Below are 61,733 nucleotides of genomic sequence, written 5' to 3' on the forward strand. Positions count from 1 at the left end.
TTCTTTCCCAAACCTCGGCGATCACATCCACGCTCAGGACCCGTACTCAGAGCTTTACGCTCCTAAAACGGATGCATTTTGATTTGCGGTGTTGGTCTGACAGGATAGACCCTGTGAGCGACCCCAAAGGGCTCCTTCCCCCTGCCCTCTCCACAGTTGCACGTTGAGGCTTTTTCACATTTCAGAGTTTTTATTTAGTTGAGTTTTTTTTTAAGGCAAAAGAGTTTTTCATTAAAACTCAATGGAAAAGTACTCGTTTATTAGTCAGTTTCCTTTAGAAATAAGGGATGTCGCATGCTTTCCAACTGTTTGGTAGTTTTGTTAGCGTGGTTAGAAGCAAATACCATTACGAACGTTTTCAACTTAATTCTTGACAACGAATTACATTGATTTCCTGACCTGAGGCTTTGTAGAAGGGGCAGGCAAGCAGGAAGTGAAGAACTTCAATAACAGTGTTTCTTATTTGCTTTAAGGACAGCTTTTGCTGAGCTGCTTCCCCAGAGTCACATTTTTACTGTTTCTTATTTGTTTGTAACGTCTGAAGACATTTCATTTCCTATAGAAAACTTTGTCAATTGACCAGCTGAGTTACTTTCCAGTCTCCTTTTGAACTCTAACAGACCTTTTAAAATCCCTGTGTGAAAGGCAGTTATGGTAGAATGCTGTCTTTTTTTAGGATGTTGCCAGTTTCTCAGTTCTTTGCCAGTTTCTCAGTTCTTCTCCATTTCTTTACTGTCAATAAATGCAGGAGTCTCTCTCTCAAGAAAATAACTTTGTGATTGTGGACTTAGGTGAATATTAATCAGCAGAAAGTGTCTCAGATGGGATTGTACTTACACTTTTGGTTTCAGTAAGATTTTCTGATTGCTATGATTGTTTCAGGATGTTTTCTTCCTGTTAGCCTATCTTTATGTTGCTATGATTTAATCCACGACTTATTTCTTAAGCCATTTGCCTATTACTTTGTTATATACTGGATTTTTCTGGTAACTCCCAGGTTAGGGAACTGGTCCCTCCTCCTACTGCAGTCTCTTCGTAATCACGAACTAGCACCCAGTCTTTTGAGAGTTTAGATAAATCGGGCTGTTCCATCCCCAGCCTGGAGGCTTTGGGAGTAGAAACCAGACTCATCTAAGTTTTGCCTTCTGGATGTCAAATCACTCAATTACAGCATAAAATTTTTGCCTCATTGATGTGTCATCTAGGATAACCATTTATACACAAATGAGGAGTTTTGTATATAAATCAGCCTAATTGCTGATTTCATAAGACTGGAGAAACTTTACAACTTTTGAGAACACTTTTGAACAGTTTATTTAACCCCATTGGCATTTATCTTATCCATCGTGACTGGGAGGTGAGATGTCACATAAAATTATTTTTTGATACCTGAATCTTATTTCAGTTCCTTGGGTTGTTTTTTTTTTTAAGAAATCATCTTCATTAACTTTTTAAGAGTGTACCCAAAGACTTTAGACTCTTTTTTTAGGATAAGAACATAAGTAGGGACTTCCCTGGTGGCACAGTGGTTAAGAATCTGCCTGCCAATGCACGGAACATGGGTTTGAGCCCTGGTCTGGGAAGATCCCACATGCCGCGGAGCAACTAAGCCCGTGTGCCACAACTACTGAGCCTGCGCTCTAGAGCCCACGAGCCACAACTACTGAGCCCATGTGCCACAACTGCTGAAGCCCACACGCCTAGAGCCTGTGCTCCGCAACAAGAGAAGCCACTGCAATGAGAAGCCCGCGCACTGCAATGAGAGTAGCCCCCACTCGCCGCAACTAGAGAAAGCCTGCGCAGCAACGAAGACCCAACGCAGCCAAAAATAAATAAAATTTAAAAAAAAAAAAAAAGGAACTTAAGTAATTTTTCTCTGTCATAGAACAGGGTTAACTTCAGCAACCAAGTCCTAAGGCTACTTATCTCTTGGCCAAGATTATCTATCGCAAATCTGGTATGCTCTTTGAGATTTTTATGCCTGATTTAACCTTTTTTTTTTTTTTTAGTCTCTTCCCCCCAATCAGAGGGCAGTTCTTGCTTGTATGCAGCTCTCCCTCCTATTTCTCATCTCTTTAAATATAGGAAGCAAAATAAGCCTACAAAATTTTGTCTTCACAAGATACAGATAACAGTAATCCAGGAAAGAAAAGTTACTTTTCACTTAACTTTTTTCTGGGTACCTGAGTTGCCTATTGAAATATATATGTATAAGTGAGCATAGGTGATCCTTTAAAATAAAAAGGTTTTATTCCGCTGGAATTCACACACAGTTGTCACAAAAAATGAACAAATAACTTCTGAATAAGTGCCTAAGTGTCTGCTTATAAAGAATGTTAGCTTTGGGCTTCCCTGGTGGCGCAGTGGTTGAGAGTCCGCCTGCCGATGCAGGGGACGCGGGTTCGTGCCCCGGTCTGGGAGGCTCACACATGCCGCGGAGCGGCTGGGCCCGTGAGCCATGGCCGCTGAGCTTGCACGTCCGGAGCCTGTGCTCCGCAACGGGAGAGGCCACAGCAGTGAGAGGCCCGCATACCGCAAAAAAAAAAAAAAAAAAGAATGTTAGCTTTAGTGTATGGGCTTTGTGGTATCTATGTTATGTCTCTGTTTCCTTTAGGAGTCTAAGGTCTATGCTGCATAAATGGCTTTTGAATAAATAAGGTGTTATTATAGTGATGAACTTAGCTGTTTGGCAGTTATATTTCACAAAGCAGAGATGGTGTTTTACTTCTTCAGCATGTCTTATAACAAGTATCTTTAGTGTTCAGAGAAGTATTTGCATTTTAGATCTAGTCCAACCCTTATTTTATAGAAGAAAGAACTGATATTTAGATGACTTAGTCAGCTAGTAAGTGGCTGGTAGGAGCTGGGACCCAGTGCCTCCTGACTCTCAGTTACGGCTGTTTCTGCTCTGCTGCATTGGGCTTTCTTCTCTTTTTTCATCTCCCTCTCTCCCCTTTGCTCCCTTTCGTTCATTCTACACATGTTTATTATTGAGTGTTAAGAGCTGAGGCCTGTGCATCAGCAACAGAAGAACTCTTTCCCTGCTCTTGTGGTGTGAACAGCTTACAAGGGAAGACAAATACAAATCAGTATAACATTGCAGCTGTGATAAATGAGCACAGGGGAGGCATCCAGAGCAAAGAGGACCTCTGCACGTGCACGTCCCTCAGCCTGGAATGTTCCCCCCAGATAGCCACGAGATTGATTCACTTCTTCATTTCATATAGATCTCTGCTTAGATGTCTCCTCATCAGAGACGCTTTCCCAGCTGATGCATCTAGAATAGCACTCCCACCCCCTTACTTGATTTTTTTTCCCATAGCATTTGACATTTATTTGCTTACTTTTTAAAAAAATTGCTTTATTCTCCCACAAGAATGTAAGCATGAAAGCAAGAGCTTCGATTTCTTTACATTGTGCTGTCTCCAGTGTCAAGGACAGTGTGTGACACACAGTAGGCCCTCAGTAGATATTTGTGGAATAAGTGAATAAATAAACATAATGGGAATCAGTCTAGTCAGGGGCTTTGCAAAAACTTCACTGAGGAAGAGATAACTGGGCTGTGACCTGAAGGAAAAGTAGGAGTTCGCTTGGCAGAAAGAGGCAAGGACTGGGACAAGAATTCAAGCTCCGTGAGTGACATGGCCTTGCCTGTTCATTAACATGTCCCCAGCACCTGTTAGGTATTTGGTTCTATGTAGACATTTCTTGAATGAAATAAGTGAATGAAAAAGTATCTGAGGTAGAAGGGATAGCATGTGCAAAGGCCCTGTGGGTGAGGGAGCCGGCTGATTTCCAGGAGAGGAAAGGGGGCTGGTACAGCTGCAGTGCCAAGACCAAGGGGTGCTAGCCTGGGGTGATGTGTGTCCGAGCAAGGAAATGGGGTCAGCTTATGAGGACCTGTCTTGAACTGAACAAAACAAACGGTGAACTTGGTATTTTCCTCACTGCTTACATGGCATTCCCTTATAAACGTGAAGTTCCTCTTTTGCTGCAGATTAAAGTGCAAATGTGTCTTTTTCTTTGTGCAACTGAAAATCTAATGGCATTAAGGACTAAGTAAATGTGTTCACGGTTGACATGACCTACATCACTCATCTGAATGAAAACTAAATCTGCCCGGCTCCCATGTCATTGGGTGTCCTTGATTATGACCATCTTAATTCAGAGAAGTATATCAGTAGTTCTTAGCAGCATTTAACCCCTTGTGTTAATTTTGGTTTGTATATGTTGGATTTTGTCTTGGTAATTTGTAGACCTTCGACAGCTCTTTTGAATTTTAATGTTTTTGTTAAGGTTAGTGGACTGCATCATTAAAAAAAAAAGTAAGTTATTCTCTTAGCCACTGTAGTTGCAGAAATATAGGTTGTATAGAATTCAAAATAAATTGATCATTTGTTTCTTTGCTTAATTCTAGGCCATTGGTTAACTATGTATATTCAAGGAAGTTGTTTCTACTCACTTATCTATGTGAAAACACTTTATAAAACATAATGCTTTGTATAAGTGTGTGTGTGTGACTTCAGAAACTATATTTCAGCTATAGAATGCATCTATTGCTTGTGATAATGTCTTAAAACAGTGATACCACCGAAGGATTGTACCTGTTATCCTGCAGATTTTCTAATGTGTAGGAACTTAGGGAAAGAAACCCAGCTATTGTTTTGCAAACGATTTAAATATCTGTAGCAGAATTAACTGACTGAGATTACTGACTACAGATATCCAGGGACACTTTTCACCTGTGCCTGTTGGGGGTGTGTGTGCAGGAAGTAGGAACTGCTCAGGAGAGGGTTTCCCATAGATGAGGCTTCTGAAGTCCAGTAAAGTTACTGTGGAGTTTCTCCACATACTACTTTTCAAAACGGTAATGATCTGAGGAGTGAGTATCATACTAATGCCTGGAGGAGCATTGATCTCGCAGACTGGGATGCTCATTTGACATGGAACCAGTAATTTGGGAATGTGGTGACGTGCTGGCGATAGGTCAGGGCTTTGAATATCAGTATCACTGTATTTTGCTTTGAAGATGCCACAAAAGACTTATTCTGAAACCAGGTAACTTCAGCTTTTGAAGATGATTCACTAATACATTTGCTTTTTTTGGTGTGTTTTGTTTGCTTTTTGCCTCTGGGATCACAGGTAATGTTCAGACTGCTAATAGTAATATTAATACAAATAGTGTTAATTTAATTTAATTACTATTTCTATTTTTTTTTAATTATTTACTTTGCAGCTTTGATTAGTTTGTCCTTTGGAGGAGCAATTGGGCTGATGTTTTTGATGCTTGGATGTGCCCTTCCAATATACAAGTATGTAAAATTTTTGTCTTTTTGAGTGTTTAAGTGTAAAATTTTTCTACTTTTAAAATTTAAAAAAATTTTTTTTACTACAATAGAAGTAATCCTGAGAAATGGTCGTTTACCAAGGACAAACTTTAAATCTTCACTTAAAAGGTGTTTGAAAAGATTTTAGGACAGCAGCGTGCAAAAAAGACTTTGGCTGTCCTTGACTACTGCTAAGTCTTTAATGGCAGGATAGCAACACAGTAGCCCAGCACTACTGCTTAATTTTGAGAACCAATTGATTAAATTAAATGCAAGAAAATGTAAAATGTCTTTTGAGCAAAAACAAACAAAAACCTGTAAGCAGAGTCAAGAGCAACTGACAAAAGAAGCCATGTAAATGACTTTTGACAATTACTTTCCTTAGGACAGAGAGAATTTTTTTTAATTAATAGGATAAATTAGTAAGAAAAATACAGGGCTTCCCTGGTGGTGCAGTGGTTAAGAATCCGCCTGCCAATGCCGGGGCCACAGATTCGAGCCCTGGTTCGGGAAGATCCCACATGCCGCGGGCAACTAAGCCCATGCACCACAACTACTGAGCCTGCGCTGTAGAGCCTGCAAGCCACAAATGCTGTACCTGCGTACCACAACTACTGAAGCCTGCACACCTAGAGCCCGTGCTCCGCAACAAGAGAAGGCACCGCAGTGAGAAGCCTGCGCACCTCAATGAAGAGTAGCCCCCGCTCACCATAACTACAGAAAGCCCGCACGCAGCAACGAAGACCCAACACAGCCAAAAATAAACAAACAAGGGCTTCCCTGGTGGCGCAGTAGTTGAGAGTCCGCCTGCCGATGCAGGGGACATGGGTTTGTGCCCCGGTCCGGGAAGATCCCACATGCCGCGGAGCGGCTGGGCCCATGAGCCATGGCCGCTGAGCCTGCGCGTCCGGAGCCTGTGCTCCACAACGGGAGAGGCCACAGCAGTGAGAGGCTCGTGTACCGCCAAAAAAAAAAAAGGGAAAAAAATAAATAAATAAACAAAATAAATAAAATTTTTTTAATCAAAAAAAATACAGACAATGCAATAGAAAAATGAACTACAAATATGAAAAAAGAACTGCAGATTGCTACTAAGAACATGAAAATATACTCAACCTCACTCAAAATTAAATGAAATCCATTGGCAAAGATAAAAGATATGGCAAACAAGCATTGTTATGTACTCTGGGTGGAAGTTTAAATAGGTGCAAGTCCTCTGGGAGGCCAGCTTGCCAGTAGCTCTCAAAATGTATATATTCTCTGAACTAGCCTTCCACTTCTTAGAATTACTCATAGAAATCCACTTACAGATGTTTGCAAAGATATGTGTAGTCGGGGGAGAGTATGGATGTTCATGGCAGACTTGTTTATAATAACAACAGCAACACAAAAAAAACTGGAAGCATCCTAAAGGTCTGTCAAAAGAAAAATGATAAATTATAGTACATCCATCAATGAAAATACTAGGCAGTCTTAAAAAGAATAAGAGCTGGATTGCTAATATGTAAAATAACATATATTGTTAAGGGCTTCCCTGGTGGCGCAGTGGTTGAGAGTCCGCCTGCCAATGCGGGGGACACGGGTTCGTGCCCCGGTCCGGGAGGATCCCACATGCCGCGGAGCAGCTGGGCCCATGAGCCATGGCCGCTGAGCCTGCGCGTCCGGAGCCTGTGCTCCGCAACGGGAGAGGCCACAGCAGTGAGAGGCCCATGTACCGCAAAAAAAAAAAAGCAAACAAACAAAAAAGATATATTGTTAAATTTAAAAGTGCAGTGATTCATTCATATCTTTAAAGTTTATCTATATGGGAATATGGAAGGACCCAGATCAGTAGGAGTGGGGAAGACACAGACAGCCTTGGTTTTTCACTTTTTGTGCTTTTATAATTTTTGCACGTTTTTTCCCTTAAACTTATGTCCATTTGTAATTTTTTTTTCTCAAAATATTTAGGAAAAGATCTTTTAGGAAAAACATATAGATAAATCTTTGCTTATCATGAGTGTCTAAGTACAAGCAAATCTCCATTATGATGTGTGTTTTATTTTATGGCAGTTTTAAAAGCCATCTATTTCTTTTTAACTTTTTATTTTGAAATGACGATGGGCTCTCAAGAAGTTGCAAAAGTAGTACAGAGAAGTCCCTTATACCCTTCACACATCTTCTCCCAGTGTTAATATCTTACACAACTGTTTTATATGATCACAAACAGGAAATGACATTGGCACAATACAATAGCTAGACTGTAGACTAAAAGCCATCTATTTTTATTGTGATAAAGTTCATATTCTGACTGAAAGTCTTCAATATTACTGTCAGTTCATTTTCTGTATTTTGATTTCAGTATTTTGGGAGTTCCTAGTGACCTGTGGAAAGTTTGGGAGTGTTCCAGCTTCATGCTAAGGCAGGATGTTAGAAGTCAAGGGCATGAATCTTGAATTTTTAAAATTACTGTTAATAATTCCATTTTTCAATAATCCCTTTTTATTTATAACCTAAAATGAAAAAATATGTATTTTTAATTTTGGGCTTTGATTCCAACTGTTAAAATTCATAAAGTGTTTTCTTTTAATTTGAGAAATATTTAATCATTGTATCATAACTTTAGGAATACTGAGATTCTAAATGTCCCTCTTTTCAGTGTTCAGGTTATAGCTTATTTTTAAACTGTGTCATATTTTGTACCTTCTAATATGCTTCGGTCCTTATTTTTAAAAAGAGTGGATCTTGTGTGAGGAAAATGACAAAAATAGCAAAAACTACATTAACTTATTTTTCTTTTTCTAGCCAATACTGGCCTCTCTTTGTTCTGTTTTTTTACATCCTTTCACCTATTCCATACTGCATAGCAAGAAGATTAGTGGATGATACGGATGCTATGAGTAACGCCTGTAAGGAACTGGCCATATTTCTTACAACAGGCATCGTGGTCTCAGCTTTTGGACTCCCTATTGTATTTGCCAGAGCACACCTGGTAAGTGAAAGCATTCTTCTACTAATGGTTTTACATTAGATTGTGTTCAGTTTTTCTCAGGAAAAAAGTTTTTGTTAAATGACATGAAAAAGAGATGAGAGACATAGGAGCCTAGAGGATAAGAGATAAAAATCTTACTTTTGTCGTTGTTAACTGGTGGAAATACTGGAGAGCATTGGCGGCGACAGTTGGCTTGCCAGTACTTCACTGTCAGAATTGGGCACATGGACTCGGCCAGTGCTGAACAACCACAGGCCTGCCCTGTATAGCTTAAACATGGAAGACCCGGGGAGATCCGTGTTCTCTGCAGGTGGGAAAGTACCAAAGAGTAGAAGAGGCTTCCCAGACTCACCAGTCAGATTCATTCCTGCATCTCTGGGCGGGTGGAGATGGCAGAGAAGACGGACTGGCCGCCCTTCCACATGGAGAGGGCGATGACTCCCCACCTCTTGAAAAGAATGTGCACGAGTGTGTTTGCATCTCTGATATTTTAAATTTAATCTGCTCTCTAGATAAAATTTTTGGGTTCACAAATGAAGAGTTGGAGCAAACTTCTTTGTAAACAGAAAATTGTAGAATTCTGTGCTGCCTCCTCATAGCCTGGAAGTTAGGCTTGCTTTTGAATAATTATCATCTTCCATGACTTTCTGTCTCTTTAAAGGAACCAGCGATACATAAGAACAGCATTACATGTTCAGCAGCGTCAAAGTTATTATTACAAGTTATATTTGTTTTGGATCGTGATTGGCTACAGCTAGAGCCTTGATTCACTTTTCGTTTCATTATTGTTTTTCATGTCTGTTAACTGAGCGTTTCTGTCTTCTTCTGTAGATCGAGTGGGGAGCTTGTGCACTTGTCCTCACCGGAAACACTGTCATCTTTGCAACTATCCTGGGCTTTTTCTTGGTCTTTGGCAGCAATGATGACTTCAGCTGGCAGCAGTGGTGAAAGGGATTACTGAACTCTTGTCAGATGGACTTCTTGTCATTTCTCAGCCGTCCGTGCACACAGGAGGTGGGGCAGTGATGCCGAGCAGTGGAGCGAGCCTCTTGGGGGTGTTCTAGGCGCTCCTTCTCTCTTGTATTGTAAGCGTACTATTTTCACAGAGACTTGCTGAAGGATTAAAAGGATTTTCTCCTTTGGAAAAGCTTGACTGATTTCACACTTATCTCTAGTATGCTTTTTGTGGTGTCCTGCTGAATTTAAATATTTATGTGTTTTCCCTGTTCAGTTTTTTTTTTTTTAACCAGTATGCAATGTTAAATATTTTTTAAATCTAATAACCATTTGCATTGGTTAGGAACTAGAGTTCTGCTGGCTATTACTGGGCTAAAGTACTTTTTTTTCCTTAAAATTATTTAACCTCCATTACTACACAAAGTTATAAAGATAAGTTTTTCAATCAGTCAGGATGACATCACTCCCAATTTTATGCAAACATGCAGACTATTAGCATACCTTATAGACGATATACTCAGTGCAAATATAGCTGCATTTATACCTCAGAGGGGCCAAGTATTAATGCCACGCCCTCCATAAGGATTGCTGGTTTTGCTGGAAAGCAGGTGTTTTGTGAACTGCAAATTATTTTATGGAATTGCTACAAAGGAGTGCTTTTATTCTCAATTGTTAGAAGAACTTATTGTTAAAGGTAAGAGTGTAAAAGCAGATTTTTGAGATATGGTTTTTATTTATGTTACAATTAGAGTGAGTTGCATTGTGGGAAGAAACGATATTGAAATTCCATTTTTTTGAATCCTGTTTCTATTTATAAGTGAAATTTTTAATCTTCTTTCAGACTTTCATGTTTTACATGGGTAAAGGGACACACACAGAACTACTACTGATACGGGAAAGTGTATGTTTGCATCCTACATACTAGAAAACCTTTTCCTGCCTCCTCCTTATAACTTATTTTATACATTGTATATATTAAGTAAAATCACTTTTCCAATATGGTTTAATAACACGTTAAACTAGAGGTTTTAACACACCTGGAGAGTGATTGCTCCACCATACATTCAGAGTGCCCCAGCCCCGCAAGGCCTTGACGTGATTAACAAGTGACTTGTTAGTTATGCTGGTAATTCATGTATTAACAACTCAAGATTTAGACCACGGTAATTGTAGTTCTTATCCCCTAAGGTTATATCATATGTAATTTTTAAATATTTAAGGCAAGTTTCCTGTATACCTCTCAACTGTTTTGATTTTTATTTCACCGTAATAGATTTGCTGTTACCTTTTAAAAATGGCCTTGATTGTGTGAATTAATGCGAAGTAGCCAAATCCAGCTGTATCGCAGCTTCAGACACAAAGCTGACCAAGACGTTCCCAGTAACCCGGCGTGATCAAACTGTAGTGGTCATTCCATCTCACGATTATCAGTACTTTTTTTCAGGAGCTAGTTTTGAAAATGTTCAAGTTGGTCTGACAGTATTTTGTTAAGGACATTTGTTTATATGTTTATTCACTATACTTACATAAAACCTGTTCTGCCTTCAGACAAAAATGGAGTAATCATGACAACTGTCTTGTTTTATAAAGTTGATTTCTCCAAAAAATGGGAACAAATTGTGGGTTTGTTCAGCTTTTTACTAAAGATGCCTCAAGGCCACGGGCTTTATCGCCCAACTCAAGTTGTTACTTTGAGCCGTGAGATGGGAAGCAGAATAAAAATGCGCGCGTGTGGCTGTCGCATTTACACACAGGCTGAAAGCAGCTTGCAGTGTTAGGATGTGGTAGGCGTAAAGACGGAGGAGGGGCAGCCACACGTGGATTAGGCAGCTGGTGATACAGTTGGGAACTCAGTGCCTGTGATCTACTCAATTTTTTTTCTTTTTCTTTTTTTTTTTTTTTGCCAAAAGTACATTCTCTGGTCTTCCCCCATCCATTTTCTGTTCTAGAATGTCAGTGCAGTGCACTGCTACTGTTTCATTTACTTGGCCATAGACTCTTTTTCTGAGAGCTGCGTATTTCTTCTGTATACTAATCGCACTGGCAGCATTGTGTCTTTGACCTTGCACACTAGCTTGACATAGTGCTGTCTCTGATTTCCAGGCTAGTTACTTGAGGTCTGAATTTTCCATAGAATGTGCACTGATCCTGCATTGCCATTCTTCTATGGAAAGAGAACTTTTGATGATGAAACAATAAAGATTTTAAATATCTATTTTAGTTTGTGGGTGTTTTTGAAATGAAAATATACAACACACTTCAGTTGCTGAAGTGCATTATCCATTTTAACGATGTGATATAAAGCAAGGATGACGTTAGTTATAAGGTTAGTCTTGCAGAAGTTTCACTTCCAAAATAAAAGTGAAAACATAGTAATAAATACTACACTGAAGCTGTATGATTTTGAGCTGTAGTAAAAGGATTGGTAATCTGGGGGAGCAGAATTTTTACTGACCTTTTAGAAAAATAGCCATAGAAGGTTTTGTTGACATAAAAAGACTACTGACTGTCAAAAGTCAAGGTTGTACTTGTTCTTAAATTTTCAGAACTTTTTTTTTATGACTGCACGTTTTATTATATATTTATTATTATTCATCATTAGAGCATTTTGCTTTTTGCAGACATTTCAAACAGTTAAAGGTAAAAAAAATTCATCTGGGGCTTCCCTGGTGGCGCAGTGGTTGAGAGTCCGCCTGCCGATGCAGGGGACACGGGTTCGTGCCCCGGTCCGGGAAGATCCCACATGCCGCAGAGCGGCTGGGCCCGTGAGCCATGGCCGCTGAGCCTGCGCGTCCGGAGCCTGTGCTCCGAAACAGGAGAGGCCACAACAGTGAGAGGCCCACGTACAGCAAAAAAAAAAATTCATCTGTGTGGTACAATGTGAACAGAGAAAAGTACTGTTCTCTTATCAAACATGAATCTTGTCCCAAGTTGTCCTAATTATAATCTCATTGTATACTTAAAAAAAAATTCAAATCATAGGTTCTTAGTGTCTGCTTTAATATGATTTTGGGGGCATTGTGAAAATAATCCAGACTTTTAAAAGTAAACTCTAGAATGTTTATGTTGAATGTGACTAGTTTTATAAGTGTCAGGTAACTTTAAATCACATCAAATTTAACAAGCAGCCATGCAACATTACTATTAAGTGGTATGTACATTTTAGATCTCAGGAGGCTTTTTGATGCATAAATTGGTGGGAATTTCAAATTCATATTTCTTCTGTATAAGCCTGTATTATCTTTTCTGTCAGAAAAGATTAGGGAGCTCTTGTTTTATTGCAGGACTCCTAATTTTCATGCAGTCCCAGGGAAGAGAACATATCCTGTAAAATAAATATTCCAGACAACTAAAGCTTAACTCAAAAAGAACTATGTTTGTTTTAACTATTTTGACCTAAGTATTAAATGGATCATATACTTTTATACTTTCTTAGGATATATTAAAACATTTTGATTTTTCCTTGGTAATTTAGAGTTATCATAAATTATTTTTCCCGTTTTTTATTTTTATAATTGTTTATTGATAGTTGATGTACAATATCATATAAGTTTCAGGCGTACAATATAGTGATTCACAATTTTTAAAGGTTATACATTTATAGTTATTATAAAATATCGGCTGTACTCCCTGTTTGTACAGTATATCCTTGTAGCTTTTTTTTTTTAACTTTTTATTTATTTTATTTTATTTATTTATTTATTTGTTTTGGCGGTATGTGGGCCTCTCACTGCTGTGGCCTGTCCCGTTGCGGAGCACAGGCTCCGGACGCACAGGCTCAGCGGCCATGGCTCACGGGTCCAGCTGCTCTGCGGCATGTGGGATCTTCCCGGACTGGGGCACGAACCCGTGTCCCCTGCATCGGCAGGCGGACTCTCAACCACTGTGCCACCAGGGAAGCCCTAAACTTTTTATTTTATATTGGATTATACTTGATTAACGATGTTGTGATAGTTTTAGGTGTACAGCAAAGTGATTTTAGTTATATGTATACATGTATCTATTCTTTTTCAAGTTCTTTTCCCATTTAGGTTGTTATATAATATTGAGCAGAATTCCCTGTGCTATTTCCCCCTATTTTAAATGGCCCCTGACCTGTATTTTTCTGGAATTGTGTCTTTGCCAGCTTTTCTTACAACTGAGTGTTCTAACACTCCTTAACTTCTTTTATTTCTAATTTTCTAGTCAGTAATATGTTAGTAAGAATGGAATGTGGTCGGGGGAAAAAATGAGGTAACCAAGCTTACTGAATCAAGTATATAACATTTCTGTACACAATACAGCATCACTGGAGTTAACTAGGGTGTCTCCCACCTCTTACACAAATGAAATGCTTTGTGATGGAAATGGCTCTTTAAAAAACTGTCACTGTTAACTGTATACAGATAAGGGGGGTGGGAGGAGCGCCAGATAGGGAGATGGCACAGTGCTGAGCAGAAGCGTTAGAGTTCAGTTTTCCACGCTTTCATGTAGGAGTTATTCCGAGCTTAAGTTCCTCACAGACCTTTGTCTGACTTCTGAGATCTTACATCTCTCTTCACCGTCTGTTTTCAGTTGCAGAAAGTCTAGATAGAGACAGTTTTGCTGTTTATTTTTATAGGAAACTTCGTACTGTATATTTTGCTTCCAGTCTCTTGAAGATAATTTGAATTCACCCCTGGGTTTAGGACTGTAGGACTATATGCTGTAGTCACAGCAATTCAGATATTAACTCTTAATCTTGTAAATTCCAGCTGGAAGGAATAAAACAGAGTCAAAAAGTGTTTCCACAGCTAAGAAATTAAGACCATAAAACATTCCTTTTTCAATTATAGTTGCTTTCTTTTGTGTATCTAGAGGCAGCACTAAAAGGGGGAGTCAGGAATCTTATTTCAGGAGCCAGTAGAACAGCTAATACTATGAAAGAGAAACTTTGTTGCAGTTTACAACCATAGGAGCCATCAAATAGAATAAAATACTATAGAACAAACATGAGTATTTCCATATGTGTTACAATAAGAGCATTAAGAGCATTACTACTTTATAATTTAGTTATCCTGATTTATAGTTTGGCGTTTCATATCAGAAGTGTCTTTTTCTCTTATCAGATCAGTTATTGTTTAATATTATGTAAATATAGTGTGAAATAAGTGTCAGTGAACTTGTGTAGATTTGTGAACCGCTCCAAAATAGGACAGATGTTTTCCTGAAAGCTAGGTATACTTAACATAGAACATTTGAAAATTGTTTCTAAAAGTGTTCACAATTGAACAATTTCTTAGGATAGGACTAAGATGGATGGATTTTTATTTATTTTCGTCATGCTTCAAAACATAGGTGAGAATCAGCTCTAAAACCTAGTTATGAGTATAGTAGTGAAGAAGAGGGTGTTAGTCTCCCAAGGATTAAGGAAAGCTGGGTTTGGGAATTCCCCGGCGGTCCAGTGGTTTCACTGCCGAGGGCCCAGGTTCAAGTTCAGTCCCTGGTCGGGGAGCTAAGACCCCACAGCCACATGGCACAGCCAAAAGAAAAGAAAAGAAAAGCTGGGTTTGAGCCATACTCCGTACCTAGAAAAGTTCTTTGTTCCCAGCGGCAGTTATACACTGCAGGACCGATTCTAGGTACTGTTGGGGAACAGAAAAAGATGGGGACATGTGGTCCCTCTCTGAGCTGTCAGTCTAGTGAGCTAAGACGAGACACAAGAACGGACCAAAGGAAGCTGATTACTATACATGCCAAAGGAGAAGTTTGTGGGTTCACAGGAGGAAACGATTTGGGAAGCAAAAGTGAGGTGGAGGGAGTTTCCCGTTCTGCTCTGGCCGGTCTTCTGCTGGCAGGCAGGGTCATGGACACGAGGGTGTGTCCAGAGCAACGTCCTGGTGGCGGTTCTTCAGCTCCCTGGGGCTCGGAGGTGGTGAGCGCACCAGCAGTGGTCGTGGGAGCTTCTTGATTCTGACACCCTCATCTCTGGGTCCCAGATACAATGGAGATGGGAGAGGTGGTGAGACTTAGGGTATATTTCAAAGGAACTGATCAGGGCTTCCCTGGTGGCGCAGTGGTTGGGAGTGCGCCTGCCAATGCAGGGGACATGGGTTCGACCCCTGGACCGGGAAGATCCCACATGCCGCGGAGCAATTAGGCCCATGCGCCACAACTACTGAGCCTGCACTCTAGAACCCACGAGCCACAACTGCTGAAGCCCGCATGCCTGGAGCCCGTGCTCCACAACAGGAGAAGCCACTGCGCTGGGAGGCCCACGCACTGCAGCAAAGAGTAGCCCCCGCTGCAACTGGAGAAAGCCCGCGTGCAGCAACGAAGACCCAACTCAGCCAACAAATTAATTAATTAAAAATTTTTAAAAAGGAACTGATTAAGCAGATTCGCTGATGAATTGTGTGGGAGAAAGGGAGAAGTCAAGCGTGACAAGCAAGTTTTCAGTTGTCCCTGTCAGGGCCGTGGGGAGAAGATGTAATGAGGGAGAGTTGGAAAAAGACAACTGAGGTGGACACCACTTCCAAACTACTGGTTTGTCATATGTATTTGTTACCTAGAAATATCATTCGCCATGTTTAAAATCTTTACCAGACAAGAGAATACTGCTGACCTGTTGCCCTGTATCTGCTTTATAAACTGCTGGAGGGGCAACGTGGTAGCGCACCATCTCGTCCTCGCAGTTACACCGTGGGCTCTGGGGTCACACTGCCTGGTCTCCAGGCTCTTCCTTACACTAGATGTGGCACCTCAAGCGGGTCCTTTCTCCTTCTGGGTCCCATTTCCACACCTGCAAAATGAGGATGATAGTAGGACCTACCTCAGGGTGGTGGTGGGGTTCAAGTGTGACGTAGAGAGAGCTCACAGTGATGGTCTTGTTCAGTGTTAGCCATTATTACTGTTTCTCTTGCCAGTTCTCTGTACTGCTAAGCAGTTCCCTCTTCTCACACAAGTAGACAAACTCTTTTTTTTTTTTTTTTTTTTTTTTGCGGTACGCGGGCCTCTCACTGTTGTGGCCTCTCCCGTTGCGGAGCACAGGCTCCAGATGCGCAGGCTCAGCGGCCATGGCTCACGGGCCCAGCCGCTGCGCGGCATGTGGGATCCTCCTGGACCGGGGCACGAACCCGTGTCCCCTGCATTGGCAGGCAGACTCTCAACCACTGCACCACCAGGGAAGCCCGACAAACTGTTTTTAAAAATACATTTTAACAATCCGGTCTCTCTAGAGAATATATTACAGACACGAGTCACTGTCAGCCTCATAGTATCTCTTGGAAATGCTGTAACCACCTTGTTCCCCGTCTGTTGAGTACTTCAGGGTAATCAAGAGGGTCTGTTGACTATCCAACAGACACTGCCTGGTGCTGTGACACGTGCTTCCAGTGCACTAAGGACACATGATCCTCCCACCCCCTACTTCTGCCTCAGAACTGAGATGTACACATTTTTTTCTAGAACAGAGAAATATCAATATATTGCCAGACTTAAAACAAGAAGGGGAAGTCACGGTGAATCTGAAACTAAGAAATCCTTGAGAAAATGAAAACATCAGGGTTCAAATTGAAGAGAGAAGCTGCAGCCTGAAACACCGGTGGCAGGTGCGTGAGCGAACACTACCCTAAAAGGTGGGAGCCGTGCCGGGGAGGCACCGTGCCGGGGAGGCACCGTGCCGGGGAGGCACCGTGCCGGGGAGGCCCCGTACCACTGCAAGTGGTGGAACCTGGGGCCAGGACGGGCTTGGGCAACTCACAGGGGGATTACATGGGGCGCTGTAGTGGGAACAGCCAAGCCAGCAGGTCCACCTGGATCACATACACACACATCCCCGTCTCACGCCCTCTAGGGTGGGGAAAACCCGTATCCTCCAGTAGCAAGAATGAGAATACCCAGTCCAGAAGACCAGCCATCAAGGTACCCTGCTTAGTGGCACATCTTTTTTGCCAGTGAAAGCACTGCCTCTCCCTTTAGGCGGGCTGCACAGGCAGGGGCAGCAGGTGGTCTACCCAGGGGATCTCAGCAAAGGGGAGGAGCTCCCAGGCAGGAATAACCGAACAGTTCAGGAGAGCCCAATGGAAGAAAACAAGTTCACAGAATTTACCACCAAGGAAACAGTTGACAGAAAAAAAGATGCTCCACGCTTACAGTTTTGAGTACTGGAGCTATCCACTGGCCCAGAAGGTCACACCGAGTGCTGTACACAACCTGGCTGATGGAGTCAAGTCACAGAACATTTTACTTTTTTTGCACCCAAACCCAATTACGATTCCCCAGGACCGAACCTTGGAGAAAACACTACTTTATTTTTCCTCAAGGCTCTTCTTCCTATAACAATAGATTTGATTCAAAGACACGTAGAATAATCTTATTACTGATAAACCTTTCTCCACAATGTGTTCTCTCCCTGTGGCATACTGTCCTGAGACAGTGAACCTAGAACCTGCTATCTGCGTGGATGGGAAGAAAGGGAAAAGTATACCGAATACTCTACATCTCATATGATGTTTTGCATTCCCACCTGAAACGTTACATGGCCCACCATCAGCATTTATTCATTCCACAGACTTTTGGAACCAGACACCAAGACTACAAAGTAATTGAAAAGGAAGGTGAATAGGAATTTGGGAGTAATATATACACACTATTACATGTAAAATAAACAACAAGGACCTACTGCCTAGCATTGGGAAGTCTACTCAATATTTTGTAATAACCTATATGGGAAAAGAATCTGAAAAAGAATATATATATGTATAACTGAATCACTTTGCTGTATACCTGAAACTAATACAACATTGTAAGTCAACACTACTCCAGGTATATACATCCAATACTTAAAAAAAAAAAAATAACTTTTATCACGGAAAAGTGCAAACACCTGCATCTTCAAGGCGCCATCTGGTACTTTCTAAAGTCTGTTTCACGGGTGTATAAGATGAAAGTTGGGGAAAGATGTCAGTTAAATTTATGCTTTCTCTTCGCTAAAACAAAAAGCAAAATACAATACACCGTGGGAAAGACGCTGTTGTAAGAATTCCACAGCAGCCAGAGAGAGGAGAGGCTCCGGACCTCCACGGCCAGCATTATGTAGGCAAGGATGAGCTGGGTGTGGGCCCAGGTGAGAGTTCTGTAGAGCACCCGCATCGGCCCGGATCTGATGAACACATTGGCAAAGGTGTGAATCAGGTAGTCGGCTTCCACCATCACAGCCCAGCAGAGGAAACCAAACACCTGTCCCGGGTGGAGTCCGTGCCACCAAGCCGAGAAGACGAACGTCTGCAACAAGGGCCAGGTCCTGCCCTGCTGGAAAACGAGGCGTCGGAGCCACCGAGCTGTGCTCTGGTTCCACTTTCTGGTGAACAGAGCTATCCTGTGGGTTGTTTCCAGCGTCCAAATGTCCGCATCAGGGATGTATCCCTCCTCACCGGGGCTCTGACCAAACTCAGATCCAAAGCCCGCTGCGTAGAGGAGGGAGTCATCCAGGAGCCAGTGGGAGTAGTAGGTGAGTTTGAGGAGCCCGGCAGTGGACCACGTGACATAGACGCACTGCAGTTGCCGGCAGTCTGTCAGTCCTGCCCCTGTGCTCACCGCCCGCCTCACCACGACCTTCAGACACTCTAGTCCCAGAATCTGCAGACCCCTCCGGGTCAGAGCCCAGAAAGAGTGCCTGGGATACAAACTGCTGGGCCCTTGAACACGAGCCTGAAATCTCTGGAAGGAACACAGGGGGCCTCCTAGGAGAGCAGGGAAAAAGAGCAAGTAGCTGAAATAGGGCAGAGCTCCCCACAGACGCTCAGACAAAGAGCTCCTGTTCCTGATGCCTCCTCCTGCTGCTGCTGCTGCCACTTTCCCCTCACGAATGTCCAGAGACAGGGATGTGACCCTCTGGGTCAAGAGCATGAGGGAAGAAAGAGTGACGCAGAACCTGAAAGAGATTTTTTTTTAATGTAAAAACACTCCACGTTTACTTTATCCCCTTGCAGTGCCTCACCCAAGACCCAATGGCAGGGACTTCCCTAGCGGTCCAGTGGCTAAGACTCCATGCTCCCAATGCAGGGGGCCCGGGTTTGATCCCTAGTCAGGAAACTAGATCCTGCATGCATGCTGCCACTAAGAGTCTGCATGCCGCAACTAAAGATCCCACGTTCCACAACTAAGACCTAGCCCAGCCAAATTAAAAAAAAAAAAAAAAAGACCCAGTGGCAAATGGGTGGCTCTGAACAATTAAGACCAATCTCATGGCCTGCAGTTCCCCCACAAAGACTCTTGGATTAATCCAGAACCACAGGCTCCTCTGAGCAGGATGGAAAGGTAAATGGAGAAATGAATCATTAGAGAGGCAAATAAATGAATGATGAGGAATATTATGGTGAAACGTTGCTTATCGTATTTCTAAGAATACCTTATAAAGATTAGGATCGAGAATCAGGGAGAAATTTGTCACAGAAGAAACAAGACCTTAGTTCTGTTTAGTCTTAGTTCTTCCTATAGACACTATAGGAAGTTGGAGATTTGAACTGTGAACCAGTCCCTGACTGCAAGATTCTGAAGGCTTTGGGATTTGGGCTGAGGAAGGGTGAGTCAAGCTAGAGGTTCAGGGTGTGTCCTGAGTCAGTAGCAACTTGAGCTGTGTTCTTAACCAATCACCTGACCTGTTCCTGCATCACCATCACACAGTAGAGAAGATCCTGCTGACCATGGAGAAAATCAATGAAAATTACAGTGACACACTCTACAATCAGGAACACTGTCCTGTGGGGAGAAAATGGCTCTGTTTCCCAAGCGTTGCTGCTTCTGTGTCTGAGAACTTAAGGACAACTGACCTCCTTACTTGACCTATCAAACAGTAAGCGAAGTAGCCACCAAATGCCACTAACCCCTGTTCAGTCAGTCCTCTTCTGTTAAGGGCTGAATGTGTCCTCCCCCACCCCAAATTCATATGTCGGGGTCCTAACCTCCAGCACCTCAGAATATGTATATTTGGGGATGGGTCTTTAAGAGGTAATTAAGGTAAAATGAGGTCATGAGGGTGGGCCCTAACCCAAGATGACTGGTTTCCATATAAGAAGAGAGAAGGACACAGACACACATAGAGGGAAGACCATGTGAAAGCAGAGGGAGAAGACGGTATCTACAAGCCAAGGAGAGAGGCCTCAGGAGAAGCTGAACCTGCCAACACTTTGACCTTGGACTTCCAGCCTCCAGAGGAAGTAAATGTTTGCTGTTGAAGCCACCCTGTCCGCAGTACTTTGTATGAGAGCCAAAGCAAACTAACACATCTTCCCGCTTCAGCTCAGGTTCAGCCTCCCTCCTGTGCAGCCAGATTCTTCAACTTGCTCCTCCAGCCCCTATCAGGTCCGGGCTTCTTCCTGAAATCCTAAGTCACCACTTCGCGGTCAGTACTCCCCACTCCCTATCCACCCACCATCTTGCCTCTTCTTCAGAGAAGCAGGCCCTGGAGCCTTTGGTGAAAACAGTCAGAATAAAGAATAGGATTCTGGGTGTGGGAGGGATGGCAGAGTAAGGCAACCCATGGCAGCTAGAATCAGAGAGGTGACCCCCTCGACAGGTCACCGCTCCAGTTCACCGTGCGACCATGAAGCCAGTCCAATGGTGATCACGGCGAGAGCCAGGAACAGCAGGCTTCAGGATGGCAGAGACGCCTGTTTCCCTCTAATCCTGGTGATCTCACTGGCTCAGGAAAACAACGTCCCTAGACTGTAATTAGCGCCCTATTTTTTTTCTTCCTGGATTGAGTGACTTCCCGTTTTCTGGGGGATGGAAGAGCTGAGTGTCAGTGAAAGTAAAACTCTTGCAGAGCAGGTGTGTGGGAAGGCAGCAAAGGTTTATGGTAGATTTATACCTTTCCTGTCCTACTGAAACAGCGGGGAAGCTGCCGGCTATGTGTCTAAACTACCTACACTGAGGTGTGTGTACTCTGCTTAGTCACCTGCAGGCCGGCCTCATCTGTGGGCCCTGGGACTCCTGGTTCACCCCCTTTCTCGGGCACAATGTGAATTACAGCTAGTGTCAGGCACTGTGCCATGCAGGCAGCACATGGTAGTTACTAGGAGATTAGTCATACAATGACGCTTACATTCATTCATTAACTCTAACCTAAGAGGCTTGCAAGATAGGTATTGCTATCCCCCCAACACACACTTACACACACCCTTTATTTCAGGAAAAGACATTGAGGCTGAGAGAGGTTGAGTGACTCACTCAAGATCACACTGATGGGATGCGGAAGAATTTGGATTCAAAGTCCACGCCCAGGTCCTCCCCACCAGCACCCCGGTGCAAGCAAACCCTGGTGGGCTCCGTAGGAACACAGGAACGGGCTGCTTTACCTCGTGGAAGGAGCTTCTTGCAGATAATACTCCGTATAGTGCAGACCCAGGTGGCACAGCGTCTGCCAGCTCATCTGAAAGAGGAAAGTCAGCCTGTGGACGTCCTGGGGGCCCAGCGAGTAGATCAGGACCACGGTGCACAGAGCGGGGATGAAGACCAGCACAGCGAAGGAACCCATGGCGGCTACTGCCAGGGCTCCTCCTACCACCAGGAGGAACAGGTACCTGGAACACAGAACGCCTTGGAGCAGTGCGACAGATGAGTCACTTCCCATGGCAGCCCATCTGTGGAACCCAGTGGAGGTGGGCGCCCCCTCACCCCTACAGAAGTCACACTGTTGTCACTCTGCAGTATTCCTCCTGTTCTGAAGGAGAGAAACATGGAGGGTAGAGGCAGAGTCCATTTGTAAACCACTTCTGCAGGAGACAAATCTTGACTTCTGCCTCTGGGACCCTTGGCACCCCTCTTTGATGTCTGCCAGACCAATGGGGAGACACCTGCCCCCAACAATCCTGTGGGGACCGGTCTGGAATGTTTCCCAGTGGGGTCACACCCAGCCCTGCGCTTGCTGCCCAACCAAAGTGATGGGAATCTAGGATCCAGGATCTAGGAGGACTCTAGACATCATCTCATACAGATGAGTCTCTTCCCTTTCCACAGAGCTGCACACCCTGGCCCTCAATGCCTCCCTTTGATAAGTGTTTGAGAACTTGATTACAAAGTCTTTAAGTGTATCATTTAATAATTTTTGTCGTCTGCATACATAGTTTAGCCTATTCTCCAAATTCATACGAATAAAACCATACAGTATTTGCTTATTTGAGTAAAGCTCCTATCATTAGTATAATATTTTGTTTTTTTAATTTATTGAAGTATAGTTGATTTACAATGTTTCAGGTGTACAGCAAAGCGATTCAGTTATACATATGTATACTCCTTTTCAGATTATTTTCTAGCATAGTTTATGATAAGATATTGAGTGTAGTTCCCTGTGCTATACAGTAGGTTCTTGTTGTCTGTTTTATATATAGTAGTGTGTATATGTTAATCCCGAACTCCAAATTTATCTCTACCCCCTCCCCAGCTATCCCTTTGGTAACCATAGTTTGTTTTCTATGTCTGTGAGTCTATTGTCTATCTCTGTTTTGTAAATAAGTTCATTTGTATCATTTTTTAGATTCTACCTGTAAGTGATACCACGAGATTTGTCTTTATATCTACCCTTAATCCTCTCTACTGTACTTTAAGTTCTCATGACTTGGTGCTTTTTGCAATGTTGTAAATACATGTTGTAAATGATGTTGTAAATACATCAGTGAAGTGGTTTGTGGAGCATGCCTCCTTCGGAAGCCAGCGGATGCCCTCTGGATCTGCAGAGGCACCAGAGTTTCCATATTATGAGGACTCAGCTCTTCTTTCCACAGTATATGGAGATTTGTTTGTTTTTTCCTTTTAACTGGTGCCTAGTTAAGAAATCTGAACAAACAGGCCAGAAAAAAAATCTGAAACAGGGACTGAGTGGTCAGGGACAGGAAAAGGGAATGAATCTCTATGTCACAGGGTCTAGATCATGGCTCCTTGGCCTGTGACGCACACGCCTTTGCAAGAATTTCTTTCTTTCTTGAGGGAGACGGCAGGTGCTTCAGTGTGTGAGGCTCTATTCCACAGGCCCTGGCCATTCCTGAGCTTCAGACTATGCTTGGGATGACTCCTCCTCTACCCGCCCAAGCCTTCGCCTCCCTGCCATCGGAAAATAGGGGAGAACACTTATTCCTTACACAGCAGAGATGAAACATGAAACAGTGCCCTTTCCCAAAGCAACTGCCCTGGGGATTTGTAAACATTATTATGTCTACACATGTACAATGCAGGATGCATGATTTTTTGGAGGGCTTATTTTATTCTGGGCATTGGGCCAATAATTCTTTTATATGAAATATCTTCATTTAACCCTTAAAACAATCCCATGAGGTCGGCATTATTATTTCCATTTTACAGATGAACTCAGAGAGTTTATCCACATACACAAGGACACTCAGGAAGTGAGGGACCAGGACTCACCAGGCTAACTCCCAAAGTCAGCAATCTTAACCTATGGGAATTAGCCCTTATTTTTGCACTTGTTTTGCTTTATTGTTTGTGATTCCTTCTCAAGAGGAAACTTTTTTTTTTAACAACTGCTTCCCTCGTCTCCTAAACAGAGGTAAAGTGCCATTAACCAGTTGTGACGATGTAATAACCTTCCATAGTTTAATCGAACTCAGCCATCCTGGTTGCTAGAAACAGCTAGATTTTACTTATGAATCCCCAATATATAAAAATCCTAGTTTCCAAAATAAGTGAATTATTAAGAGGTAGAACTTCGGCAATGGATTTTCACTTTACAAAAGGATATTCCATAGAACCTTTTTTTAAAAATAGGGACTGTCTCTAATGTATTGAATTTACCAGGTATAAAAAAATCATCTCGATCAAGTTATCAAATCTCTAGTGACAATAATTTTGGATCCCACGTAGAGATAAAACTAATCGAACAAAATTTATTTTGACTATTTTCATTTCTCTGAGAAATCATACGAAGGCATTAAAAAAATCACATAGTTGTATATTTAATAAAATTTAATTTTATTGAAAATGATAGAATTCCATGAAATTAAGACTGTTCAAGAACATCTGGGGCATATGGTTGATTTATAGATGCATCTATTTGGGGAATTCCTATATCACCCCAACATCCCTCTGTCCCCCATTTATTTTCATCCTTTTCCTACTTAATGTGACCCTATCAAACTTTGGCTGAGTCAATGCAGACATGATGTCAATTTCCAGTTCCGATTCACTCTATTAGACATAATCATGATCAAGCAATCAATAATTGGTGGCAGTGATGATAACTTAAAAACAACCAGTGTAATTAGTATTTAATATTCACATCTGCACTCCAACCTGGGCTTTTTGATCTACTATAGTATTCATAGATGTAAGAGCAAAATTAGCCATCAAACCTACCTGGCATGAGTGGAAAATGAATCCATAATGCAGAGATAATTAAAGAGAAGCGCAAAAGGAAAAGCAGCCCCTTGATAAAGTGATACAGGATGGAGGAAGAACAGCTGAAGCCAATCCATCATGAACTGGAACAAAAGATACTGTCCTTTCCAGAATCCTTAACGGATGCTTTCCTGGAAATCTCAACCAGGTTCTCTTTGATCTTTTTATACGGTTTAGGAAGGCCTGGCTGAGCAAAAGGCAAACAAAAGCACTGGAGATAAGCAGTATAAAAGTTGGCTTTCTGATAAAGGGAACTCACTATAGAAACCAAAACGCATCTGGTGTTAGATTACCTAGTAAGGATATGTATGAAAAGCATTGCTTTCAGAAGTTCTGGTTTTGTTTATACACTGCAGTATTTGCCTTTCCAGTCATCTGACTTTCATATTCTTCTCACTAAGTAAATGGAAAATCTCATTTTCCAATTGTGGACAGGCAACTCACCCGACTGGGGAGGGGGAACGAACTGTGAGGAAGGGAGGCCGGTTCCCCCTCCCAACCCTTTCCTCCTTAGGCTCTTTATACTATTCCCTTATGCTATTTCTTCTTTTTTTTTATAGTACCTAGTCACCACCCTTTGTATACCTATTTCTCGATTAGTTTATTGCCCGTCTCCCTGCTGCAATGTGAGCTCTGCAAGGGAGGAACCTTGTTTTGTTTATTGCTGTACCCCACTACCTATAGAACAGTGCTGGATGCGTACGATGTACTCAGTAAGTACCTGTTAACATTTGAAAGGTTTTAAGGAAGCTAAAGTGTGGAGAGGAACATTTAAAGAGAAGCTCTTCTTTAGGGTGTGGACAAGAAATCCAAGAGACACTGCCTACAAGCAAGACAAGAACAAGAGGCCAGGGCTTCCCTGGTGGCGCAGTGGTTGAGAGTCCGCCTGCCAATGCAGGGGACACGGGTATGGCCGCTGAGCCTGCGCGTCCGGAGCCTGTGCTCCGCAACGGGAGAGGCCACAGCAGTGAGAGGCCCGCGTACCGCAAAAAAGAAAAGAACAAGAGGCCATTTCTTGGCGGGTAGAGGTCTATCTACTGAGCCCAGAGCATTACAACGCCATCCCAGACCAGCCACTTTTCATCTCTGAAGGCACATGCAAGAGCAAGCACCTTAAATAAGGGACGGGAGAGTATAGCCTGATTCAAGAGCATCTTAAGGGCAAGGACCCCCTGTTAGTGGGAGACAGCTCTGCTCAGAAGAGAAAACATGAAAGAGAGCCTCCAATTAGCTAGGGAACTCTGAGCAAATCAGTCACTTCTCTGAGACTGAACATCTTCATCTTAAAATTCTATATAATAATGACTGTTATTCAGCAGAATTGTGTTGTCTTCAACAGAACTGTTACGAAGATTAGATAACATATGTAAAAGCATGGAGGATAAAGCTGGTTGGTTGAATGTAGTTGAAGGTAACACAATTGAATAATAAAAATGATGAGCATTATTGGGCTACCATTTTATTTATTATTTTTTAAAATAAATTTATTTATTTATTTTTGGCTGTGTTGGGGTTTTTTTTGTTGTTGCTGCTCGCGGGCTTTCTCTAGTTTCAGCGAGCGGGGGCTACTCTTCGTTGTGGTGCACAAGCTTCTCATTGCAGTGGTTTCTCTTGTTGTGGAGCACGTGTTCTAGGTGTGCGGGCTTCAGTAGTTGTGGCTCGCGGGCTCTAGAGCACAGGCTCGGTAGTTGTGGTGCATGGGCTTAGTTGCTCTGCGGCACGTGGGATCGTCCCAGACCAGGGCTCAAAACCGTGTCCCGTGCATTGGCAGGCAGATTCTTAACCACTGCACCACCAGGGAAGTCCCTGGGCTACCATTTTATGACAGACCTGTGCTAAGCACTTGGAATAGAAGGATGAATAAGATACGGTTCCTGCCCTCAAGTAGCTCTGAATCTACTAGGGAGAAGGAAATGGCAACAAATACTTGCGTTAAAGAACTATAGGTGCAGTATACCACTGGCACACTGTACTGGACAAACAAAGAAGCAATCATCTGCAGAGATAAGGAATTTTTAAAATGCAGGGGAAGTGGGGAAGGGGGAATGCTTACATTGGCTCTGGAAGGATGTTTCCAAACAGATGGATAATTTATTCCAGGCCACAGATGGCACAAAGACCTAGACAAACAGTAGAGCAATTAATGGGAGAAAAGGGCTCCCTAAGCAATGAATAAGCTCACATCGTAGTAAACATATTAAAATGCAACCACAACCCCCATTAAATATACTTGCTAGGTTCAGAAGAATTGAGTTGCACTTGTTAGGGAAAAGTTATGCTTTTTGTCATTGAATTAAATATTTATTAATTCTTACTTGTACTTTCTGCATTTTGGAATCAGCATATTTTATTTGCAGGTCTCAAACATTTTATAGGTTCCCCGAAAGGCTTATAGGCCCTAGACACTGTAGCTAATATTGATAAAATGGTCCTTTTTACAAGCATGCCATGAGGGTTAATTCTGTGTCAACTCAGGCTATGCTGCCCAGCTGTTTGGTCATCACCAGTCTAACTATTGCAGCGAAGGTATTTTTAAGATGAGATTAAAATCAGATTTAAATCAGTAGACTTTTAGTAAAACATATTACCATCCAAAATGTGGGGGGTGACTTCCAAAATATGGGGGGTGACTTCCCTGGTGGTGCAGTGGTTAAGAATCCGCCTGTCAATGCAGGGGACACGGGTTCGAGCCCTGGTTTGGGAAGATCCCACGTGCCGAGGAGCAAGTAAGCCCGTGCGCCACAACTACTGAGCCTGCACTCTAGAGCCCGCGAGCCACAACTACTGAGCCCACATGCTGCCACTACTGAAGCCCCCACGCCTAGAGCCCGTGCTCCGCAACAAGAGAAGTCACCGCAATGAGAAACCCGCGCGCCACAACGAAGAGTAGCCCCCGCTCCCCGCAACTAGAGAAAGCCCGCGCGCAGCAATGAAGACCCAACACAGCCAAAAATAAATAAATAAAATAAACAAAATGTGGGTGGGCCTCATCCAATCAGCTGAAGGCCTTAAGAGCAAAGACTGAGGTTTCCCCCCCGCAGAAAGCAATTCTGCCTCATAGAAACCCTGCCTGAATTTCCCACTTGTAGATTTTGGATTTGAGACTGCAAGATCAACTTCTTCCAGCCTGGGGTTCTACGTAACTACATGAGCCAGTTCCTTAAAATAAACGTGCGTCTCCCACGGCTTCTGCTTCTCTGGAGAACACTAGCACCCATGCCATGGAAGTCTTTTTTTTTTTTTAACATCTTTATTGGAGTATAATTGCTTTAAATGGTGTGTTAGTTTCTGCTGTATAACAAAGTGAATCAGCTATACATATACATATAACCCCATATCCCCTCCCTCTTGCGTCTCCCTCCCACCCTCCCTATCCCAGCCCCCTAGGGGGTCACAAAGCACGGAGCTGATCTCCCTGTGCCATGCAGCTGCTTCCCACTTGTTATCTACTTTATGTTTCTTAGTGTATATAAGTCCATGCCACTCTCTCACTTCGTCCCAGCTTACCCTTCCCCCTCCCCATGTCCTCAAGTCCATTCTCTACGTCTGTGTCCTTATTCCTGTCCTGCCCCTAGGTTCTTCAGAAACTTTTTTTTTTTTTAGATTCCATATATATGTGTTAGCATATGGTATTTATTTTTCTCTTTCTGACTTACTTCACTCTGTATGACAGACTCTAGGTCCATCCACCTCACTACAAATAACTCCATTTCTTTTTATGGGTGAGTAATATTCCATGGTATATATGTGCCACATCTTCTTTATCCATTCATCTGTCGATGGACACTTAGGTTGCTTCCGTGTCCTGGCTATTGTAAGTAGAGCTGCAATGAACATTGTGGTACATGACTCTGTTTGAATTATGGTTTTCTCAGGGTATATGCCCAGTAGTGGGACTGCTGGGTCATATGGTAGTTCTATTTTTAGTGTTTTAAGGAACCACCATACTGTTCTGTATAGTGGCTGTATCAATTTACATTCCCACCAACAGTGCAAGAGGGTTCCCTTTTCTCCACACCCTCTCCAGCATTTACTGTTTGTAGATTTTTTGATGATGGCCATTCTGACTGGGCCATGGAAGTCTTTCAAATTAATTTAGACAGACATTGCTTAAAAATGAATAGGTGTTTACATGCTTGGAGACAACAGGATGTTTTAAATTCATCCATATATTTAGTCAACAATTTTTTTTTGAGTATCAACTATGTGTCAGGTACTGTGGTCAGTGAGTAAAGAGTAGGGACAAACTCATATGGCCTTACTTTCATGGAACTTAGTCTTTGGGGGAGGTGGGAAAAGAAATACAGCTGGTGATGGATGCTATCCTTATCCCTTGGAGATAACCAACAGTTTAGCAAGAGTGACCTATTTTTTAAAAAATTTTATTTTATATTGGACTATAGTTGATTTACAATATTTTACTAGTTTCAGGTGTATAGCAAAGTGATTCAGTTATATATATACATATAAGAGTGACCTATTTCTGACTCAGTGGTCAGAGAGGCTTCTCTGAGAATGAAGGTCAGTTTCTTGTATCAACTGAGCTGGGCTACAGTTCTCAGTTATTCAATCAAACGCCAGTCTAGGTGATGTAGTGAAAGTATTTTGTTGATGTGATTAAATGCCATAACCAGCTGATTTTAAGGAATAGAGATTATCCTAGATAATCTGGGTGGGCTTGATTCAATCAGTTAAAAGGCCTTGGGGCAGAGCTGGAGCTTCCTGAAGAAAGTCCACCTGTAGACAGGGCTTCACTCCATGTGTCGGAGTTCCAGGCTGCCCGGAAGATTTCTCACCTGCCTAGCCAGCCCCACAATCACGCTGACCAATTCCCTGCAATAAATCTCTTAATATATTATCTCCTAGTGGTTCTGCTTCTGTGGTGGAACCCTGGCTGATACGCCCAGTATATGACATCTATCTGAGACTAGAGTCAGAAGCGGGGGCGGGGGGGGGGGGTTGGCGAGGGCAGGTGGAAGCTCTTTGGGTCTGAGATTCAGCCTGGCTTCCGGGAGAATGAAAGTGTGATTAGAGAAAGAGGAAGAGAACATGAAATTAAAGAAGAGAGAACTGGGCAGGGGCTGGATTTTAAAAGGAATGGGAAGTAAAATAACAATTTGGTTTTTAAAGGATGATTTCAGCTACAGGAGAGTGGCTTGGATGGGGGTGTGATTTCAGAGGTCACGGGTGGAAGGGGCAGGCTACAGGGGGAGGTTAGATTAGAGAGGTGGCAGAGTAAATGATGCAAAGTGTAAGAATGAGATGTAGGAGCTGCAGAACTTGCCGGTGAATTATGTATGGAGAGGTGAGGACTGCCAAGGATGACTGTTGAGTTTCTTACTTGAGCAGCTGGGTGAATGGCGGACTCCTTTACTAGACAGAGATCAAATGACCAACTTGGATCCTCTGGAGAGAGGGCAAGGGCGTAAATCAAAAGCTCTGTTCTGGACATTTTAGGTTTCAAAGACCTTGAGGCACCCAAGTGGACAGGTGAAGTAGGCAATCGAATAATCAGCCCGGCAAGGAGGACAGAATTAGAGATATTAACCTGACACTGACAGCAGGTAGAGGGTACTTAATTTACGGGAATAACGAGCTCACACTGAAAGGGAAAAGGGCCCAGCGTTTAGCAGTAAGATGCTTAAGGAAAGGAGACTGAGAATGAACAGTGGGTATAATGAGGTCACAATGACGTGCGTTGGATCAAACTAAACGGCTGTTTTAAATCCGAGTCCATCGATCCCCGGATTGCGCTAAAACCAGATGGTGGCCATGCACCGCCCCCTGGCACAAACCCGCTTTCCCCAGCGAAGTGGAACCTTACACCAGAGCCGGCCCCGCCCTCGCTCCGCCCCCGCGAGCAGCCCCAGGCTCCGCCCCTTCCCGATCCTGCCAGGCTCTGCAATCGTTCGTAGAGATCGTCGCTTTGCCCAGGCGGTTGTGTAGATCCAACTGGAGGTCAGGCCCAAACCATGGCGGAAAAGACTCAAAAAAGGTGGGTCGCTGCCTGAGAAAAGCCTGTTCTGTCCTCTCCGCAGGGGTGGAACCTGTTCCTGGTCGCCTGTGGTGGGGACTTAGATGGTGTCTTAGATCCCGGGCGCCCGGCTTAGACGGTTCCTAAGGCCCAGACCTGGGCGTCCACGGAGGGAGGGGCGACGGAGTAGCGGTAGAGCGGCCCGGGAAGGTATACGGAATGGGGCTGGGTTCTCGGTCCCTCCGCGACCTCTCCGGCTCTCCTCCGCCACGCGCCTGCGCGGAAGCGGTCTCGGGCGGGGCTGCGAGGGGAGGAGGGTGTTGTCCCCCGCCCCGGACACGGAGGAACTGTCCCCTTTCTTTCCGCTGCCTTCGGGGCGCCTGTAGCTGCCCTGTGTCCACGACACACGTGGGAGTGCCGGCCGCTCCCCAATCCCTTCGTGCCTGTCGTGGGCGCTGTGTTTGTGTAGACGGGCTCCAGGGGGGCCGCGCCTGGACCAGAACTAGCTGCTTTGTAGACGCGTGGGGACAGGCCCTGGGGTTGCTTCTCCAGTGGTCTTACTGGCTGGGCACTCTGGGTGGAAAGGAGCGGCTGGGATGGGGACACGCTTAAGTTAAACTGTTTCCCACAGCAGCAGTGTTGAACACTCTCTGGTGATTCTCTCTGAAAAAGAAAACCGACAAACCTTGTTTTGGGTGCCATAAATTAACATTTAGGTTTTTCTTCTCTTTAGGCAGGTAATTGTAATCTTTTTCATAAGATAAAGAGGAAAGGAATATTATGCACAGTGTATAGTAGTGTGCAGTGGAGATGAAGGTGGTGTTGATTGTTGTTTTAATAGGTAGGTCTTTGGCTAAGCCTTCTGCCAGCTGCCTGTTTCCCCGTCCGCCCCATCACTCCCAGGTACAGTGAGGTCTACGTGGAGATATTCGGACCACGTTTTAATTGATCTAGCGGTGAGTTTAATTATTCCTGCCTCACAAAGTGTGCTGATTGTAACACACACTGCCTGGAGCCTCTTCCTTCTGCATAAAACTGAAGACAGGGCATTTTTGAGTTTCACCTGTTCTCGCTTGCCCAGGATAAGTTAAACGTTAGATAATACTTTTTTCATTAAAAAATCATAGCGAGAGGGAGGGTGAGGGAATGGAAAACTGGGATGGGAAATCATGTCTAAAATGAGATGTTTTATAGAGGTTAATTTATTTGTCCAGGGCTTAATAAAATTGCTTTTTTGAACACACAAACCAACTTGAAAAAACATTTACAAATGTTGATACATTCAAGGGCAGCATCATTCAGCTGTCACAGAAAGAATATCCAAAATGACAGGATGTTTCCAGGAAACTTTCAGCTAACAGAAAAGAGATGACTGGTGTTAGGATAATGATGTCCCGGAAATGAACTTTGCTTCAAGACATTTAAAGTCTCTGGGTTTCAGTTTCCTCATCTAGAAAATGAGAGGTTTGGACCATTTTCTGTTTTCTACTTCATGTTACTGAAGTTTTTTCTTTCTTCTATTCAGTAGAAAGGTTTTATATTTTCTGTGGTTTCAGCAGACAAGTGACACATAGTAACCCAGATGGATCATTTTAAAATTTTATTAACTTGTTCCTTGTAGAAAGTCAGTGCCTGTTAAAATGATGGGAGCAGACATAGCTGTGTCTAATCTCAACAACATTTCTTGAAGATAGACCCAGGGATTATTAGTTTTTGGTTTGATATTCTTTTTACTTAGAGCTTTAAAAATACTTTGTGGTAGGAAGGTTTGTTCACAGAAATTTATAGAAGAAAAATTCTTGCACGTCTTTTTTTAGTTTTTCACATCAGTAAGGAAGTGGTGATATTTAAAAATATTTAAAAATATTATGCATATACCTGGAGCTCCCAGCTGTGCTGTTCCTATATAATAAAAATATTTTAAAATATTTAAAATTTTAAAAAATATTTAAAATTTTTTTAATTTTAAAAAATTTAAAATTTTTTGCAAATTTTTTACAAATGCTCATCACATAATCTTTCTGGTTTTTTCTTTTTTCCTAGAAATCTTCCCTTTGAAGTCCTCTGTCAACTTTGCTGTCTAAGACTGAGGCACAGCTGTTATCCTGATGTTTCCCTCTGTCCTTGCACGCTGGAGCCTCTGTTTCTAGAATCTGTCTTGTCTGCTGGTTTACTTTTATTTAGCTAAGTACATCCTTCATTAGCTTCATAATAAAGAGTACATAGGAAATATTTTTTTTTAGTCCTTGCAAGTCTAAAAATGTCTTTATTTTCCTTCCGTAGTTGTTTGCTAGTTTGGCTGGATAAACAGCTCTAGGTTAAAAGTAGTTTTCACTCAGATTTCTGTAGGCTTTGTTTGCTGGTGTTGTAGTATCCAGTATTGCTCTTAAGAAATCTGATGCCATTCCGATTATTTCTTCTCCTCCTTGTGTGACTGTCCCACCCCCCACCCCTGGAAACTTTTGAGGATCTTCTCTATAGTGTTCAAAATTTTTATGATAATGGTACTTGCCCATGGGTGTTTTGCATTCACTGAGTCCTTCTGGAGTGGAGATTGATAGCCTTTGTCCTGGGGAATTTTCTTGTGTTATTCTTTCATAGTTTATTCTCCACCAATATCTCTCTTTTCTCCTTTCAATATTACTTTTATTGGGATTACTTTTATACTTCATGTATTGGTCCTCTAACCGTCTTGCCTTTTCTCTTTTTTTTTTTTTTTACATTTTGTTCTACTTTCCGGGAGAGCTCTTTTTTTAACCTCCATCCTTCTAGTGAATTTTGAATATTAGTCATGTTTTTTATTTCTAGGACCTCTTTCTTAGACTCTGTTCCTTTTTCATAGGCTTCTGTCTTGATTTATGCAGTAGTGTCTCATTTCTCTCAATTATAAGTGTTGTGTGTTTTTCATGTTTTCTTCTACTATCTGAATTAACTGTGTTTCCTCAAACTATTTTTTTTTCCTGTTTGTTTTGGGTTTTTTCCTTCCTAGTTGGAGGCTTCCTGGATGTATCTGATAATGGCCTTCTGTCCATTCTGTCCATTGTTAAGCATGAGAACAGCACAGCTGGGAGCTCCAGGTATATGCATTAGGCTTGTCCTCTGATGTGTTTCAGGGTAGAGCAAGTAAGGCAGGAAGCTGAGCTTTTCATTGAAGAACTCAGGATGTCTGGTAGCTTCTGTAGAAAAGAATCGTCTTATCTCCTTGCTGCCTGAAATTCTGTATGAGGCCAGGAAGGGACATGGGGAAGGGGTGCTGGTGGTCTCACTGTTGCTCTGCCCGTCATTGTCACCTGGCTTTGGCTTGATATCTTAAGTGCAGCGCCTCATGGAGGGGCCAGTCATCACCCGGCTGTGCTCCTGAGGATGAGGACGGGGGCAGACATCTGACTGCTTGCTTGCCTCACTTTTCTCCCCTTCCCTAGTGCCTGGTGCCCCCAAGCTAAGCCTCTCAGTGACTCTCTTCCTGCTGCTTACAGGCTTCTGAAAGTCTTGACATCTTTCATCTGCTGTTACCTCCTCTCCCTTGCTCTTTGGGAATAGTACTTTTATTCCTTTACTGTTGTTTTAGTGGTATTTTGAAAGGAGAGATAAGTTGTCCATGTAGACCAGGGGTGGGCTAACTTTTTCTGTAAAAAGCTAATATTACCTTGTTTTTATTGTTAAGGAGTACATAGTGTTCCAGTAAGCTGGTGGCAATATTTTATTTCATTACCTCTCCCTTTTTATGGCTATCAATGTTATTAACAATGTTTCACTGTTCTGAATAATATTATAATGACCAATTTGTGCATATATTTTCCTCCTATTGAATTCTTGATGATAGAACTCCAGAAATAGATTTCCTAGATCACACATTATGAATATTTTTATGATTCCTGATGCATATTGGTACAGTAATTTCAAAGACGTGTCCTGATACTGCCACCAGAAATGTCCTAGTGTCTCAGTTAAATTACAGCTGCATCATCATTGGATAGCGTCATTAAAGGAAAAACAAAACACCTCATCACCCTGAACAAACTAATATGAGATAAGAAATGGACCAGAATATAACCATATTGAATATTCCACGTATTCACATTTATCTCATAACACAGCCTTTCATTTCTTACCTCCATTGACTTGTGTCATGTTTCTGCTAGTACGATATCAAGCATCCTGGGTGTAATATGACACAGAACAGTTATGAACAGTGGTCTAGAAATATTCTAACCCATGCCGTTGTGAATATGGTGTAATCAGGTTATATTTGTGATAGCAGTTTATTTATTTGGAGACTGAAAGTAATGAGAAGTAATGCTAATGAAAAATAATCATTTTTTCCTTGGTTAAAGAGGATTGTTGCTGAAGCAGTGGGAGAAATGATTTGAAGAACAGAAAAACTGGTCTTAAAGGGAAACTAAGGAGTCTAAAATTCATTAAATGATACTTACAAGTTACATGAAAGTATTTTTAGATAAAGGGGGAGACACTTTTAGGGATTATGATTTGAGGGGGACTTTTCCAGGAAAGTGGATAAAGTTTCACCCTGATTATGGAAACATATCCAGGACTTCTGTAGTACCTGGCCTTAAGAAAATTTGATCAGCTATTGATTGATTGATTGGATAGGTAATGCATTTGTGTGATTCAAAATGCAAACAATTTAAAAAATGATATATAATGAAAAAAATCTTCCATCTACCTTTGTGTCCCTGCTATCTAGCTCCTCTCTCTGAAGGCAGTGAGTATTGATTGTTTCTTACCTGTTCTTCCAGAGATAGTTTGGAAATATTCAAGAAAATACAAATATTAAGCAGTTACACACTAGTACTACTGTACACATTGCACCAGTTGTAAATGATGCTCAAAAGTCATTTCAGAAAAGCTAAATGTGCTGAACACTTAAGTATTTTATTAGAATGGTAAGGTTGTCTTGTTTAAGTTCATGTTACATATAATGAAAATTTTCAGTCATCAAGGAGGACAAATTTTAAAAACATATGAATCTGTTTCAGAGTAAAACATTTGAAAAAATAAAACTTTGCAATAATATTTTTTAAAATCAAAGAAGTATCCAAAAAAGACATGAAACACAAACAGAAAGTACCATTAAATTTGTTTATAGTATCTACTGTATGTTAAAAATAAGCAAGTAGGGACTTCCCTGGTGGCACAGTGGTTAAGAACCCGCCTGCCAATGCAGGGGACACGGGTTCGAGCCCTGGTCCGGGAAGATCCCACATGCCACAGAACAACTAAGCCCATGTGCCACAACTACTGAGCCTGCGCTCTAGAGCCCACAAGCCACAACTACTGAGCCCGAGTGCCACAACTACTGAAGCCCGCACGCCTAGAGAGAGCCCATGCCCCGCAACAAGAGAATCCACTGCTATGAGAAGCCTGCACACCACAGTGAAGAGTAGCCCCCGCTCACAGCAACTAGAGAAAGCCCGCGCTCAGCGGCGAAGACCCAATGCAGCCAAAGATAGATAAATAATTAATTAAAAATAAATCAATAAATAAGCAAGTATTTTCATACATGAATATTTATAGAACTTAATGATATTGATATGAGTGAATCATTGCACTCTAGATTTCTAGTCCTTGCTGGTGGTGATACAAATATTTAAATATAAATATGATATATACTGAAATGAGAAAACAATTTTTTGAAAAATTTATAAATCAAGGCTGTAACATGCAAGTCAAGAAAACTTCAACTGTTGTATACCAGGTTTTAGTAATTTACTTGAAATGCAAAGTTCATGTCTTAAAAGAAACTTTGATAGGTTTTGTTTATCTTGTAGAGCTAGAACATGGCAAGGATGTCTGGTTTCAACACTCTTCTACTTAATATCATACTGGAAGTCTTAGCCAGGACAATAAGGGAAGAAAAAGAAATAATATGAATACAAATTGGAAAAGAAGAAATAAAACTGTCCCTATCCACAGATAACAAAATTGTTTACATGAAACTGGTTTACATGGAAAATCCCAGAGAATCTATAAAACTACTTGAACTAAGTGGGTTTAGCAAGGTTGCAAGATACAAGGTCAATATACAAAATTATTGTATTCCTATAAACTTGCAATGAACAGCTAGAAATCAAAATTTTGAAAAATCCACACAGATATAAAATAGAAATATCTAAAATGGTATTGTTATTTCATAGAAACTGAGAGCAGATTTAACACCATGAATAATATCATTACTACTAAGAAAAATTATTAATGACTACAAGTTACTTAACGATTATCAGTTTAATGGGGAAGTCATTTGGTACAGTTCTTCATGTCAGCTCATGGCTCAGCTAGGATAGCATTTAGCTAGATTCAGCTGTGTCCAACAAAAGATCACAGCAGAATATCAAAAACATTAATAAATTATTAATTTTTTGAATAATTTGCACTACAATTTATATCACTTGATCAGCAGTTTTATCATATACATAGAGAATAAATAGGAATATTTATAAATTTTAAATTTCTACATTAATATTACATTGCTGCATTGTTAAATATTTTGAATGAACATTCTTGTTCCTCTTCTTTTTTTTTTTTTTTTTTTTTTTTTGCGGTACGCGGGCCTCTCACTGTTGTGGCCTCTACCGTCGCGGAGCACAGGCTCAGCGGCCATGGCTCACGGGCCCAGCCGCTCCGCGGCATGTGGGATCTTCCTGGACCAGGGCACGAACCCGCGTCCCCTGCATTGGCAGGCAGACTCTCAACCTCTGCGCCACCAGGGCAGCCCTCTTTTTCCTCTTCTTAACCAAAATACTGGCATGTTACTGTCCATCTCTGGCTTTGATTTTGTTGACTTAACAATGTAGCTTGGAGATCATTCCAACTCTTTACATACAGGATTATTCATTCTTTATTATGCTGTATATTAGTTCATAGTATACCATAATTTATTAACAGTTCCCTACTAATGAATATCTAGATTGTTTTGAGCTTTTTGCTATTTAGAAACAATGTTGGTGTTAAAAGAGTCCAAAGCCTCTTTTCCTCTCAAGCATTTTAAGAACGCATGATAAATAATTTTAGCTCAGGATGGTGTGCCACCTGAGAAGTTTATAATATATTAAATCTTACAGTTTATTTTTCATTTTTCCCTCAATTTGTTTTAACCTTTTTCTCATTGCAGTGTCAAGATAGCTTCTATAACAGTATTTTTAAACTTTACACATGATGAATGTTACCTTTTTTTCCTGCAGTGTGAAGATTGCACCTGGAGCAGTTGTGTGTGTAGAGAGTGAAATCAAGGGTGATGTAACTATAGGTAAGAAAATAGCCTATTAGTGTTGTTTCTCAAGAATTGTGATTTCTTTCAGTGCTTTACAATTCATTAGGTATTATTTTCTATGTTTGACTGATGCCCTAATTTTATTGAGAAACAGTGTATTTCTCTAAGTGTTTAATATTTCTAAAAGAATTTAGTGTGATGGAGTCTATATTTAAACTCATGTCTGATAAACTAACAAGGCAATATAATAAAGTCATTTATTTGAGAGACAGCTATTGTGTACCTACTACGTGCCAGGCACTGTGCTAGCACTAGGGACCCAGCAGTGAACACAGCAGACAAAGGTACTGCCTTCACAGAGCTTACATTCTATTAAGAGTATAAACCACAGAGTCTGACAGACTTGGGGTAGCATCCTCGCTCTTAACCTGCTGAGTTACCTCTGGTATGTCACTTAACCTGTCTCATTTTCCCCATCTGTGTAATTGTGTGTATCAGAATTGGGTTCAACTGCTTGTAGTGGTGGCTTACACGCTCAAAGGTTTACTCCCTTATGTAAAAAGCCCAGGGGTAGGCAATTCAGGGCCTGTCAGTTGATTGTCTGGGAACTCCAGCCTTGCAGGCCAGGATGTGATGGCTAGAGCATGAAGAGTGATCTCGGATAAGAAAGGGGAGGAGCGGAGACAAAGGGTGTACCTCCCAGTGCATCAGCTCCCCTTAAATAGTCTTCCTGAAAGTTCCACACAGTCTTTTGCCTTGGTCTCGGTCTCATGGACACACTTAGCTACAGAGAAGGCTGGGAGATGTAGTCTGAACTGGACACGTTGCTGCCCCCTTATTGGGTTCTGTTACAAGGCAAAAGGAAAGAATGGATGTTCAGTGGTAGTTAGCAGCTTTTGTCACAGGCAAAATAGGAGTGCCTCCCTCAGAGGTTTTTTTTTTTTTTTTTTTTTTTTTTACCTTATAGGTTTTTGAAGAATTAAAAATAAAAGAATATTTGTGGGGCTTCCCTGGTGGCGCAGTGGTTGAGCGTCCGCCTGTCGATGCAGGGGACGTGGGTTCGAGCCCCGGTCCGGGAAGATCCCACGTGTCGCAGAGCGGCTGGGCCCGTGAGCCATGGCCGCTGAGCCTGTGCGTCCGGAGCCTGTGCTCCACAACGGGAGAGGCCGCGACAGTGAGAGGCCTCACGTACCGCAAACAAACAAACAAACAAATAAATAAATATTTGTGAAAGTCATTGCCCAATACCTAACAGATAGTAAGCACTCAATAAACGTTGGCTAATCACAGTGTAAAATCATTGTAGCCTTGTTAGAGGTGAAGTCCAACATTTAAATCAAATGAACAATTTAACATGAGGCAACTTGCTTATATGAACATGATTAAATTCCCCCAAATGCACATTTTAGCACATTCTAGTTCTTTTACATGTGTTTTCACTGGACATGGTGCCCTGGTAGCTTTATTAACGTGAGCCCATCTTTACTAGCCACTGTGTGTTGCTGGAGTAGAGCTTTCAGGGAATTAAGTACACTTGCAGAGAGAAGATATGCCTTGTTCCCTTATACTAACAGTATCTATAAAAGAAAAAAAAAATTTTTTTAATTTCAGTAAGTCTAAGCCTCCAGCCACTTCAGGCATCATGTCTTATAAAACCAGTTAAGATTGTGGCTGTATTGGGGACTTCCCTGGTGGCCCAATGGTTAAGACTCTGCACTCCCAATGCAGGAGGCCTGGGTTCGATCCCTGGTCAGGGAATTAGACCCCACATGCATGCCACAACTAAGAGTTCGCATGCCACAACTAAGGAGCCCGTGAACCACAACTAAGGAGCCCGCCTGCCGCAACTAAGACCCAGCATAACCAAATAAATAAATAAAGGAAATACAGCATTAAATTACTAAAAAGATCATGCCAGTGTTAGGGAACATCATTAGGAATTTGCCAGGTTGGATTTATTTAATTATAATATTTTAAATTGACAGAATTTCAAAGTTTAGGTGATGGCTCTTTCTTTCCAGTGCTGTATTAACTCTTTGTTAACTCTTAAACCACTTGCAAACTTTTTATGAGGAGAAATTATGATGGTCACATGTTTATCAAAATGTTCCTCTGCATTTTGCCTTTTTTTTTTTGGCCTCATGTGGGCTCTTAGTTCCCCAGCCAGGGACTGAACCCGAGCCCCCTGCATTGGGAGCACAGAGTCTTAACCACTGGACCGCCAGGGAAGTCCCTCCTCTGCATTTTTATTCTAGTATTTTTATGGTTTTCTTCATGATTCGAGGAATAACATCTAATAGTAGCCCACAAGGTGTTCTGTAATTAGAAGGAAAATAAGATTATAGTACTTACTTTCCCTCTCATTTCTACTTCTTCCTCACTTTAAACAATAAGTGTTCAGTATCTACTGTATAATAGATATATAGATGGTATAAATGTCTCTACAGGCATAAATGTACGCACAGGTATACATATATGTTTGTGTGTGTTTGTGTGTGTGTTTCAGATTTGAAATAACAGGTCCTGTCCTTGCAAAGCATCCCTAGAATAGCAGTAAAGGCTTTATTCTGTGAAAAGGAGAGCTGGACCACTGCATAGGACTGGGGCCTGGGGGTTTCAGGAATCAGCACTCGCTTTTCTGTTCCCCCTCTGTCTTTTGTTCCTTTGTGCTTCTCCCCTTTGTTTATCCCTTTTATCCTCCTGCCTTCTGTAAATGTTGAAATTATGTAAAGAAATACAGTATTTAAATCTGCTTTCCATGTAAGCTCATTACCATCTGATCATGCACAACTTTGATGGTTAAAATATAAAATGATTGTTCAACACAGATTTTCAGTGACGGATTGTAGCATAAGAAATGGTAATTTTTTTAAAACTAGGGATGTGAAGTTTATCATAGAATGGATCTAAGTTATTATTTGTTGGGTTTATTTTTGACCCAGTTTTTTAGAACAAGAAAATTTGCTCACGTTACAGAAACATCTCAATTTTTGAAATTAAGGAAAGGGGCTTCCCTGGCAGTCCAGTGGTTGGGAGTTTGCCTTCCAGAGCTGGGGACACGGGTTCGATCCCTGGTTGGGGAACTAGGATCCCACAGGCCTCGCGGCAATTAGGCCCACGCGCCGCAACTCTTGAGCCCGTGCCCAAACTAGAGAGAAGCCCATGTGCTGCAGCTAAGACCTGATGCAGCCCAAAAATATAAATAAATAAATATTTTAAAAGAAAAGGAAAAAATTCAGAAGTGATATAGTTACCCAGTGTTCTGTGTTACACAATTCTTATCTCATTTTCATTGTGCCTGTTTCTTATCTCTAATTTTATATATAAATATCGAAATTTTCCAGTATTGGTATTTAGTCATTTCTATCATGTTATATTTGGTATAAAATTATCTCTTATCTTTTGATACTATTAATTCATTTTTCTGATGTAATACATCAGATTAAAAAAGCTCCTGGGAGATATAAAGTTAAATCAAAGCTGAGAGTAGAGATAAGTTATCTGATTAAACCTCACTCTCCCTACCATGTTGTGTTTTTTTATTTTTAGTGTTGTGGTTTTTTTTGGGGGGGTGGAATTTTCTTCTTAGGGAAACTTTTATTTTCTTATTTATTTTTAATAATTTTTATTGGAGCATAGTTGATTTACAATGTTGTGTTAGTTTCTGCTGTATAGCAAAGTGAATAAGTTATACATATACATCTATCCACTCTTTTTTAGATTCTTTTCCCATAGAGGTCATTACAGAGTGCTGAGTAGAGCTCCCTGTGCTATACAGTAGGTCCTTATTAGTTGTCTATTTTATATATAGTGGTATGTATATGTCAGTTCTGATCTCCCAGTTTATCCCTCCCCCTCCCTTTTCCCCCTGGTAACTGTTTGTTTTCTACATCTGTGATTCTATTTGTTTTGTAAGTAAGTTCATTTGTACCATTTTTTTAGATTCCACATATAAGCAATATATGATATTTGTTTTTGTCTGAATTACTTCACTTAGTATGATAATCTCTAGGTCCTTCCATGTTGCTGCAAATGGCATTATCTCATTCTTTCTTATGGCTGAGTAATATTCCATTGTATATATATATACCACATCTTTATCCATTCCTCTGTCAATGGACTATATTTCAACTTAACGGCTGTTTTTGTTTAATTTATCAAAACAACTAATGTAAGTCTTCTGTTACAGTATGAGATTTGAGCACTTAATAAGCTCTGTTTTCTGGCTTAAGTGGCAATGAATTTAAGTGTAGTTTAATTAATAGATTTTTCAGGATGTTTTACATAACTTATCATTCCCTTATCAGTTTTACTCTTATCAAATTATTCCATTCTGAAATATTTGAGGAGGAAAGTAATTTTTTCCTTTACTATATTTCAGTTAGTAGAACTTTAAACCTGATCTTCTGTTTTCCTAGAAAATCAGGTATTTGGTTTATCAAAGTAACTAGTCCGAAGCTTTGAAGTATTGTCCTTAACCAAAAACCCTATGGCTGTTTCTCTGCAGGAACCTGACCCTTTCATTAGAGGCAGCTAGGAAACAGACCTTGGGAAAACTAACAGCACTCTCGTTAATTATAATTTGGGTAAATAAGGTTTCATAGTATGAAGCCTGTTTTTAATTAGTTTGCCTTGATTCATGGGCCATGCATTATTTCCTGAAAATTTTTTTTGAAAGCTGAAAAACATTTCAGAAAGGTAGCTCTGAGCACAGTCCTGTAGTCCTGTTACAGGGTGAAGGCAGACTCCTGGGGTTAGGACAGGGCTTGGTGGGACATCGTAATGTGAAGGCAGAACTGGGTATAGTGGCAAAGCTTTGTGATGGAAGCACTTTGTCCCACTTATTCTGTCGTTCTTTCCATTAGAGTTTTTAATATAAGCTTCCCTTTTATTGTGGAAATCTTTTTTTAATTGAGGTAACATTGGTTTATAACATTATGTAAGTTTCATATATACATTATATGGAAATCTTTTTCACTAAAGCAGAACAGTGGCTTTGACTTGAGAAATTCATTGAATATAAAGCAGTTCTTAAAGATACTTCAGCTTACAGGTCAAAGGAATTGTTTTCATTTTCAAAAGAGACCTTGTGGCTTTTGGAGCTATTTATTGACATATGAAAATGTCCACAAAGATTGCTTTCTGTGGCAAAGATAGACAAGAAAAATGCCCTTTACTAAATGAGGGGAATGGAAATTTGATGCAAGGAATGTCTTTCTGGCTGGGTTGCGTCAAGCCCGGCCAACCATTTAGAAAAATAATTCATCAGCCAGTGAGGCAGCTCCGACTCTAGACACACTTATCCAAACAAGGAGATAAGCCAAATAGGGTTTCAGCACATTTGGTAAGAAAATATACAAACTGCCCCGCCAGAAAGAGCGCCAAGAAAGTTCACAGCAGCCTTTTAAAAAAAAACTTTCCATGGTGACAGATTTTTATTGTTAAAGCATTTTAACCTCAAGACCCTTCAGCTTGGTTTGAATTCAGACCCATTCTAGGTAAAAATGCTTCTTGCGTGCAGAAAAGTATGGAGCAGACTGTGCTCACATTCCAGTGTCTTGGACTAGTGCTCAGGTTGCCGGGCTGTCTGGTGATGACCTCCAGCGCTGCGCAGAGACAAAGCCTCACTCACCTAAGTCAGAAGGTTCCTTTAAGGAGTTCACCAAATTTAAGTCTTAGCAGTCACATGTCCTGCGGTTCATATACACGTACTAACCTCTCTAGTCTCTGCCCAAAAAAGACCTACAAGAGGTTAAGGGAAGCTATTCAGTTTATTGTCACCCATGACCTTGTTGTTAACATCACAACTTGAAGTAGATAGTTTTCACGCCCTGAACTCCAAGACTTGTAGTTTGGCAGTGTGGCCACCAGGTGGAGGTGTTGTCCTAAACACAGGTCTCACAGCAGCTGCTCACAGGTCTCATATAATGCTTTATATCCCAGGGCAAGGCCATCAGATTTATAACCAGTTTTCCAGTTACTTACTAACAAACTTATTAATAATGATAAAAACAATAACAATAATAAACACCTGGCTAAAATAGCCCCAGCATTATTTTTAAATATTGTGTAAGAAGACATGGGATTTGGGATTATTTAATTTTTAAAAATTTGTGCTCATCTCTTTGGGTTTCTTTTGTATAATTAACATGTATTATATTATTTTTGAAAGGGAGATGAAAATACCAATTGTTTTCAAAGCTGGACTCTAGAGGAACTTTTAAAGGAGCACAGGTCCCAGTGGTACTTTTGTCTTATTAGCCCTCTCTCAGGTAGCTTCTTGCAAGGCTGCTTGTTGTCAAAAGCTGCAGCCTGAGTACCAGCAGAATATCTAGTGCCTCTGGCTGCTTATCTAGCTGTGGCAAAGGATCTGCTTTCTGTCACAGCCATGACGATCTCTTCCTCCTGTCAGATTTTTAATGCCAGCAATGGAAAATTATTCATTTTATTAATTATTAATCTTTTTCACTATCTTACAGTTTGGTGAAGAATTTTCCTCCCTGGTTAAAAAGAGGTTTTACCCCAGTACCTGAGTATCAGGGAAGTAAAGCACTCCCTTTTCTTCTGTTTCTCAGACCAGAAGAAGTTATTTTGTTTACTGTGATAAAGTTCTTAGCTCTTAGTGTCAGGTTATGATGAACTTCCCATTTTGAAGAACTATGATCTCCTTTTCAAACATTATTTTATATAATCCACACTTCAGCCCAGTGAGGTAGGTTATCATACTCATCTTTTTATAGATGAGAAAACTGAGGCATTTGAGAGATTAAGCACATAGCCTTTAAGTGATAAAGGCCAGAGCCTGGACTTTCTAGACAAGGGGCGGGGTGCTAGCTGGGGCTTTAATTATAAAGAACCTAAAATAGAAAGATCGTGTCCCTTTATCATGGAATATTTTGACGTAAAATGTAAATCTGGTATTGTGCAAACTACAGATTTAAATTGGTTCACATGGCTGGAAGACCTGTAAGAAATTTCTCATTTCAAAGGAATCCAGTGTTTGTTTCAGAAATGTTTTAGCACCTCTCCCCAAAAGTGTTAACTTCTAAATGCCCCTTATTAAGGGATTGGTTAAATAAATTATGGTATATTCATATGATGTGAAATAATAATCAGCCATTAAAAAGAATAGCCAGCTAGATACTTATATGGAAAAATCACCATGACTTATTAGGTGAAAAAGCAAATTGCAGAATAAGTACTATTCCTTGTTTTTTTGAAAAAGTATGTAGTTGTAATTCGTATTTTTTCTCCTTTATTTTTTAACTTTCTAATGAAATATATTTTATATACAGTGATATTTACAGATTTTAAGTATATAGTAGTACTTAAGTCTGGAATAATATACTCCAAATTTTTAAGAATAGTTATCTCTAGGGAATGGGATTAGCAAGAGGAGAGAGGATCTTTCACTTTTGGCTTTGATTGAGGTTTTTCTAATGAGTATGTATTCCTTTTATAAGTGTGTGTGTGTGTGTGTGTGTGTGTGTGTGTTTAGCAAAGGAAAAAGGCACACATGGTCACAGTCACAGTCGCCTTGAGAAGCTTCCCGGGGATCTCAGTGATCCCGTCTTCTATTCTGAAATCTCCTATCCTGAACAGGAGAATTCGCCAGGGAAATTGTACTTTAGTAGCTGAGAATTTGGGAAGCCAGAGGTGACAGAAATAACAAAGCCACTCTCTGTGCATCCTTTGACTTGGGCCCCACCCTCTTTATCAATCCTGAGCTCTTCATTGTTAGGGAAAAAAATAAGCTGCACCGAGATTCCTTCCAGTTTCTGGGCACCTGGAATGCCTCTTTATTTTAATACATTTTTGAGCAAGCATGTTAAGTATCCCAATTTTTAAGATAAACAAGCTCAAAAGGGCAAATATAGCACACATTCCTTTTTGTTTCCCTGTAACATACAGCCCTGCCTGTCACAAGCAGATAATGATTACTGAATAAATTAACAAGTTATTAATATACTTTATTAAAACAATAGAATACTGAATTTCATGGACAGTGCCATCTATCTGACTCCCCTCCTACTTTCTGTCAGCACTTCTGCCCACCCTCTCTTACTTTCAGAGTCAGTTACTTCCTGTGCGCTTGTTTACAGATAAAAATGGCCTTGGTATGGGTGGGTGGGCGGGTGTTGGAGAGAGCGGCTGCCGAGAGAGATTCTGTTTTCTCACTAGTGGTTTCATTATCACCCAAATGCTAGGCCTATAGGGAGGGGATGTTACCGGATTTAGGCAGTGCAGTGCCTCCTTCACCCTGACCCGCCAATGGGCTTGATGAGAGCCCTTCCTGCCCCTCGACTTGAGGTTGGAGTCACTGCCTCAGGTCTCCTTTTATCAGAGTCGTAGGACTCCAGTAACCATGCTTGGCTCCTTCCTCTGCCTGCCGTTACCCCTTTCACCTGGTTAAAATCACATCCTAGACCAGTAGGGATGGTGACAGAGTAACAAAGCTAGTTAACAAAGTTAACATAGTAACAAAGACTAACAAAGTTAGTCTCCATATTTTCTAACTCTCATCTCGCCCATATTTCCTCTTAATCCCTTAATAAAAGGACTAATTTTGGGCTTCTGTGGTGGCGCAGTGGTTAAGAATCTGCCTGCCAATGAAGGGGACACGGGTTCGAGCCCTGGTCCAGGAAGATCCCACATGCCGCGGAGCAACTAAGTCCGTGCATCACAACTACTGAGCCTGTGCTCTAGAGCCCGCGAGCCACAACTACTGAGCCCGCGTTCCACAACTACTGAAGCCCGTGCGCCTGGAGCCTGTGCTGCACAACAAGAGAAGCCACCGCAATGAGAAGCCCGCGCACTGCAACAAGGAGTAGTCCCCACTCACTGCAACTAGAGAAAGCCCGCATGCAGCAACAAAGACCCAACACAGCCAAAAATAAATTAATTAAAATAAATAAATTAATTAGCTAATTAAAAGGACTAATTCTGTAATGCACTAGCATAAGAAAGCACCACCATAAGCAAAGAGAGCCTTACCTTTATGAGGGAAAGGAAGGAAAGGAATTAATTTTTATTGCTGGCTATGTGTCAGAATACTATGTCTACAAACATTATTTCATCTAATTCTTAAAACAGCCCTGCAAGACTGTTACTATCACTGCCCCCATTTCACCGCTGAGATAACAGAGGCTTCAGAACAGAGGGTGAGCCAGGGCTGTCCGGCTCCAAAGCGTGTGCTGTCTCCACTCACCTCGGCTTGAGATTTGGCACAAACGGCAGTGATAACATTTGTAACGTGCCTAGTGTGGTGCCTGGCACCTACTTTAGGAAACGTTCCTCCCAACAGCCTCCTTGGAAGCGCAGCCTTCAAAAGTAATTTCTTTTCACCATACTTTTAACAGGACCCAGGACAGTGATCCACCCTAAAGCACGCATCATCGCGGAAGCCGGGCCCATAGTGATCGGCGAAGGGAACCTAATAGAAGAACAGGCGCTCATCATAAATGCGTGAGTGAGACTCTTACAGATGCTCTGAATCACGTGCCACAGAGAGCGTTTCCATTCATTTCAGCCCCATCTCCAGGGACCTTTTACAACTGACATCTGCAAAGCCCACTATTTGAGAACTAGGGAAACACTAAGCATCTTTTTCTTTTTTAAAATAATTAATTAATTAATTTTTAGCATCTTTATTGGAGTATAATTGCTTTACAATGGTGTGTTAGTTTCTGCTTTATAACAAAGTGAATCAGCTATACATATACATATATCCCCATATCTCCTCCCTCTTGCGTTTCCCTCCCTCCCACCCTCCCTATCTCACCCCTCTAGGTCGTTGCAAAGCACCGACCTGATCTCCCTGTACTATACAGCTGCTTCCCACTAGCTAGCTATTTTACATTTGGTAGTGTATATATGTCCATGCCACTCTCTCACTTCATCCCAGCTTCCCCTTCCCCCTCCCCGTGTCCTCAAGTCCATTCTCTACGTCTGCATCTTTATTCTTGTCTTGCCCCTAGGTTCTTCAGAACCTTTTTTGTTTTGTTTTTTTAGATTCCATATATATGTGTTAGCACACGGTATTTGTTTTTCTCTTTCTGACTTACTTCACTCTGTATGGCAGACTATGTCCATCCACCTCACTACAAATAACTCAATTTTGTTTCTTTTTATGGCTGAGTAATATTCCATTGTATATATGTGCCACGTCTTCTTTATCCATTCATCTTAAGCATCTTTTTCAACACAAGTAATTAGTAAATGAGGAAAGCAAAGACCAGAGGGGTAAAGAGACTTGTCCAAGGTGAGATAGCTCGTAGGTGGATGACTAGAATCTCCGAGTCTCAGTCTGATAATCTTCCCCTTACATATGACAGCCTCTTCTGTTCCTGAAGCGAACATTTCCTGAGGACACCCCCAGTGGCCCAGTGCTGTGCTCACTGCCTCAGATAGTCTTTTAGTTGGATGTCTTGGTTCTGGCTGCAATGTTATTTCTCATACCCAGACATGTGAACTTAAATCTGATACATATTTTCATGTGCTTTGAGGGATAACACTCAGAATTATATTTGAAAAATTGGGGGTTCTAGAGGCAATTTTTTTTTTTTTTTTTTTTTTTTGTGGTACGCAGGCCTCTCACTGTTGTGGCCTCTCCCGTTGCGGAGCACAGGCTCCGGAAGCACAGGCTCAGCGGCCATGGCTCACGGGCCCAGCCGCTCCGCAACATGTGGGATCTTCCCGGACCGGGGCACGAACCCGTGTCCCCTGCATCGGCAGGCGGACTCTCAACCACTGCGCCACCAGGGAAGCCCTAGAGGCAATTTTTAAACTTTATAAAATATTAGAACATGTACATGATCTTAGTGAACTAGACTATCATACCTGTGAAATTTTTATAAGCATTTGTAAAGCTTTCTAGGTAAAATTCTGGCAGGAAATTCAAGCTTATACCTAATTTATAGCAACAGTGTATGGAATTTTTAATCAAGACCTTGGGAAAATACTTAACTGTGATAAGGAGATTGATTTCTCTTAATGCTTACTTAGGATTTGGGAGTTTCTTACTATATTAAGCAGTTTCTTTTTAAAATATATTTTGGCACTTTTAGTGTAAGTCAGTTAACAAGTTATATTCTGCAGTAACTCAGCTGTCAGAGATAAAGCACTGTTTTTAAATGGCTTTTTCCTCTTAGACCACAAACATCTTATGTTCTAAATGTTTCAGCTATCCACCTAACAGCATAAAATGATTATTTTATGTGAATATCTGTTTACGTTTCACAATCTTGAATGATTATTAAGAAAGGGAATTTTTCAAGTTAGGCATGATTTTGATTCCATTTCAACAAGCCGAAAGTCCTAGCCAGCATCTTTTCTACCTTGTCCTGGGAAAGGCACACTGGGCTTTGAGTTTAAAAAATAAACAAAGAAAAGCTGACCTTCTGTACACACCTATGACTTCTTTACATTTCAGTAGTTCTTTTTCAACTCAGAATAAAGTCTTCTGCAGCATAGAGGATAAATAATTTACTTGGATTAAGAAATTACTTACATCGTTACATATATTAAGCTTGATGGAGGTAAAATTGAGAGAACGAACCCAAATTCCAAACCAGCAGAATTGCTTACTGCACTGTTAACTTGTTGATAATTTGTCTCTCCTTTTTATAGTCACCCTGAAAATATCACTCCTGATGCTGAAGATCCAGAGCCCAAACCTATGGTCATTGGCACCAATAATGTGTTTGAAGTTGGCTGTTGTATCCTTTGCCATAATTTAAGATAAATCGTTTCCAGCTGTCTTTTGGTACCTAAATCTCCTTTGTAGAAATTGTTGTAATTTATCTATCAAATACTTACATTTTATATATATATAATTATTTTTTAACACATAATGTAATTGTATGTAATATATGTTATATATTATGTAATTTATATTATGTGTATATATAAACATATATAAACTATGTTTTTAGGACTAGGCCATCCAGCTCTTTGAAAGGACTTATTTACAGTATAATCCCCTCTGTTCCATTGAATAACCCGAGTAAAAGAAGTATGCTGTTTTCAGGTGTGCATGCATGCACACACAAACTCACACTCACCTTTAGGAGCCGTCTTGCTCCTGTTGCTACATCTTGTTGGTAGGTACAGTGACGGAGCGGCAGTAGACATGAAATAGAGTAATCTTGGCTTCAGTCCTGGTTCAAGAACCACACTCTGTCCATTTGATTCCTATATAGTTTTAGGTTGACAGTATGTTGTCTGATACAAGGAAATGGTGGATGGAGATGAAAATATTTCATTCTTTGCATTTTTCCCCCCAAGTGTCACCAGTGTCTTTGCTGATTTCATACTCTAAAAAGATAGTAAAATCTTTTCAAGATGTCAGCGAAACCTTATTTTATAATAGAAACTACTTGAAGGAGAAAATCTAAAGGTTTAACAATAGCAAAATATTTAAATAAATTAAACTGCAAGCATAAAATGGACCACTAGAACCATTAAGCAGTCATTTACAATTATGTTTTTAAAGATTTTTGATGGTATGGGATAAGGCTTGCAAATGGAAGTGAACCGAATAAAGCGAGCTACAGACGTTTATACGGTTTGATTTTGTACAGTTTGATTTCCAGTTATATAAAGGGAATTATACATATTTACATAAAGATATATCAAGCCATTAACAGTGCTACCCTTAAGTGATTGGGTGTTAGTTTTCATTTCCTTAAAACAATTGTGAAAATATGTTACTCATAAAATCAGGGTATAAGGTGCTCATTTCTTTAAAAATATAGAAGACATTTATTTATACTTGAGATATTTCTATATAAAGATTAAAACTTTACTTGCAGACTGCCCTGGGCAAGGAGTTCTGGCCAGGCCAGCCTGCGTGGCCCCTCCCATGCCTCTGTCTCTGCCCCAGTGCAGGATAAGGACAGAGTGAATTAGTAGGGAAGAAAGATGAACATATTCACAATGTCTACTTAACTCTGGCTTACAGATTCCCAAGCCATGAAAATAGGAGATAATAATGTTATTGAATCAAAAGGTAAGTTATGTTTGGAACTTTATTGTGAAAACTGATTACCTCCTTTCTCTTTGTGGTGTTCCAGAAAACAACCTAAGTATAGACCACGGCAAAGCGGTGTGCTTGGAAGGAAGGCGTGGTTGGAAGTGGGCTAACACAGCTATGAGATGAATTCTTTGCCTTTAAGGAACCTAATCTAGTAATGTGTTTCATACATTAATTTAAAATTCTAGCTATGTACATTTAAATCAGGATTGAGTTAAACCATAAACTTCAGGTGAAAGATTTGAAAAAGATTTCTCCTAAAAACTAGTGTCTGACTTCCCTGGTGGCTCAATGGTTAAGAATTGCCTACCAGTGCAGGGGACACAGGTTCGAGCCCTGGTCCGGGAAGATCCCACATGCCGCTGAGCACCTAAGCCCATGCACCACAACTACTGAGCCTGTGCTCTAGAGCCTGTGAGCCACAACTACTGAGCCCACATGCCACAACTACTAAAGCATGCGTGCCTAGAGCCCATGCTCCACAACAAGAGAAGCCACTGCAATGAGAAGGCCATGCACCACGGCAAAGAGTAGCCCCTGCTCGCCACAACTAGAGAAAGCCCACGCGCAGCAACGAAAACCGACCACAGCCAAAAATAAATAAATAAATAAATGATTTTTTAAAACCAAAAAAAACTTACTTCCTTCCTTTAAAAAAAAATTAGTTTCTCTAGCAGTTTACTTTCTTGAATTTCAGGACTGCTTTCCCCTAGCCCATCAGAAACAAATGTAAGCTACTTTATCATAGGTGGGGCAATGCAGGGGCCGTGTAAGTCACCATCACTGCTGGGAAGCAGCTCCAAGAGCTTGTCCAGAAAGAACTGGAGTGATAAGACTTTTTTAAAATAGTGCCTTTCCTTTCTTGGTCTTGACTGGCATGAAAGAAAATGTTTTCTTTAAAAAAAAAAAAAAATTAGGCTTTTTGTTAATCTGCATAATGGTTTTTATTTAATTTGGATTACCAATTATGATGATGATGATTCCCACTGTCATTTTCTATTTATTGTATACTTACTATGTGTCAAACCTGTGCTTGACACTTTACATTTACTATCTCATTTATTCCTTACAGCAAACTATGAAGTGGGATGGTCTCCATTTTATAGATGAACTTGCTCAGAGAATGTACAGTGACTTGCCCAAGATTGCACAGATAGCAGCAGAGCTCTGCTTTGAATGCTCTTGATACTAGTCTGGTGCCTGCCTCTGCGCTGTACAAACTCTGGACTAAAGTGATTTCTTAATATTTTTTTAAGGGCAGTTTGTATTTTTAGACTTGCATCATCTTAGGAAAAAAAATAGTGTTCTAGTCATTGAATGTCTTACATGGTAGTTCTCTCTGTGTCTTTCCTGCAGCGTATGTAGGCAGAAACGTAATATTGACAAGTGGTTGCATCATCGGGGCCTGCTGCAACCTGAACACGTTTGAAGTCATCCCTGAGAACACAGTGATTTATGGCGCAGATTGCCTTCGTCGGGTGCAGACTGAGCGACCACAGGTACTAGAACCTCTCTTTTAAAAAGAGTCTTTTCCAGGGCTGCTAATTTTCCCAAAATACCACATAATTGTTTTAATGGGGCAGCAAGTCAGCTGTTTAAAAAGCAAATAATTAAAATAAAACATGAGAGAAACGTTCCTAAAACTATAATTTCTTTGTAATTATTGAGTCCTTAATATCAGAAATATGTCCAAAGATGACAATGACACATTGATTATGGGAAAAGAAAATCCAGGGATATTATTCCTAGTCTTATGTATTTTCACTGGAGGTGCATCACCAAGCCTTACAAACTATATGGATTTGCTCCTAAAAATACCAACCTTCAAGGATAAGGAATGAACCTACCAAATTTATACTGAATAGCCAACTTGGGTTCATCTATTAGTTTACTAACATAGATGCCTTGAAAATAAGCACAGCTTGTGAACATGCAGGTATATTTAGATATTTTCCTGTCTTACGAGAAATTGTCCCCTCCTAATAACCAAGAATAATGGGAAGTATGTATTGGGAGTTTCACATTAGAGTAGGAGATAAGTAAGATAGGGCATTTGGAACTTCCTTTGGACAGAAGATATTCTGATTGAAGTTTGGAGCCTCACTGTTTGGCACACTCAGTATATTACCCACCCTCCTTCCCTTTCCCCAAAGAAAGTATTTTTCAAGACATTTAGCACTTTTGCTTCTTAGCCATATTTTATCAGAAATTAAAATTCCAGTTCTTTCTGGGTTATTGTAATGCTGTAATGTTTGGCTTTTATTATTATTACTATTATTATAAGCAGGTATTACCTCTATAGACCAAAAAGGAAATAAGAACAACTCCAGTATTTTTTCACTATCTTTCTGCATAACAGCAAAACAATTGAAGAGGGAGAAATGAAGCTGGAGTTGGGTTAAGGGAGATTAGAATTAAGTGAGCAGGAATATCTGAAGTTTAATACATGATGGTGTGTATGCAGCTCTGTTTTCCATTATCTTGCTGATCGTAAGGATCATGTAGAGGTCCTTATTACAGAGGATTCACCCAGACTTTTGGAAACAAAGTTCTTAGGGCAAGGGCCTAAAAGTCCGTAATTTTCACAAGTACTCCCAGTGAGATTTACAGTGAGGGAAGTTTGAGCAAAGCTGGTATATGAAGAGTGAAGATCAGGTGAGTGTCACAGCTGTGTGCTCTGAAGGTCGTGTAGAAAGCAGTGTACTCGGGGTATTTTACTTGTGTTGTCCACTATAATTGGAACTTTTTCAATTCTTAGAGGCCAAGGTGAAATCTACGAAAGCAAGGTTGAAAACTGATTAACATATATTTTTATATGTAAAATTTTTTGGCTTTTTCTTATTACCAAACTTAACGTATGTTCATTGTAAATTGAAAAAACAGAAGCAAAAATAAGTCAGTGAATGGGATCCACTGCAGGGGCACAGGTTTGATCCCTGGATCCCTGGTCAGGGAACCAAGATCCTGCATGCTGCACAGCAGGGCCAAAAAAAAAAAGTCTGAAAATCACCTGTAATCCCATGACATGGTGATAATCATCTCTACCTGATACTCTTTGCTTTCTGCTGGTCAGTTCTTAATTCTCTTATCTTTTTAGCCTCAGACACTACAGCTGGATTTCCTGATGAAAATCTTGCCAAACTACCATCACCTAAAGAAGACTATGAAAGGAAGCTCAACTCCAGTTAAGAACTAAGAACAATATATGACATCAAGATAACATTTGTCTTTGACCACTGTCTTTTGAAAGAGCCACAGTGTTTATGCACTCTTAGCAGTCCGCAGAATAATATGTGTTGACTTTATCTTGTAAAATTGAGTTAGAGAGGAAAGAAATGGGTTTTCATTGTAACTGTCCTCTATAATTTATATAAAATGTATTATTTTCTGATGTCCTTGTCCCATTTCTGATAATTTACAGATTTCTTATTTTGTGTTGTTTTGTTATGTAAAATGTTGGCCATGAATTTTAGTTATATAAAAGACTACCCATGATAAGAAAGAACATATTGTTATGTATTTATATTCTAACATTTACTAAACTAAATAAAAATGTTGATGACAGGACTTTCAGTGAATATACTTTAATCAATTTTTCTACTTGCATCAACTCTCCCAAAATAGCTCTTTTAATTTTTATTGTGTACTAGCTATATATTAAAGCTAATGTGGATTTGTAGCTGTTTAAAATTTCAGTGAAATTCCAGCAGCTATTGAATTAATTTAGACTTCATTTTGTTTCCAAGAAAAAGATTTGGTTTTTTTTTCAGTAAAACAAAAGTAATCAGGGAAAGATGTATTCAGTAGAATACAAAATCAAAAAGAATGGTGTCTGATGAAAATGACAAGTAAAATGACCATTGAGTGGTATTCTTAGGTTTCTGAGAACAATGAAACTAGAAGAGATTTTGATATATTTATAAATGTATGAAATTATTTTGGCATATTACTAATCACTAATTATCGACCTTGTCATAATTCTATTTACCTAATTACATAATGGGCAAAATATTGAGGATTTTATTGTAATTCCAAGTTTTTTTAATAATTCAAGTGCATACAGTTAATGGGACATACTTTTTAACTTTTGAATCAGTAGATGTTGATTAATACTAAGACATTAAATGCTAAAATATTTTCTCTTGAAACTTTTTTTTTCATTGAAGTATAGTTGATTTACAATGTTATGTTAGTTTCAGGTATACAGCAAAGTGATTCAGTCATACGTATATATGTATTCTTTTTCAGATTCTTTTCCATTGTAAATTATTACAAGATGAATTTTTAATTGTGGATAGTAAAAAACTATTTTTGAATTTCTGAAACTGACTGGTACAAATTAGCCTTTGTTCCAGTTGTGAACGACTTGATTTTGGTAAGAATATTCATGGCTCAAGTTAGAAAACTGTACTACTACATATAGTGGTTTGAAAAATGAGAACATCACATAAATGTCCTGTTTTTGATAACTGCTCTTTATTCATTTTTCAACCCCTGGTGATCAACTTAGGATTTTGTTGATCATGAAAATTTCTAGATAAAAGATCAGAAATTACAAAACTGCCCTTGAAATTCTGTACCAGTTCTGAAGTATTATCTCTGGACAGGCTCTGATATGCTAATAAATGCCCTGTGCTCCAAACTATACAGGTAGTATGTGAAGACAGCAGTGAGATCCCTCCTGAGGACTTGGTAATAAGATATCCCCAGAGAGTCAAACTAGTTTAATCATCATGTGAGAAGAGCCTCAACGTTTCCCAGGTACACTGTGGCTTTTAATCACTATTAACTCATTTGAGGAAAGAAAATGTCAATTTACCAAGAGTTTAGAGAAACAAAAGTGACAGTGTGAATATAGTGTTAACCCACGGAGGGGAGGTGCTGAATCCAAAGATGTGAGCCATTCAGTGACCAGAGGTGTTCTCTACTTCCCATAGTATCAGTTTATGAAGACTTGCTGTGGCTTGGGAAGAGCATACCTCAAGACTTGCCACTTTGTCCTCTAACTGCAAGCTTAACTGAGCCACCTTCTGATTGCTGATATGGACTCTAAGCTGTCATTCAGGAAAAGGGGGAGCTCTGTATGAGAGCATCAGAATTCCATTCTGCACATAGTAAACTTAGATGAAGCTTTCTGATTTATACATCAGTATCATGTGAATTTAGTTTGTGTAGTTCTGCCTCCATGTCCGTCAGTTTAGTCTGTGAGTTTTGAATATTCTAATAAAATAGTTTATGATCCTTCAGGACAGAGAATCAAAGCCCAGACAGTTTATTGCAGTCTTTACTCTTTGGGGCTTCTCCATAGCCAGGCCCCCAGCCTTCTCCTGGTGACAGTCTCTGTCTCACTGAGACCGCATTCAATACTCAAACTTCAGCACAGATATTCTAGGCAATTATGCTAAGTGGTAGGACAAACCCTGACATGCTGATGACATAAAAAGTAGCAACTAAGCAGGGAGAAGAAAGAAACCATTTTATCGTCGCAGTTTGGTGATAGTTCTTGGGTCAAGATGATGGGTTTTCACCAGGTGGTGTCAGGTCTAGAAAGGGTACTTCTTACCCTGCTGTCTTCCTCATCCATTAACACACACTGTAGGGGTTTATCTATGCAGTGTAGAAAGTTACCCTAAAATATAGCAGCTTAGAACAACAGATGTGTATTATCTTCTTGCGTGGTTTCTTCAGGTCAAATCTAGGAGCGGCTCAGCTGGTGGTCCTGGCTCAGTGCCCCTCAGGTTTCACTGAAGCCAGACTGCAGTCATCTGAAGGCTCAACTGGGTCTGGAAGGTCCACTTCCAAGGTGGCTGCCTCACATGGCCGTCGGCAGGAGGCCTCAGCTCTGCACACGTTGAGCCTCTCCACATGGCTACCGAGTGTCCTCGTGATGGGGCAGCTGTCTTCCCTCAGCTTCCTTCAGCTTCTCCCAGATCCAAGCGAGGAAAGACCTAGTCTCTAACGTTGCACACCACCACTTCCATTGCATTTTATCTGCTAGAAGCAGGTCCCTAAGTCCATCTCACACTCAAGGGGGGGTGATTAGGTCCTACCATTTGAAGGGAGGAGCATCCAAGAACTTCTGTTCATGTTCTAAAGCTGCCAGCATACACACGCATCATTCCCACCTGGGTTCCTCCCTAGTACACCATCAGCATCTCTTAGGGGCCCCCATGCTGTGGGGAAGCTTTAGGAAGGACTGCTGTTTATTGATGGGCACACACATGACATCATTCAAGATCTTCATCTCATAACTATAAACCCTGTCTTTTTTTTTTTTTTTTCAGTACGCGGGCCTCTCACCGTTGTGGTCTCTCCCGTTGCGGAGCACAGGCTCCGGACGCGCAGGCTCAGCGGCCATGGCTCACGGGCCCAGCTGCTCTGCGGCATGTGGGATATTCCCGGACCGGGGCACAAACCCATGTCCCCTGCATCAGCAGGCGGACTCTCAACCACTGTGCCACCAGGGAAGCCCAAACCCTGTCTTCTTAGACATTTAGATTACCTGTCCTAAATTTAGCATACATTTCATTAAGCATCTGTTTAACTTGTCTAGGCTTAATAGAAATTATTAATAAAAATCTTGAAGGATAAGGATGTTGAATGAGAGAATGTTGAAAATCATACAGAAATGCTAAAGTATGTACTTAGTAAACTCACTGACATTTTAAAAATTTGCATGTATTTGTTAAACTTGTATAGAACCTATTACATGCCAGGCACTGTTTAAAGCAGTTTACACATAACTTATTAACTACACATTAACTTACTTAATACTCTTAATCAGGTAGGTAATCTTATTACCATTATTTTGCAGATGTGGAAATTGAGGCACAGAGAGGTTTAGTAATCATCCACGGTCACTCAGCTGGTAAGTGGCATTTCAGCTCCGGAGTTCATAACCTTAACCCCTTTCAATGCTGCCATTTGGAAGACTGGTTAAACCTTTTAGGATAGAGATTCCATAGCTTGGTGAGCTTCCTAAATACTAGTTAGGAAAACAGCTGTGGATTTGTCTTGCTTAGTTTTTGTTTCTCTTAAAGTTTTTAAACCGCATGAGACAAAACAATAGGAAAATTTCAAAAGAATTGTTTGGTCTTCCCACTGAATTCAGTAAGAATTACCCAAAGAGGGATTCTCATGATAAGGCTACAGGTCATTCTGTCCAAAACTTTGAACTACTTCTGCTTATTATTACTAATTAAGTGTGGTGGTAAATTGTGGTGGTATTTTTATTGTTGTTTTTACTTATAAAAGTAATATAATTTCATTTTAGACATTAAGAGGATAGAGAGGAAATACTTCTAATTTCATGGCCCACCCTAAAGCACCACCACTTTTATCATTTTAGTGTCTACTTCTTAGTGTGCAATCCAACCGCTAATGAAGGTAAATGAAGATAATTTAATCTTAGAACTTTATAATTCCACTGCAGGCCTGCTGTTTTATCACAGAAGGGAAACTGCATCATTTTTTCTGCTTTTGGCTAGCAATTGGGTTCTCCTAGAGAATTTTATTATCCTTAGTAATCCAACCTATATTAAGGCTACTTTAAACATATTTTATTAAACATAATCTAGAAACAGTTCCTCGCCTGCCCCCTTCAAAGGGAGATATATTTTAACATTTTAGAGAATTTACCAGGAGTAGAACCAGTGACGCTACACACATCCAAATGGGGGTTCGGGCACGGCATCTCCCTCAGAGAAGCATTGCTGGTCCCACCAGGGACCTAGCAAAGAAAGGTTTCTCAAGTCTTTGTTAGCATCCCTCACAAAAGAGTTTCCACACTAACTTCATGTGAGTTTGAGGGCTAAGTCTCTGAATTTAGATGTTCTGTTTCTTAAACCAACTCCACTTTCCTGTGATTCAGACCTTTGAACCAGTCTCTGTTCTCTGTGAAAAATAGGACTGGTGCTCAAGGCCCACCCACTTTTTTTTTTTTTTTTTTTTTTTTGCGGTACGCGGGCCTCTCACTGTTGTGGCCTCTCCCGTTGCGGAGCACAGGCTCTGGACGCGCAGGCTCAGCGGCCATGGCTCACGGGCCCAGCCGCTCTGCGGCATGTGCGATCTTCCTGGACCGGGGCATGAACCCACGTCCCCTGCATCGGCAGGCAGACTCTCAACCACTGCGCCACCAGGGAAGCCCCTCAATATATTTTTTAATAGGGGAAAGAATGACCCACACCTGATCCCATACGCTGTCAGCCTTTATATTTTAACTTTATCATAATGCAGTAAGAAAAATTAGAAAGCTCTTTACTGAATTATAAATAAATTATTAAAGTGTGTTTGTGCTGGACGACAAAAAATCAAGTGCAGTTGAGTTTTGAATATTAAAATAAGAAGGGGGAAAAGTCATGCTGTAAATGACATTTTGCTTAAATCACCTTCCTCTTTCTGCAGTATACAAGGGCCCCTTCCCTATATTTCAAGCTTTGCATAAAAGAAGAGCTGTATTAGATCAGGGGCAAGCATCCATCCCCGCTTCATCCTTCTGAGTAGATCCTCAAATTTTGTTCAATTGTCTACCCAATCCACAAGTAAACCTCAGTCAGTCGGTGCCAATGCGTGTTTGCCCTTTCCCTGGTCCACAATTGCACATGTAACTTAAATTTGCTTAATTCAAGCCCAGGGAAGGACTTAAGAGTTGGGGAGGAGATTTTCCTTCTGCCACAGGATGTGTATAGGGGAATAGGCTGCCTCTTTGCTGCTGGCAGCCACCTTACCACCATGAGGGGAGGCAGCAGAATGGAAAGATAGGTGCTCCAAGACATGGCTGAGCCTAACCTTAGAGCCTACCTAACCCTGAACTTGTTAGGGGAGACATTTTCTCATTGTCTTAGCTGGGGTTTCTATTGCAGAAAATACAAAATTTTTCAAGAAATTTTGCCTCAATTTTTTTTTCTTTTTTTTTTTTTTTTTTTTTTGTGGTGAAGCAAGGTACAGCGTTTATTTGCAGGACACAAAGCAAGGAGAATGGGCAACATATGCTCAAAAGACCTGAACTCCCTGATGCTTTGGAGCAAGGGTTTGTTTAAGGCAGCATTAGGAGCGAGGGTCACAGGTCATCAGCTCATGGACATTCTCCTGGTTGGTTGGTGGTGAGGTAACAGGGTGATGTTTTGGAAATCTTAATCATCAGTCTTCTGGTTCCAACCAGTCTGGGGTCTACATGCTTGTGGTTAGCATGTAGTCAACATCCTCCACTGGATGGGGGTCTTAGTTTCTTAGTTTATGTCTGAAGCAAGTTCCTGAAGCAACACCCCCTTGTGTACTGCGGACAGCAGGCAGGACATGGTGGCAGTCTTCCCGCCTCAATTTTTTGGTGGCCTGCTTTGCTCGTGTAGTTAGCACAAGCCTGGTTCATCTGTTGAGCAACCCAGCACTGCCTGCTGCTGCATGGGTGGCAGATTGAAGAGGGGCAAGAATGAATAAACAGGGCAGAAAAGAAACTTTGTTAACAAGAGATGATGGTAGCTTGGGATGTAGCAATAAAGGTATGGACAAGTGGAAAAACTAAAGAGAGATTTATGAGAAAAGTGTATGATTCTGTGGTCTTTAATACATTCACAGAGTAATACAATCATCATGACTAATTTTTTTTTTTTAACATTTTCATCACTCCAAAAAGAAAACCCCACACCCATTAGCAGTCCTTCCTCCTTCCTTCTCACCTCTGACCACCACTAATCAACTTGCAGTCTCTGTGGATTTGCCTGTTCTAGACATTTTATGTAAATGGAATCACGTAATATGTGGTCTTCTGTGACTGGCTTCTTTCACTTAGCATAATGTTTTCAAGGTTCATGTAAGTAATAGCACGTATCAGTACTTCATTCCTTTTGATGGCTGAATAATATTCCAGTATATGGGTATACCTTATTTTGTTTATCTGTTCATCAGTTGATGGACATTTGGGTTGCTTCTAGTTTTTTGTTTTGTTTTTTTTTTGCTATTATGAATAATGCTGATATGAATATTTATGCACAAGTTTTTTTGTGTGACAAGTTTTTATTTCTCTTATACATACCTGGGAGTGGAGAAGAATTGCTGGTAACTCTATGTTTAACTTTTTGAGGAACTACCAAACTGTATTCCAAAGTGGTTGCACCATTTTACCTTCCCACCAGCAATGAATGAGGATTCCAATTTTTCCACATCCTCACTAACACTTGTTAATATTTGTCTGTTTTATTTTAGCCATCCTAGTGGGTGTGAAGTAGTGGTATCTTATGGTTTTGATTTGCATTTCTTTGATGACTAATGATGTTTGGGGCACAGATCATGGCTTGCATGCAAAAAGTATTTTAGTAATTGAAAAAAGTATTTTCAATATTATAGAGTGGTTTGTTTTTGTTTTGGTTTATTTGGTTTTTTTGGCCGGGCCACATGACATGTGGGATCTTAGTTCTGCAAACAGGGATTGAACCCTAGCCCCTAGCATTGGAAGTGTGGAGTCTTAACCACCAGACCACCAGGGAAGTCCCATTATAAAATATTTTGATAAAATATACATCCAATAATTTAACAGATAATAATAACTGCATTGAACAGTACTAATTGAGCCATCAGGTAATGAATTAAAGTAATTTTACAGAGAAACACGGGTTTTATCCCTCAGAAAGAAGCTTATACTCGAATTGGGAGGTATAATGAAGCTTATACTCGAATTGGGAGGTATAATGAAAATAACACCTATATATGCACATTTATTAAGCCTCAAATCAAAACACTAATTAACTTGTGGTCCATGGATTATATGCAAACTGTGGGTTTTTTCCTAAAAAGATGGTCACGGTCCATAACTTCTGTGAATTTCTTAAAGAATTCTAACCACTACCACCCCCGCAAAAGCTAAGAATGACTGCTCTAAA

At 40.9% G+C, this 61,733-nt stretch overlaps 3 protein-coding genes across 3 annotated transcripts in view; 2 read left to right on the forward strand and 1 right to left on the reverse strand.

Annotated features, from left to right (window-relative positions):
* The window catches only part of LEPROTL1 (leptin receptor overlapping transcript like 1), a 12,151-nt gene extending 682 nt beyond the window's left edge, over window positions 1-11,469 (forward strand). Inside the window, exons 2-4 of the mRNA XM_027122756.1 lie at window positions 5,237-5,312; window positions 8,112-8,298; window positions 9,130-11,469. Of these exons, the coding sequence (XP_026978557.1) occupies window positions 5,237-5,312; window positions 8,112-8,298; window positions 9,130-9,246 (380 nt within the window). The 3' untranslated portion in view covers window positions 9,247-11,469. The remainder of the gene's footprint in view (window positions 1-5,236; window positions 5,313-8,111; window positions 8,299-9,129) is intronic.
* A 6,527-nt stretch (window positions 11,470-17,996) lies between these two features.
* On the reverse strand, window positions 17,997-24,761 carry MBOAT4 (membrane bound ghrelin O-acyltransferase MBOAT4). The gene is made up of 3 exons (XM_027123033.1): window positions 24,583-24,761; window positions 21,573-21,797; window positions 17,997-19,147 (listed from the first exon to the last, which is right to left on the reverse strand). The coding sequence occupies exons 1-3, from the start codon at window positions 24,702-24,704 to the stop codon at window positions 18,178-18,180; spliced, it is 1,317 nt and encodes a 438-aa protein (XP_026978834.1). The 5' UTR covers window positions 24,705-24,761; the 3' UTR covers window positions 17,997-18,177.
* Window positions 24,762-30,505: 5,744 nt separating this feature from the next.
* DCTN6 (dynactin subunit 6) lies at window positions 30,506-54,530 on the forward strand. Its single transcript, XM_027122757.1, has 7 exons — window positions 30,506-30,619; window positions 37,798-37,862; window positions 47,186-47,291; window positions 49,455-49,543; window positions 50,788-50,835; window positions 52,216-52,358; window positions 53,957-54,530. The coding sequence occupies exons 1-7, from the start codon at window positions 30,597-30,599 to the stop codon at window positions 54,053-54,055; spliced, it is 573 nt and encodes a 190-aa protein (XP_026978558.1). The 5' UTR covers window positions 30,506-30,596; the 3' UTR covers window positions 54,056-54,530.
* Window positions 54,531-61,733: the final 7,203 nt, after the last annotated feature.

Source organism: Aethalodelphis obliquidens, unplaced genomic scaffold, assembly GCF_003676395.1.
Source record: "Aethalodelphis obliquidens isolate GAN/ISIS:26980383/991018 unplaced genomic scaffold, ASM367639v1 scaffold25, whole genome shotgun sequence".
Taxonomy (NCBI): domain Eukaryota; kingdom Metazoa; phylum Chordata; class Mammalia; order Artiodactyla; family Delphinidae; genus Aethalodelphis; species Aethalodelphis obliquidens.

Excerpts from the sequence above, each read along its gene's own strand:
- MBOAT4 (XM_027123033.1), bottom strand. The coding sequence starts at position 24,704 with ATGATGGATTGGCTTCAGCTGTTCTTCCTCCATCCTGTATCACTTTAT. Across the intron at positions 21,798-24,582 it reads TCATTTTCCACTCATGCCAG|GTACCTGTTCCTCCTGGTGG; the intron begins GTAGGTTTGATG and ends TCTGTGTTCCAG. Across the intron at positions 19,148-21,572 it reads CAAGAAGCTCCTTCCACGAG|GTTCTGCGTCACTCTTTCTT; the intron begins GTAAAGCAGCCC and ends AATCTCTTTCAG.
- DCTN6 (XM_027122757.1), top strand. The coding sequence starts at position 30,597 with ATGGCGGAAAAGACTCAAAAAAG. Across the intron at positions 49,544-50,787 it reads TGTGTTTGAAGTTGGCTGTT|ATTCCCAAGCCATGAAAATA; the intron begins GTATCCTTTGCC and ends TCTGGCTTACAG. Across the intron at positions 50,836-52,215 it reads TAATGTTATTGAATCAAAAG|CGTATGTAGGCAGAAACGTA; the intron begins GTAAGTTATGTT and ends TCTTTCCTGCAG.